The 72,089-nt window shown below is 38.6% G+C and overlaps 1 protein-coding gene across 2 annotated transcripts; it reads left to right on the forward strand.

The window, feature by feature from the left end:
- The first annotated feature begins 1,096 nt into the window (after window positions 1-1,096).
- On the forward strand, window positions 1,097-56,558 carry LOC101902742 (C-type lectin domain family 7 member A). 2 transcript variants are annotated; one of them, XM_024992625.2, is made up of 9 exons: window positions 1,097-1,243; window positions 5,071-5,163; window positions 33,937-34,029; window positions 38,949-39,062; window positions 46,264-46,359; window positions 48,025-48,174; window positions 49,830-49,969; window positions 50,822-50,928; window positions 55,873-56,558. In XM_024992625.2, exons 1-9 carry the CDS (start codon window positions 1,099-1,101, stop codon window positions 56,015-56,017), a joined length of 1,083 nt encoding a protein of 360 aa, XP_024848393.2. In that variant the 5' UTR covers window positions 1,097-1,098; the 3' UTR covers window positions 56,018-56,558. The 2 variants fall into 2 exon arrangements, with proteins under 2 accessions (XP_024848393.2, XP_059743044.1); XM_059887061.1 differs by lacking the exons at window positions 1,097-1,243; window positions 5,071-5,163 and adding an exon at window positions 32,398-32,674.
- Window positions 56,559-72,089: the final 15,531 nt, after the last annotated feature.

Raw genomic sequence — 72,089 nt, forward strand, 5'->3', positions numbered from 1 at the left:
CATAGCTTTTCTTCCAAGGAACAAGTGTCTTTTAATTTCATGGCTGCTGTCACCATCTACAGTGATTTTGGAGCCCCACAAAATAAAGTCTCTTACTGTTTCCACTGTTTCCCCATCTATTTCCCATGAAGTGATGGGACCAGATGCCATGATCTTAGTTTTCTGAATGTTGAGTTTTAAGCCAACTTTTTCACTCTCCTCTTTCAATTTCATCAGGGGGCTCTTTAGTTCTTCTTTGCTTTCTGCCATGAGGGTGGTGTCATCTGCATATCTGAGGTTATTGATATTTCTCCCAGCAATCTTGATTCCAGCTTGTGCTTCATCCAGCCTGGCATTTCACATGATGTCCTCTGCATTTAAGTTAAATAACTAGGGTGACTATATACAGCCTTGACCTACTCCTTTCCTGATTTAGAACCAGTCTGTTGTTCCATGTCCAGTTCCAACTGTTGCTTCTTGACCTACATACAGATTGCTCATTAGGAAGGTCAGGTGGTCTGGTATTCCCATCTCTTCAGAATTTTCCACAGTTTATTGTGATCCACACAGTCAAAGGCTTTGGCATAGCCAATAAAGCAGAAGTAGATGTTTTTCTGGAACTCTCTTGCTTTTTCAATGATCCAGTGGATGTTGGCAATTTGATCTCTGGTTCCTCTGCCTTTTTTAAATCCAGCTTGAACACCTGCAAGTTCTTGGTTCACATACTGTTGAAGCTTGGCTTTGAGAATTTTGAGCATTACTTTGCTAGCATGTGAGATTAGTGCCATTGTGCGGTAGTTTGAGCATTCTTTGGCATTGCCTTTCTCTGGGATTGGAATGAAAACTGACCTTTTCCAGTCCTATGGCCACTACTGAGTTTTCCAGATTTGCTGGCATATTGAGTGCAATACTTTCACAGCATCATCTTTCAGTATTTGAAATAGCTCAACTGGAATTCCATCACCTCCACTAGCTTTGTTCATAATGATGCTTCCTAAGGCCCACTTGACACATTCCAGGAATCTGGTTCTAGGTAAGTGATCACACCATGGAGAGGCAAGGGTACTTTAAATAATGTGGACATATGTAAGAGTTCTGACAAGAACAGAAACTTTCAGAATGTCTCAAATGTCAAGATTTCCTATTCTACTGCTGAGAATATTTTCAGTTGTTCTGGACATCAGATCTTTTCCTCCCGTTCAGCCTTTAGAAGGGAAAGTGAACCCTCCCAACTCTATTTCTGAACAAACTGTGGAACTTACAGGTAAGATCAAAGCTACTGTGTGTCATCAGCTACTGATTCTGGAGAGATTTTTAACATCCTTAATCCTATCTGTTTGGGCTTGATATGTGAAAGTCTGAGATGGTAAAGAATCTGCCTGCAATGCAGGAAACATGTGTTGGATCCCTGGGTCTGGAAGATCTCCTGGAGAAGGGAATGGCTACCCACTCCAGTATTCTAGCCTGGAGAATTCCATAGACAGAGGAGCCTGGTGGGCTACACTCCATGGGGTTGCAGAGTTGAACACGGCTCAGAGTAATGAGACTTTAGGAAAGGAGAGCGAACCCCCCCGAATTATAACATTTTCAAGTAGAACTATATTGAATCAAAAGGAGGTCATTGAATGAAGAATTTTTATTCTGGTAATGAAATAATGCTGAACCATCCAAATTTCCTTGTTAAGAAACTGAATAAAGTGAATTGTAAAGACTAAGAAAAGGTATAGAAAAGGTATGTTTACCTTTCATTTTTTTTAAGAATAATTTTTTTGTGAATGTTTTGTATCATCATTTTAGTTAGCTTTTACTCTTAGTTATAAACTATAATAATCTAGATAGGGAATATTTTGTTTTCTGCTGCTGCTTCTGCTGCTGCTCCTGCTGCTGCTAAGTCACTTCAGTCGTGTCCAACTCTGTGCAACCCCATAGAGGGCAGCCCACCAGGCTCCCCCGTCCCTGGGATTCTCCAGGCAAGAACACTGGAGTGGGTTGCCATTTCCTTCTTCAATGCATGAAAGTGAAAAGTGAAAGTGAAGTCGCTCAGTCATGTCCGACCTTTAGCATGGACTGCAGCCTACCAGGCTCCTCCGTCCATGGGATTTTCCAGGCGAGAGTACTAGAGTGGGGTGCCATTGCCTTCTCTGTTTGTTTCTAGTAGTATACAAATAAATGACTATGTGAAATCTTTTTTCCTTATAAGTTGAAATTTTTTTGAAGATAAACACTTTGTATTTAAGTTTAGAAACAAAGTCGTTTAAGGAGATCAAATTATTGTGTCATAAACACCTTTACAAATAATTAATTGCTCTTTCTTTTTGGTTTTCCTAGTTTATAATTGCCTCCTGCCTTAGATTATTCATTTGTTCCTTTATCCCTCTGTTTACTGATGCTTACTTAACACTTACTGTGTGCCAGGCACACATTATACTTGGTGCTGAAAATTTAAAGGTAATTAAGTCATAGACCCTTTGCCTTGAAATTCAAATTCCAGGGGACAGAAATAGCTGTAAATAATTAAAGTGCAATGTGAAAACAGAAGTAATTGGATCATAATTAAGGATATCTGAGAACTCACAGGAAGGATGGAGTTAACTCTGCTCAGGCACAGGGAAGACTTTTCAAAGAAATGCATTCAGTCAAGTTTGAAGGAAGACTATGTATTTTGCCAGGTGGAGGAGAAGGAGCATGGCAATGCATTCAAAGTGATTATAGCCCAGATACATTATTTCCACAGACTCTTAGTGCTGCTAGAAGATAGGATGTTGGGCATTGATGGAGAAGCTGTGAATAGGGGCTATCAGCATCAGATTTAGCCAGAGTTGGCAAACAAAGAGCAGTCTGTTTTTTACTTTTTTACCTGTGCTGGGTCTTCAGTGCTGTCGGCGGGCTTTTCTCTAGTTGCCTTGCACAGGCTTCTCAGTGCCGTGGCTTATCTTGTTGCAGAGCACAGGCTCTAGAGCACACAGGCTTCACAGCTAGGGCACAGGGCTTAGTTGTCCCGCAGCACATGTCATCTTTCCGGAACAGGGATTGAACCTGTGTCTCCTGCATTGGCAAGCAAATTTGTAACCACTAGACCACCAGGGAAGTCCCTAAGAGCAGTTTTTAAAGAATCAATGAGACTGAATATTATACAGAGATCGAAAAATACCCTAAGATTTCTGTTCAGTCCCAAACTGTTTTTCTCTTCTCTTTTTGATTACCAGTCCTTTCTGGGACTCACCCATCTTTTCTTTCCAATATAAAGTTGTTACAATCTATGGAATCCCTTAGTACATTAACCCAGACATATCCTTCAGGTGAAATCTTTCTAATTCAAACTTTTGTTTTTCCTAAAGGCAAAAATTATTCAGAGTTCTCTGCTTTTAAGTTTATATTTTAAAAAGGCTTTTATTGAATTTGTTATAATATTGTTTCTGTTTTTTTGTTTTGGTTTTTTGGCCGAAAGGCACATGGGATCTTAGATTCCTGACCAGGGGTCAAACTTGCGCCCTCTGCTTTGGAAGGTAAAGTCTTAACCACTGGATTTCCAGGGAAGTCCCTTAAGCTAATTTTTTATACTGATAATTGCAGTAGGTAAACTAGCAGAGACAAGAAATGTAGTAAAAGATCTTCTAAATTCGTTCTATACTGTGATATGTATAGCTCTTAGCTCTTTTTCTGAAAATTAAAATGCCCTTTTGGATTCACTGTTGTTGTTGTGTAGTCACTAAGTCATGTTCGACTTTTGCAACCCTATGGACTGTCACCCTCCAGGCTCCTCTGTCCATGGGATTTCCCAGGCGAGAACACTGGAGTGGGTTACCATTTCCTTCTCCAGGAATCTTCTTGACCCAGTGATCGAACTTGTGTCTCTTGCGTGCAGGTGGATTCTTTACCACTGAACCACCTGGACATTACCTTTACATTAATTTGAGGGTATAAATAGTTAGACTTCAAAAATGTGTTGGTGTCCATTAAATCTTGTGTTAGCCCTAGCCTAGGGGGCCAAAGACTATTGACCAGTCTACGAGCTCTTCTGAATCACCTTTTCTCTTTTTCTTCACACAAGTTACTTTCCCAGCTCCCCTTGTAGCTAGAATGGCTATGTAGCCCACCTTTGGCTACTAAGACTTAAAACAAAGTTGTCTAGCTTTCTGGAATGGCTTTCATTCCCTCTACTCTTTTTTGTCTTGAATACTGAATAAGTTACCTGGAGCTGTGACAACTCTATTGTAGCCATGAGGTTGTCAACACACTCAAGAGCAGCTTCAAAAGCTTTAGAGAGCCAGTGGCATTGATGATGTTGTTGACCTGTCTTGATCTCTGGATATTTTATCGTATTTGTCCAGATACATGTCTAAGAGCCACCTACTTGTGGTTGTTGTCAGTTTCAATGGGTTCCTCATTACACAGAAGAAGGAACTCACACTGAATTAAAAATATAAGCAGGATGTTTGACAAGTGAGGATGGACTTAGAAAAAGCCAGATGGGGAAATCAGAATAGCTCTGGATTTATTATCACTATATCTATAAAATGTATTATTATAATCTAGCATTACAGTATACAGAGGATGTGCTGTGCTACAGAAAAAGATAGCTTAGAATGAAAACAAACCAAGACAAAACAAAACAGGAAACCCTTGTGATTTGTGGTTTAAAAATAAAAGGATCTCATGCAGCCAAAGCTGCAACTTCTCAGCCTTTCTTCTGGCAGCTCTGCTTTTATGTATTATGACCTATTGCTTTAATCTGTTTCTGAACACAGTAGGAAAGTCTCTACAAAATGATGTATATATATATTTTGGTCTGAACACCTTACACATTTGCCCCCCCCCACCCCAATTCTCCATTCATCATGGGCACAGCAGCCTCCCTCAAGCCTACAAAAGACCACCAATGGTGTGAAATTCCAACACACACTTTACTTATTTTAGGCATTCAAAGGAATTCTCATAAAAGAGGAGGAAGATCCCCTCAAATATAATTTTTATAAAGAACAATTTCTCATATGTTGTATGAGAAGTGTGAATTGCAATAATTTTTTTCTTGAATGTATGAGAAAGTTCACTTTCAACCACATCTCATCTCCACATTTCTCTACCCTTCAGACATGACAGAGAAGCATGTTTATACTGATGTGAAATCTCTTGGCAAAAGGAAGAAAATGCCGTCCAGAACTGCTGACAGGAAATATGAGGGTGGTAAGCATCTATATTTACAGAATCATACATCCCAGGTTTGAACATGATCTTATATATTTTAAAATCCACTAAATTTGTAAATGTCTCCCTATAACTTACCTGTCAAGTGTTTAAACTGTGTTTGAACACCTGCTTGGAAATGAAACTCATTTTTTTCCCCAGGGTAGTAGTCAACCACAAATTGTAACTGCTCCTAGAATATTTTTGCTTTACTCTGAATCAGAATATTTCTTCTTGAATCTGGCATGCACAAACACTACTTAGACGCCTTTTCATGGAAAAGAAGTGATTATCATAAAAGCTTGATGACTTCTTATGTTGAGTCCAGGATTTCAATGCAACAGGGTATTATTTCTTCCTGTGGGTCCATGAATCAATTACAGTGCAGAAAGCATGGCAGATCATCTTGTTTTATTAGTAATAGATGTAGAGTCAAGGTATATTTGCTGTTTAAGAGTTTTTTTGTTTTTAAAGATGATAAATGCTAATGCTAGGGAATTAGCAATGTGTGCCTGGAGAATCCCAGGGGCGGCAGAGCCTGGTGGGCTACTGTCTATGGGGTCACACAGAGTCGGACGCAATTGAAGCGACTTAGCAGTAGCAACAGCATAGGCCTTATACTGTAATGATTGGGTCTTTATCACCATTTTAAATTTTATTTTTTAAAAAATAACTAACTAATTTTTGGCTGCACTGGGTCTTTGTTGCTGCACAAAGCCTTTCTCTAGTTGCAGCAAGTGGAGGCTACTCACTGGTTGCCTTGTGAGGACTTCTCATCATGGTGGTTTCTCTTGTTGCAGAGCATGGCTCTAGGCTTGCAGGCTTCATTTGCTGCACACAGACTTCATTCAGCATTTGTAGCTCTCCATGGGCTTAGTTGCCCCACGGCATGTGGGATCTTAGTTCCCGGACCAGGAATGTCCACTGCACTGGTAGGCAGATTCTGGACCACCAGGGAAGTCTCCTTATCATCATTTTTTAATGGTTCTCTTCCGACTGTCCTTCTCAATAATCCAAGTGACTACTCTGTGCTGGGCTGTTTTCCACAGGTGGCCAGACCAGTGGAAGGACTGAAAGAAAATGTCTTGGTCCTTATGTCTTCAAATAGCTTCTTCAAACTCCTTATTTAAAAATCTGTAATTTTTTGCATACAAGGTTATCATTACCATCTTTCTAAATTCCATATATATTCATTAGTATACTGTATTGGCGGAAAAGGCAATGGCACCCCACTCCAGTACTCTTGCCTGGAGAATCCCATGGATGGAGGGGCCTGGTAGGCTGCAGTCCATGAGGTCGCTAAGAGTTGGACATGACTGAGCGACTTCACTTTGACTTTTCACTTTCATGCATTGGAGAAGGAAATGGCAACCCACTCCAGTGTTCTTGCCTGGAGAGTCCCAGGGATGGGGGAGCCTGATGGGCTGCCATCTATGGGGTCACACAGAGTTGGACACGACTGAAGCGACTTAGCTGCAACAGCAGCAGCAGCATACTGTATTGGTGTTTTTCTTTCTGGCTTACTTCACTCTGTATAATAGGCTCCAGTTTCATCCACCTCATTAGAACTGATTCAAATGTATTCTTTTTAATGGCTGAGTAATACTCCATTGTGTATATGTACCACAGCTTTCTTATCCATTCATCTGCTGATGGACATCTAGGTTGCTTCCATGTCCTGGCTATTATAAACAGTGCTGCGATGAACATTGGGGTACAAGTGTCTCTTTCAATTCTGGTTTCCTTGGTGTGTATGTCCAGCATGGGATTGCTGGGTCGTATGGCAGATGTATAGAATAGTCTTTTGGACTCTGTCGGTGGAGGGGTGGGGGGGCATGATTTGGGAGAATGGCATTGAAACGTGTAATATCATATAAGAAATGAATTGCCAGTCCAGGTTCGATGCAGGATACAGGATGCTTGGGGCTGGTGCACTGGGATGACCCAGAGGGATGGTATGGGGAGGGAGGAGGGAGAAGGGAGGGGGATTCAGGATTGGGAACACGTGTACACCTGTGGCAGGTTCATGTTGATGTATGGCAAAACCAATACAATATTGTAAAGTAAAAAAAAAAAATCTGTAATTTTAAATTATTTTGCTCTTGTATTTTATTTATGTATTTTTTTAATTTTTTTTAAATTTTATTTTATTTTTAAACTTTACATAATTGTATTAGTTTTGCTAAATATCAAAATGAATCCGCCACAGGCATACATGTGTTAGTTATAGCAGTTGCAAAAATATAAAAAAAAAAGAAAAAAATATCCTGTAATTTGTCATAACATTAGGAAAGGGGGCTTAGGACTTAGGACAAACGTGAATTCTATCATTCTACTGTAATGCTTTATTAAATGTTAAATTTCTACACTTTAGCCATTTATTCATAGATGTTGTAGGAAGTCATTATGGGTTGACATATATTTACATATATAAGAATCAAGGGAGATTTCCCTGGCAGTCCAGTGGTTAAGACTGTGCACTGCCAATATACGGGACATAAGTTTGACCCCTGCTTGGGGAACTAAGATCCCATGTGGCCAAAAAATTTTCTTTTGAAAAAGTGAAAAGACATCCTACAGAACGGGAGGAAATGTTTGCAAGTCATATATCTGAAGTGATGTGGATTCATAATAATGAACTCTTACACGTTAACAATAAAAAGATCAGTTACCCAATTAAAAAAAAAATTAAGGGCAGACATGCCCATTAAGCAACTTGAGGCAGAGACAGAAGCACATGCCTGGCAGGCTTCCATGAAGGTTTTTTTCTTTTCCTTTTTTTAAGAATGGATATTTATTTATTTATTGGCAGCATTGCAGCCTGTGGAATCTTAGTTCCCCAAACAGGGACTGAACCTATGCCCCCTGTAGTGGAAGTCCAGAGTCCCACCACTGGACTGCCAGAACAGTCCCGTCCGGGAAGATTTTCTTAAACTTATCTTTTTTTTTAAATGTCTTTATCGGGCAGCATGCCCCATTGTGCTGCAGTTTTCTCCAATAATTTTATGCTTCTGTAATCTTGCTTTGACCTAGATATATAATATTAGTTTTGTTTGAACACTGTTGCAATAATACCTTTAACTTATACGTTGATTGCTTTCATCAGGTTATTGTTCCAATCCCCTTACTTTCATTTAATCACAGCTGCTTACTGCAGCTTGGCCACATTCTGGGTGCTGTGCTGTGTGCCAGTGATACCAAGGAGATACTGTGTCTTTGTTGCTGTTTATCACAAAGCCTTCTTCCTCTAGACTAAAATACATCCTCAGGAGTGGAAATTATGATCAAATACCTATTGCAGAGCATTTGAAACCTCAGAGGAGGTCAGTGTGGAAGGAGACTACAAGTAGTGGGGAAAATGACAGAAAATGAAAATGAGAAAGTGATCAAATAATGAGGTAAGCTTGAATGCTCATCCTAAGTTCAAAAGGAAGTATTAGAAACTTTTAATGGAGAAGAGAAAGAACCCGGGCTCTTTGGGATTTAGCTGATTTCATGGCTTGAAGAGGGAAAAATTAAGTTTGGAGAAGGGATATATTTAATTGTCATCTGTGAATAAGGAAGCATTTAAGACAAAGTTCATCAATATTCTGGAAAAGGCAAAAGTATGATGATGGTAAAAAGATCAGGGATGTGGAGTGGAGAGATGAACAGACAGAACACATAAGATTTTTAGGTCACTGAAAACACGCTTTATGATTTTATGATGGATATATGTTATTTTACATTTGTCCAAACCCATAGAATGTATTAATATAACACCAAAAGTGAACTCTTAGGTAAACTATGGACTGAGTCAAGGCAGGTTAATTGATTATAACAAGTGACAGCAAGTGTACCACTCTGGTAGGAGATGTTGATAATAGGGGAGGCTATCTATGCATGTGTCAGGATAGGGATTCCTTGAGAAATCTCTATAACTGCCCCCTCAAGATTGCTGTGATCCACAGCCAGGCAACAAGAAGGTGGGACGAACTGAGAGAGGAGGACTGGCGTATCTACACTATCATGTGTAAAACAGATGACTACTGGGAGCCTGCTGTATGACGCAGAGAGCTCAGCTTGGTGCTGTGATGACCTAGACGTGGGGGGAGCAGGAGGGAGGATTAAGAGGGAGGGCGTATATGTATACTTATGGCTCATTCACCTTGTATAGCACAAAACAATACAACATTGAAAAGCAATTATCCTCCAATTAAAAATAAATTTTAAATTTTAAAAAAGTTTTAGCATAAGAAGATTGTTGTGATCCAATCTTTTACTCTAAAAGAATAAAGTCTTAAAAAACTTCTTTTAAAGATAATATACATAGAGGTCAGCTTGAAGGAACTATTTGGGGGCAGTTTGTGACATTTTGAGCATTAATGTTAGTAATATTATAATAGACAAATATATAAATCAATAAAATTGTTTTACAAGGTCATGTGTTCATAATGATATAAAAGAAAAGCTTGTCAGCATAGATAGTTGTAATCTGAAATGAGAATGCTAACAGATTATATTTCAGAAATGTATTTCAAACTGCTGGGCATACACACTGAGGAAACCAGAAGGGAAAGAGACACGTGTACCCCAATGTTCATTGCAGCACTGTTTATAATAGCCAGGACATGGAAGCAACCTAGATGCCCATCAGCAGATGAATGGATAAGAAAGCTGTGGTACATATACACAATGGAGTATTACTCAGCCATTAAAAAGAATACATTTGAATCAGTTCTAATGAGATGGATGAAACTGGAACCTATTATACAGAGTGAAGTAAGCCAGAAAGAAAAACACCAATACAGTATACTAACGCATATATATGGAATTTAGAAAGATGGTAACAATAACCCTGTGTACGAGACTGCAAAAGAGACAGCGATGTATAGATCAGTCTTATGGACTCTGTGGGAGAGGGAGAGGGTGCGGAGATTTGGGAGAATAGCATTGAAACATGTATAATATCATGTATGAAACGAGTCGCCAGTCCAGGTTCGATGCACGGTACTGGATGCTTGGGGCTGGTGCACTGGGACGACCCAGAGGGAGGGTAGGGGAGGGAGGAGGGAGGAGGGTTCAGGATGGGGAATGCGGGTATACCTGTGGCAGATTCATTTCGATATTTGGCAAAACTAATACAATATTGTAAAGTTTAAAAATAAAATAAAATTAAAAAAAATAAAAAAAAAGAAATTTGAACATAAAAAAAGAAGTTAATAATTTCATTAAATGTGTTAATATAGCTAAATGATTTTGTATAAGCTTATATTAATATATGTTTGTGAAGTATAGAGAGGTATTTGTTTTAACTGTGTAAGTAAAGATGGGAAAATATTGGAAATTATGTCAGCCCAGAAAAAGCAGAATCCAAAGGAGGATGATCATACACAATAAGGAAGCAGAAAGAGGAAGAGAGTTCAATTTCGTGCTTTAAAACGATGATTTAACCACATGTTTCAAAAAGGGACTAACTTCAAGAGTTTGATTCCTCTTTTCCTAGGCTTAGAATGGCCCGAAAATTTAAATGGTACAAGAACGCATACACAATTTTTAATAGTGCTAACAGATAATAGCAATATATAAAAAGGATAGCATAATGCATAATTAAATGTTAGCTAAAATGAGACTTAAAACATGTATCATTCGTAATGGAGATTATTAGGTTAAGAAATACAAAATCTATATGAAAGATGAGAATTCCAAATGTTCCATTTTTGTAATAAATTAAGTTTAAAACAAGAGCCAACTTAATGGTCTGCAGCTTGAGTTCAGTCATGATGCAAAAGCAAACAATCTAAAAATCAGTTGTTTGACAAACTATTTCCTGAAGTATTTTGCTTTTTTGGTCCATAGAGATTACTGAAAACTAGAAAAGTATTCAAGGATCTAATAATGTAACAACTATTGGACAGTTTAAGTACGATTATAACCTTAGAGAAGTATAAAAATTATAGGAATAACACACGAAATGAAGTTTAAAAGCTACTGCTTTATTTTAAAATAGATTTAAGTACAAGAATAGCAATAGGTTTTGTAATAATTTTACTTGTATTTGCTTCTTGAGGTGTTCCAAAGAGTTAGATACTTTAACTGAAATTTTAAAATTTTATAGGACTTAATTTGAGTACTTAAGTAGAAATTAATGTTGAAATGTTTCAGTAGGTTTCAAATTATCTTTATTAGTGAACAGTGAGTCACAGATTAGCTGGGTGATTGACTCAGTTTCTTAGCAAGCTGCCTTCAAGGTGCGGGTCAGGGGTGGGGTCTCAGGTCAAGACTTGACTAGGGAGCTCCCACCTCCAAGCTCACTCACATGGGTGTCGGCTGGTCTCAGGTCATCATTGGCTACTGACTGGAGACCCAAATTCTTTGCCATGTCGGCCTGTTCATAGGGCTATTCACATCACAGGGGCTTCTCTCATAGCTCAGTTGGTAAAGAGTCTGCCTACAGTGCAGGAGACCCGGGTTTGATTCTTGGTTCAGAAAGATCCCTTGGAGAAGGAAATGGCAACCCACTCCATTCTTTCCTGGAGAATTCCATGGACAGAGGAGCCTGGCAGGCTACAGTCCATGAGATTGCAAGAGTAGGACACCACTGAGCGACTAAACCACCACCACCATTCACATCACAGCAGTTTGCTTCCTATGGGGGTGGGGGAGAGACTGGAGAAAGAAAGAGAGAGAGATGGAAATGCATTGGCTCTCTTGGGAAGAGGATTCCAAAATGGTATGGATACTAAGGGGTGGGGAATTGTAATTGGGGGCCACTATAGAGGTTGCCTGTACTATGAGATATGCATTTGTGCATTTTATAAAATAAGGATGATTCAAATCACAAATATTAGTAAATTTTATTTTTCATTTGCAAAAGCCTTTGGTCATGTTTGCAGTGATCAGTTTGCTTTTGTGTATCCCTGTTAAACTATGACCTTGAGCTCATGCTTTGTGACTCATATCTGTCTTCAGCAGACGATAGACTTGTCACCATGTGAAGTTCTCCAGAAATTCAGGTCGAACAAGATGCATTAATAAGTATCATTTGAAAGATTGTAAGCTTTATTTTATATGGTTGCTGAGGATAATTAGAAACCCAAATAGCAAGAGCACTTTCTGAAAACCTGTAAGACCGATAATAGTCACAATAATTTTGCTGTTTCCAAAGGGGCTCCTCCACTTCTGCTTTTGTAATTTTGTACTATGGCCAGCAGATGGCATCGTCGTACAAATCAAGTTCTGAAATTAAGCTCCTTCAATTTGAAAATGTCTTACTCATAAGAATAAAGAAATAAATACATTCTCATAAGCTGCTACTTGAAATGTTAGTAGGCTAGTATTGCAAATAGATTTGGCAAAATATATCTGTAGTATTAAAAATGCTATCACTTTTTGAACTAATGATTCCACTTTAGAGATCTGTCTTCAAAAAATAATACATATGAACAAGATACTACACAATTTGATTTTTTTATCTCAGTATTATTTGACTTGCCAAATACTAGGAAAATCTTATATCCAACAATAGGAGAAAGGTTAAATATATATGATATTACCCTACAACTGAAAAATACAAAAATTTAAAAATTATATTTATGAAGTATTCAAAATGTAAGAAATGCTCCTGATATAATGCTAGTTGAAAAATCATAAAATAATGTGTAGCTCCTGCTAGCACAAAATATACACAGAAAATATGGAAAGGAAACATATTTTATATGTTTATAGCATATAATTTTATAACGAGATTTTAAGGTATTTTTCTTCATATTTTCCTTGTTCCAATTTTCAGTAATGAGTAGCTGGAAATAGCATCGTATTTTTTAATAAGCAGAAATCAAGTGTGAGAACAAAGAAAAGGGAATAAAAAATTTGTGCTAATCATAATTAAAAAGTCTGTCATCTGCTATGTTAAACAATAAAAATATTCATTTATCTAATGATTATCTAGTGTTTTTCACACTGGGTGATGGTTATACAAAAGAAAATAAGACACAGGTTTTGCCTTTACTGAACATATAGTCAACTTGGAGAGAGAGACATATAAACAGATACTATATAAAGTAATGTGACAGGTGCAATGAATAAGACTATTAATGGTCTGATACATTTTCTTTTTCTCATTCGTTAGTCTCAACTCTCCCAGGTTTTTTTTTTTCCACATTGCACGGGGCTTGTAGGATCCTAGTTCCCAGACCAGAGATGGATTGAACCCAGACCCTCTCAGTGAAAGTTGCAGAGGCCTAAACCCTGGACCAGGAAATTCCCTCAGTTCTCCATTTTGGTCTCCAATATTTGATTTGTGACTGTGATTTACTGAACTTTACACATATTTTTCATTAAGAATTTCCAAGAACAGCCATGACACACAAGTAAATAATATTTACATTATCTATCCAGTGGTTATGAGTACCATTCTGTTGGCAAAGATATTATCTACCTGTGAGAAATGGATTGTTGCTGCTGTGATTAAGGTGGAGGATGATATAAAACAACTGCTATGAAAAACTTACTCGTCTGAGGTTACCAGCATTTTGATTGTGAGGCTGAGATGAGTTTTAGTAACAGATTTTCAAAAGGTTTTCTCTCTTCTCTGGTTTAGCACAGCAGAGTGTATGTGTGAAGAAGGAAAACACGCGGGCAGCTCTTTTTGGAGAGGCATTGCCCTTTTAAAAAAAGCCCTGTATTTTGGGTTGCTTTTCTTCTCTCTAGAGGGATGTGACTGAATGAGTATGGACTAGCACTGGGGTGTGAAGTTCTGAGCCCCACAGGCCACTAAGGTATTTCTGGACTGTGGGCCTGAGGGTGTGTTAGGGAGATTGGAGTGGTGGGAGGGGTGGGGGTGAGGGTGGGAGGTGGATCTTTCTCCCTAAGAATAACAGAAGGTCTGATCCATGGCCTTTCACTTGCTAAACATTTAAGATGCAGTACTGATGAGGGAGATATTAGACAATTGTTTTGAAGGCAGAATAGTGAATGGAAATGCTCTCAACAAAGCACAAATTTCCTTATGTCCAATGGAAAAAAATGCACAACGTGAATGTTGTGAGTTGAGTTTTATTTGGGCCAAATGAGCACTACAGCCCAGGAGACAGAATGTCAGATAGTTCTGAGAAACTGCTCCAAAGAAGTACGGAGTAAGATCAGTATATACATACATATATATATATATATATGTATACACACACACATATATATATATATATACATATTTATATATTAGTAAAGGGGGGTTTGTGTAGTTAAGCACACATTTTGGCAGAGGTTTGCTACTAGTCACAAGAAGGTTGCTGCTAGTCATGAGGAGCAATCTCTCTTTTAATAATTTTAGTGCTTCTCTAGATATCAGAAGATGCAAAAAACTGGGCTCATAAACTCTTCTCCTAAAAATATCTAACTATGTGAAGGCCTGTTCTGCCAGTTTTTCTCGGAGCACAGAGGGCTCATTCCTGATCTCCACCTTGGACTCCTTTCAGAGTCTGTTCAAGGTCAGGACTGCAGGGGCCAGTGACTTCATCCTTGTCAGAACCAGATGGTGAACAACAGTTTTTAGCTGGCACTAATTTAGGCTTCAAACGGTTCTGGAGCTTGGTGGTTCTCTCCTCACCCCACATGGTTCTCAGAAACGCCCTGCCTGCCTACTTTTAGACCCCTGAACTAGCCACTTCCTCTCTTTACTCATTTCCTGATATTGTGAGCTCATACTGGTCATCTGGAGGCAAAAATCTAGTCTGCCCAGTTTGTTCCTGTCTCTCACAATTAAATTTTGTGCATGATAGCTCTTGAATGTAAAAAGCAAAATGATTCTGTGGAAAGTCCAATATTCTTGTTTTGGTTTTTGGAATTTCACTTAACAGAAAAGTGGGATGAGAATGTGTACATAATAATTCTCATTACGTTAATGTACACATTATTCTTTATCTGTAAAAGCAAAAGTGAAGTGAAAGTGTAGGTCACTTAGTCATGACTGACTCTTTGTGACCCCATGGACTGTAGCCCACCAGGCTCCTCTGTCCATGGGATTTCTCAGACAGGAATACTGAAGTGGTTTGCCATTTTCTTCTCTAGGGGATCTTCCCAACTCAGGGATGGAACCTGGGTCCTCTGCATTTCAGGCAGATTCTTTTACCATCTGAGCCACAAGGGAGCTCTTTAAAAGTAAATACAAATATTCTACATAAAGTCACATATATGGATTTGTGTGCCCTTTTGTGAGTCACTTAATGCTCCTACATCTGAGTGTCTTCATCAATAAAATGATGAAAACAATCTGTTATCAAGTTTGTTGAGGAACAGATGAAGTGGCTTAAGTGGAACAGCTACAATAACAAAAATACCCCCCAACCCCCCAGACTATGCTTGACACATGAGTTTTCTAAATGCTACTTTGCTTCACTTAGTAAACAATAGACACTAGGTGACAGAAAAAAGAATTGGCTCACACTCATCTCTGAGCAAAGAAAGAAAACTACTCTAAAAGCACAACAGGGGCTTCCCAGGTGGCTTAGTGTTAAAGAATTCACCTGCCAATGCAGGAGACACAGTTTGGATCCCTGGGTTGGGAAGACCCCCTGGAGAAGGAAATGGCTACCCAATGCAGTATTCTTTTTTTTTTTTTTTAATTTTCTTTGTCTTTTATTTATTTTTTTTAAATTTTATTTTATTTTTAAACTTTACAATATTGTATTAGTTTTTCCAAATATCGAAATGAATCCGCCACAGGTATACCTGTGTTCCCCATCCTGAACCCTCCTCCCCCCTCCCTCCCCATACCCTCTCTCTGGGTCGTCCCAGTGCACCAGCCCCAAGGATCCAGTATCATGCATTGAACCTGGACTGGTGACTCGTTTCATACATGATATTATACATGTTTCAATGCCATTCTCCCAAATCTCCCCACCCTCTCCCTCTCCCACAGAGTCCATAAGACTGATCTATACATCAGTATTCTTGCCTGGAGAATTCCATGGAGAGAGAAGCCTAGTGGTCTACAGTCCATAGGGTCAAAAGGGTCGGACAGGACTGAGCACGCACACATAAAACAACAACTTCTGGGATCAAACACTCCGTTTGCAATCATCAGATGCTTTAATATAATATCAGATTCTCATGTGTATGTTTCTTACTGTTACTATACTGGAATCCATTCTCAAGAGGGCAAATTTAAAGTGAGCCAGGGATTTAAAGGTAGATCTCAAATCAGTAATATTTAAGTTTTATCTTTTTTTCATTGTTTCTAGACCTTGCATGAAAGTAAGGAAAGAGAGGAAGTACTTGTCAGGGTCACCCTGCCTTGCACAGTGAAATGTACATTACCCTGAGCCTTGCAGTACCGTGAGCTCCTTGAGTTTGAGACTTCCTGTGTGGTTTTAGCTCAGATAGTGAGGTACCTCCAGCTACTTTTCTTCCTCTGCTGAGCTAGATATGTTGACAACCTCTCAGGAAGTCTCAGTCTATTTTTATATTTCATTTTCGTAGAGCATTTTGCTATGTCTTTTAGAATGTACTTTTAATTGTCCTCATGATGGTGGAGGGTCAGATTGAGACAGACAAACAGCAGGTGATCTAAAACTCACTTCAGTTCAGTTCAGTTCAATCGCTCAGTCGTGTCTGACTCTTTGCGACCCCATGAATCGCAGCACGCCAGGCCTCCTTGTCCATCACCAACTCCCGGAATTCACTCAGATTCACGTTCATCGAGCCAGTGATGCCATCCAGCCATCTCATCCTCTGTCATCCCCTTCTCCTCCTGCACCCAATCCCTCCCAGCATCAGAGACTTTTCCAATGAGTCAACTCTTCGCATGAGGTGGCCAAAGTACTGGAGTTTCAGCTTTAGCATCATTCCTTCCAAAGAAATCCCAGGGCTGATCTCCTTCAGAATGGACTGGTTGGATCTCCTTGCAGTCCAAGGGACTCTCAAGAGTCTTCTCCAACACCACAGTTCAAAAGCATCAATTCTTTGGCGCTCAGCTTTCTTCACAGTCCAACTCTCACATCCATACATGACCACTGGAAAAACCATAGCTTTGACTAGATGGACTTTTGTTGGCAAAGTAATGTCTCTGCTTTTCAATATGCTATCTAGGTTGGTCATAACTTGATGGGTGAATTTAACTCTGATGACCATTATATCTACTACTGTGGGCAGGAATCCCTTAGAAGAAATGGAGTAGCCATCATGGCCAACAAAAGAGTCCGAAATGCAGTACTTGAATGCAATCTCAAAAATGACAGAATGATCTCTGTTCGTTTCCAAGGCAAACCATTCAGTATCACAGTAATCCAAGTCTATGCCCCAACCAGTAATGCTGAAGAAACTGAAGCTGAACAGTTCTATGAAGACCTACAAGACCTTTTAGAACTAATACCCCAAAAAGATGTCCTTTTCATCATAGGGGACTGGAATGCAAAAAAACAAAAACAAAAACAAAACCTCACTTATGTGTTATTTAATTATCATTTAAATATCATTATCATTTGATTATCATACCAATTTTACTATTGGTTCAAATACACTTTTATAAAGCAATGTCCAACAATGATATTCCCTGAGCTTTAACTAATTCATAACCAAAGAAAGTGGGCTAAGAAGGGTGAGGTGCTGGTAGGAAAGTAGGTGAGCATGGAAAATTGCAAATGTAAATTCACTAAGAGGAGAAGTCACTAGGATGTATCGCCTAACGTGAGTTCAGGGCTTCATCTCTATTTAGGCTGAACTGAATCTCTCTAGCATCATGCTTAATCTTGGTGTATTGCTATCAAGTGAGCAATAATGCTCTATTAGTCTGGACCTGGAATTTACCTTTTTCAAGTATCAAAACTTGAGATGAAGGCAAAAGCATAGAGTTGCAGTTCAGCCTGGTTGTTATTCTTTAAAAACATAATGGGAAGTGGCATAAATGATTCAACATATTCCCTCCCATTTTGTATCTAGGTTAAGAAAGACTTTTACCTTTAGGTACATCCTTACTTCTGAACTATGATTAACCTCTGGGTTATTCAACCTTTTGGTTTTTCTTTTTTTTTTTCTCCTAAACATGAGCTTAAAGGGAGGGACTGTTAATAGCTGTGACTCATTTGCTTCCAATGTTAGTATCAGTGGATTTCAAACTTTAGCTTGCATCAGAATCATCTGGAGAATATGTGAAAATACAGAATGTTGAGCTCCATCTCAAGAGTTTCTGATTCAGTGATTCTGGGGTGTGGCTATGGAATTTGCATTTTTAACAGTTCTCAGGTGATACAATGCTTCTGGTCCCAGGGACCATGCTTAAGGACCTCTGCTCTTATTTATTTTTAATTATTTCACAGTGGGAGTATTAATTATGCTTTCATTGTTGCGTAGTTGCTAAATCCTGTTCTACTCATTTGCAACCCATTAATTGTGTTAACCAATGCCCTCTGAGTGCATCAGTCTGAGAATTCCTTTCTTGGAATTGCATTCTTAGACAAGAGAAATTGCTGTATATTTCTTCAGACAAAGTTCCAACTAGCATTTCCATTTCAAAGCTATGTTTTCTGATTGTTATTTCCCTGATAGAGTCTGCTCTCAGAATGAAAGTTTCTATGTCTTTTCTCTTATTAAGGGTCATTCTTTTATTCTGTAGTAGAATTTTCCTTCTTCTCTTGTTCACATGGGAATTATTGTTAGAACTATTGTTAGTTGCTCAGTTGTGTCTGACTCTTTGCGACCCATGGACTGCAGCTGGCCAGGCTCCTTTGTCCATGGAATTCTCCAGACAAGAATATTGGAGTGAGTAGCCATTCTCTTCTCCAGGGGATCTTCCCAACCCAGGGATTGAGCCCAGATTTTCTGCATTAGCAGGCAGATTCTTTACTGTCTGAGCCACCAGGAAACTTGTAAACAAGAAATTCAATTCACTTCCATCTTGGTCAGGTGTCAGAATTATCCTTTTGTGATTCCAACCCCACACAAGGTATCCAAGTTTCCCACCTTCTCTTGAGGAGAGCTTAAAAGTGCTCAGAACTGTAAGTTGCCTAGAGAAATTAGATAGGTGGTAGGAAATGGATGATCTTGGACAATTGGGTCATTTCTTACTTTCTGTTCCATTATGTTGAAAGGGTCTCTTATTAGTTCCATTCCCATTTCATTTTGTGCTCTGCTTTCCTGCTTTTCCCTTCCACAGTACTTAGGGAAAAATACCAAGCTCAACAAGTACCTCCACTTCAGCCTCCTAGGGGACTTTGCAAAGAAGTGTCAGCTTTGTTCCAGGCTAGGCAAGAAAGAGTGCTTTTCAGGGTGAGTGAAAGGGAGGGAAAACTTGGAGGACTAGAAAACAACCCAAATAATAGTCCTATAACTCTGTTTCTATATTTATATGTTCCCTCATATATATATTAATTCATTCATATATTCTTTTTTTATGCAACAGACATTCATTGAGTTCTTAGTGCCTTTAATTAACACTGTTCACCAACATTTTAGAAATGGAGACCTGATTGAAATAAAAGAGGCATTTGTTTGGGGTTTGTTAGAACTGCAGTCTGGGAGACACAGATTCAAGAGGTACTTGAATCGTGTTCTGATGGACTACCAAATGCAGGAAGCCTATAAAAGCAAAACTCCAAGGCCACAGTTAGTTACATAAGCTGTTTGTCAAAAATTATAATTGGAGCTGGCAAGGAGTAAGGGTGCTTGCTAAGCAAGGAATGGTTGGGGCCTGAAATGGTGGCATAGTTACCAGGGGGACCTTGAGACTTTAATGCTGCAGCTGGTGGATGTTGTTCTAAATATGCCTGAGAGTGGCCTTGGGCTTGATTCAGTTTGGAGAAAATACAAGTTCTCAGAAGTGCAGAGTCGTGTCTGAAACCACATTGTCAATGGCTGCTGAGTCTATTTTTTATGCCTGAACTGTGATTACTCCATTATGATTTCCATTTATCATCAGTACTAACCACCATTTTAAAAGAGATTAGTTCCCCTCTCTTGTACTATTTAAGTTAGAAAGGTGTGTATTTAACCATATATTAAATGTGTATATTGCAAATTAAATATTTAAATGTATACAATTTTAATATATGTGTCAAGTGTGTTTAACATATGTATGTTATGTTAATTTTAGTGGCTCAGTCATGTCCAACTCTTGTGACCCCATGAACTATAGCCCACCAGGCTTCTCTTTCCATGGAATTCTCCAGGCAAGAATACTGGAATGGTTTGCCAGTCCCTTCGCCAGAGCATCTTCCTCACCTGGGGATTGAACCCAGGTCTCCTGTATTGGAGGCAGATTCTTAACTGTCTGAGCCACCAGGGAAGCCCTATATATGTCATAGGTTTTTCTTTTACTCTATAATCAAAGATGATAGAGAATTGATGATTCATGGTACAAATGCAGTTTTATTTTGTAATCACCGAGAATTAAAATACATTTTTTTTGTTTTAGAATTCTACATTTTATTGAACATATTTCTGGAGTTTCTTAACAACATTCAGCAGTTATTTTATGTACTCTTTCAAGAGTCTACTTGATCACAAACATAACACTTGAATTTCTTAAAAAAGTTTGTTCAACATTCTTAAATGCATGACAGTATATAGTTAAAACATCTGGATTATAATTAAAATTATTAGAAATTAATACAGTGCATAAAATTACAAAGAAGAAAAAATTCACTGTCCATAATCACCTAAGGATTATTTTAAACTCCCTTCTAGCTGTTATTTATTTTCCTGTTTAATTAAACTGACAATTAAAAAAAAACATAGATTCTTTATAAAAAACTTAACATTTCAGATAAATACAAAGAATAAAACTTTAAAAATACAAAATATTAGAAATAATCATTATGAATACACAACTATAAACATATGACTGTAGGTACATTCCACATGGCTGATTGTCAATAGATAAAGGAAATTAATATTGAGTTCCATAATCATAATTTCCAGATTTGTGTGGTATCCATTATTTATTTATGTCATTTTAAGATCACCATCAATTATTTCACATTAATATTCTATGCATGATTTCCTCAATTTGATTCAAATTTTTGTTAAGGGAGCCACAGTGACTCAGCAAAGTTGCCACTGAATTTTTTTATTGTTTTATAAATATCTCTATATAAAGGATATACGTACAGCCTACAATTCACTTACTAGAATGCCATCATTGACAAGCCATCCAAAAATGCAATTATTTTCACAAAGTGTTTTTTTATCTTAGCAGAGCAATCCAATAATGCTAATTCAGAAATACATTTTTAAAGAAACTGAGCCAGTTGACTTAAAAAAATCATCTTACATACTCTTCTGCTTAGAACATAGAAGGCCACATCAAAAAGTCATTTCCTTTGACAAGGAAAATCTAGATCATTTACAAAATTTTAACTTTATTTGAGCGTGTCGGAGTGACAAAGTCACAAAGTAAACGGTGCCAAAGAGGGACAAGCTCCCCTTCACCCCACAACTCCACCCTGAGGAAAGATAGAACTCACAAAGAGCTTTATCTAGGCAGGGGAGAAACAGTGGCTGCCATGAAAGTGGATAAGATAAAAGCAGCAGATATTTTAACAAACCCCCCCTTTTTTTTTTTTTAAATTTGGCTGCACAGGGTCTTTGTTGTGGCATGCAAACTCTAGGTCAAGTCATGTGGGATCTAGTTCTCTGACCCAGGCTCCCTGAATAGAAAGCATGGAGTCTTAGCCTTTAACAAACTCTAGAAGGATGAGTGTGGGCTATCTTGACAGTTTAGAATCCCAAGAGCCCTAAACATAAAGGGAGTCCACTCTCTCTCACCAGGTCTTTTCAACAGACCTCCAGTGGGAGCTCATGAGACAGACTGGGGCAGAGTAGGAGACGCAGGCGAGCCCCTTAGTGATGGAGAGGCATGAAACATCATTTCCCAGATCTTTTTCTCACATGAAGCAAAAACTTTGAGACACTGAGGGAGGGCCAGGAAACTCTCCTACTCCCAGGAATGGCTATTGGGCAAAGAATAGAAGCAAAAAATTTCCTCCATTTTAGAAGAAGTAAGATAAGCCTCCCTGTTTCCCTCCTGGTCTCAGAAAATAAAGTGATGCTAGGAGATGGCTAAAAGCAAAGTCTCTTTGTAGCTGATCAAAGGAAAGCCTTTGACTGTGTGGATCACAATAAATTGTGGAAAATTCTTAAAGAGATAGGGATACCAGACCACCTGACCTGCTTCCTGAGAAATCTGTATGCAGGTCAGGAAGCAACAGTTAGAAATTGACTTGGAACAACAGACTGGTTCCAAATAGGAAAAGGAGTACATCAAGGCTGTATATTGTCACCCTATTTATTTAACTTCTATGCAGAGTACATCATGAGAAACGCTGGGCTGGAAGAAGCACAAACTGGAATCAAGATTGCCGGGAGAAATATCAATAACCTCAGATATGCAGATGACACCACCCTTATGGCAGAAAGTGAAGAAGAACTAAAGAGCCTCTTGATGAAAGTGAAAGAGAAGACTGAAAAAGTTGACTTAAAGCTCAACATTCAGAAAACGAAGATCATGGCATCTGGTCCCATCACTTCATGGCAAATAGATGGGGAAACAGTGTCAGACTTTATTTTTCTGGGCTCCAAAATCACTGCAGATGGTGACTGCAGCCATGAAATTAAAAGACACTTACTCCTTGGAAAGAAAGTTATGACCAACCTAGACAGCATATTAAAAAGCAGACATTACTTTGCCAACAAAGGTCCGTTTAGTCAAGGCTATGTTTTTTCCAGTGGTCATGTATGGCTGTGAAAGTTGGACTATAAAGAAAGCTGAGCACCGAAGAATTGATGCTTTTGAACTGTGATGTTGGAGAAGACTCTTGAGAGTCCCTTGGACTGCGAGGAGATCCAACCAGTCCATCCTAAAGGAGATCAGTCCTGGGTGTTCATTGGAAGGACTGATGTTGAAGCTGAAACTCCAATACTTTGGCCACCTGATGCAAAGAGCTGACTCATTGGAAGAAGACCCTGATGCTGGGAAAGATTGAGGGCAGGAGGAGAAGGGGAGGACAGAGGATGAGATGGTTGGATGGCGTCATCGACTCAATGGACATGGGGTTTGGGTGGTCTCCAGTAGTTGGTGATGGACAGGAGGCCTGGCGTGCTGTGGTTCATGGGGTCGCAAAGAAGTCGGACACAACTGAGCGACTGAACTGAACTGAACTGAAAAGAAAGGAAACCACAATTGCTCCCACCAAAGCCTTGCACCGTCACAAACAGCAGATTCTACTGCTCAAGGTGGAGCAGGCAACTCTTTTCATCACTGGTCCTAGACAAAAAGGTGATACTGCCAAGGAAAGACTAGAATAAAATTATCTTTAATCCTGAGATAAAAGCAAGGAACTCTCTGGGGCCAAGAGAGGGAATTCTTTCCTGACTAAGACCCCGACACATACAAGAAAGAGCTTGGCTACTGAGGAGGAGGAGAGGCAGGAATGCTGAGAAAGCCACACTCCTAAGGCTAAGGCAGACAGTATCTGTCTGAGACTGAGATTAGATCAAGAGAACTTCGAATTTCTACTGTCTCCCACACTGTCATACTTGATGTTACAAGCTATAGAAGCTTACCACTGAGGGAGGGCAAGAGTTTGGAAAGAGACTCCCTTCAGATCTGCTGAAATTGTAGACGTGAATCAAAAACAGTCAGAACACATGTACACTTAGGCTGATTCATGTCAGTGTATGGCAAAACCCACTACAATATTGTAATTAGCCTCCAATTAAAATAAATAAATTAAAAAAAACTAAAAAAAAAAAACAAAAAAACACTCAGAAAAAACCTTCAGTTACCAAAGATGGCACAGTAAGCATTAGGGTTTGCAGCACCATATTGCTGAAAATTTGAAGTCTCCATGTAACAAAAGACGAACCTCAAGAAACAATGAACTATAAACCAGCCCAAGGTCCCACACTATTAGTCTTACAGAAGAAGAGGTAACTTTTTTCTAGCCAAACATACAATGTTTGCCATTCAGTAAAAATTATTTGACACACATGTGCAAAAAAGGGAGACAATGAACCCATTGCCAAAAGTTAAAATGGTGTGCTGGTGGTTTAGTTGGGAAGTCATGTCTGACTCTTGTGGACGCCGTGTAGTCTGCCAGGCTCCTCTGTCCATGGGATTTTCCAGGCAAGAATACTGGAGTGGGTTGCCATTTCTTCTCCAGGGGATCTTCCCAATCCAGGAATCGCTCTCTGTTCTCCTACACTGCAGGCAGGTTCTTTACTGACTGAGCTGCAAGGGAAGCACACAGCTGAAATAAACTCAGGTATGTTCAAGACGTTGGAATTAGCATCATAAAACTTTTTGAGAATAACTTTTAAACTTGTCAAAATACTAGTGGAAACTTAGGAAAACATACATGAGAATATGGGAATTTTATCTGAGAGATTAAGATTATATAAGAAAGAGTCAAATGGAAATATCAGATAGGAAAAAAAAAAAAAAAAAAAGAAATCATTCCTTCCGTGGGCTTGTCAGAAAACTGGACACATTAGAGAGAGAGGAAAAAGATCCTAGTAAAACTGAAGATAGATCAACAGAAATATCCCCACGTGAGTCACAAAGAATAAAAAAAGAGTGAAACTTGACAGATCATCCAAGAGCTTTGAGACGGTAAGAATCATAGATTTCCCATCTGAAAGTATGCAGACTGGAAGGTGAATAAAGTGACATTCTTTGTAGCACTGAAAGAAATTTCATAAAGACACATATCACATAATGTTGAAGGAATCAGCATAATAAGATGCTAAAAATTCAAAGTGCATATATACCCAATAAAGAATTTGAAAATACATAAAATAAAAACTGATATAATTGAAAGGGGAAATAGACAAATCCTCGATTTCATTTGGACATTTTGACATACTGCTATCAGCAATTATTCAGGATATTTAGGCAAAAAAAAAAAAAAACAACGCAGTAACAATTTAGAAAATCTGAAAGAGCACTTTGCAACCAAACTGCATATCAGATGTATATAGAGCCCTCTACTCAACAATAGAAAAGCATATTTTTTTAATGTGCAACATGGAGCATGGAACATTCACCAGCATTCACCACAAAAAAAAAAAAATTTAAGAAAAAAAGTTATAGACCCATATCTTCCTGGATAGATCAAAATTTCTTAACAAAATATTAGCACATCCAATTCAGCAATATAAAAATTACTAACACATCATGACCTAGTGGGATTTGTCCCAGGAATTCAATTTTGTTTCAACATTTGAAAACCAATTAATGTAATTCTCTATTTCAACACAGTATAAAAGAATAACCATGTTGCTGTTATTTAGTTGCTAAGCTGTGTCCAACTGTTTCGGATCCCATGGACTGTAGCATACCAGGCTCCATGGGCTTCTCCAGGTAAGAATACAGGAGTGGGTTGCCATTTCCTTCTCAGGGTATCTTCCCAACCCGGGGCTCAAAACCCTTTACTTCTGCATTGCAGGTGGATTCTTTATTGCTGAGCCACCAGGGAAGCCCATACACAGAAAGATACACGAGAAAATCCAACTTTTATTCTTGATAAAAGGCCTTATAAAGTTGTAAACAAAAGATAGCCTGCTAGCAAGCACACCTAAAGAAAAAAAAACAAAAACAAAACAAAACTGCATCTCACATCATAATTGAAGGTGAAAGACTGAATGCTTTACTCCTAAGATTGAAAACAAAGCCAGGATATACACTCTCCATACCTTTTTTAAATGTTGTATTGACTCCAGACCATGTAGTTGATCAAGAATAAGAAATACAATGCATAGACTAGAAAAAATGAAAGACAAATTTATTCGCCGAGGTTCTAATTGTACATAGTTTACTCAAAGAATCTACAAAAGAGATATGACAACTAATCAGTAATTGTATGAAATTTACAGGATATATAGTCCATGTATAATTGCATTTCTATATGAGCGTGGTAGGCAGCCTCTAAAGTGGCCTTTCGTGATTCCTGTCTTCTATTTTTGCCCTTCTGTAACTACACAGGTGTTGATTTGTGGTTCTCTTCTAAGTCTGCTGTTGCTGCTGCTGTTTCCTACATTGGCAGGCAGATTCTTTAGCACTGAGCCACCTGGGACTCAGACAGAGATTCACTCAGTCGTGTCCGACTTTTTCTGACCCCATAGACTGTAGCCTACTAGGCTCCTCTGTCCATGGGATTCTCCAGGAAAGAATACTGGAGTGGGTTGCCATGCCCTTCTTCAAGGGATCTTCCCAATCCAGGGATCAAACCCGGGTCTCCCATGCAGATTCTTTACAGTCTGAGCCACCAGGGAAGCCTCACCTAGGAAACATGGTAAAAATAACAATATATCACTTCTTTGGTTAGACTTCCATATATTTTAAAATATGTGTCCATTTCTCTTTAGAGAAATTTATTTTTTCCTTTTAAGGAGAGAAGAACATGTATGCCTGATGCTTAGGTGAAGCACCAGTCTCCATATCTCAGGCTAGCAGTTTGATCACCGAGTTCAGACATCTCCAGCCACATGATATGGTAAATACATGCTGGTGGGATCCTGAAGAACAAAGCTTGAATGGTAAAAGTCAGCTAGTTCATCTTCAGTTAAACAATTTAGCCTGTTTTCTATTCTGCTTGCTCAGCTAAGAAGTGTTTGCTTCTTTTTTAATTGGAGTATAGCTGCTTTACACTTCTGTGTCAATTTTTTTCTGTACAGCAAAATGAGTCATGCATATGTGTACATATCCTCTCTATTTTTGGGGTTTCATTTACAATCACCACAGTGCACTGAGTAGAGTTTTCTGTGCTAGACATTAGATTCTCATTAGTTTTCTATTTTGTACATAATGTCAATAGTGTATATATGTCAATCCCAATCTCCCAATTCATTCTCCCTCCCCTTTTCTCTGCCTCAGTGTCCATACGTTTGTTCTCTTCTTCTGTGTCTCTATTTCTGCTTTACAAATAAATTTATCAGTACCATTTTCGAGATTCCACATATATGCCTTAGTAGATGTATTTGTTTTTCTCTTTCTGACTTACTGCAACTCTGTGTGATAGTCTCTAGGTCCATTCAGATCAGATCAGTCGCTCAGTCGTGTCCGACTCTTTGCGACCCCATGAATCGTAGAACGCCAGGCCTCCCTGTCCATCACCAACTCCTGGAGTTCACTGAGACTCACGTCCATCGAGTCAGTGATGCCATCCAGCCATCTCATCCTCTGTCATCCCCTTCTCCTCCTGCACCCAATCCCTCCCAGCATCAGAGTCTTTTCCAATGAGTCAACTCTTTGCATGAGGTGGCCAAAGTACTGGAGTTTCAGCTTTAGCATCATTCCTTCCAAAGAAATCCCAGGGCTGATCTCCTTCAGAATGGACTGGTTGGATTTCCTTGCAGTCCAAGGGACTCTCAAGAGTCTTCTCCAACGCCACAGTTCAAAAGCATCAATTCTTCGGCACTCAGCCTTCTTCACAGTCCAACTCTCACATCCATACATGACCACAGGAAAACCATAGCCTTGACTAGATGAACCTTTGTTGGCAAAGTTTATGTCTCTGCTTTTGAATATGCTATCTAGGTTGGACATAACTTCCTTCCAAGGAGTAAGCGTCTTTTAATTTCATGGCTGTAGTCACCATCTGTAGTGATTTTGGAGCCCAGAAAAATAAAGTCTGACACTGTTTCCACTGTTTCCCCATCTATTTCCCATGAAGTGATGGGACCAGATGCCATGATCTTCATTTTTCTGAATGTTGAGCTTTAAGCCAACTTTTTCACTCTCCACTTTCACTTTCATCAAAAGGCTTTTGAGTTCCTCTTCACTTTCTGCCATAAGGGTGGTGTCATCTGCATATCTGAGGTTATTGATATTTCTCCCGGCAATCTTGATTCCAGCTTGTGTTTCTTCCAGTCCAGCGTTTCTCATGATGTACTCTGCGTATAAGTTAAATAAACAGGGTGACAATATACATGTCATTCCTTTCTATGGCTGAGTAATATTCCATTACATATATACGTACACCATGTCTTCTGCATCCATTCCTCTGTTGATGGACATTTAGTTTTTTTTTTCCTATGTCCTGGCTATTGAAAGTAGTGCTGCAATAGGCTTCCATCTTGGGTGCTCTCTCTCTCACTCACTCACTTGAGTTGTGAGCTGCCCAGTGGAGAGGCTCACCTGACACAACTGATGGTATGTTATATGAATCTCAATTAACAATGGTTAAGTGATTTGAATAGATACTTCACCAAAGAAGATATACAGATGACAAAAAGATGGTTAAAAAAATGATTGATTGTTAGTAAATGCAAATTAAAGCCACAACAAGGTACATGCACCTATCATAATGGCTAAATTTACAATATGAACAATGCCAAGTGCTGGTGAAGGTGTGAGATATCTGAAAATCCTCATACAGAATGTGAAATGGTACAGCCACTTTAGAAAACAATTAGGAATTTCTAATGAAGCTAAATATACACTTACCATATGACCCAGAAATGAATACCTGTGTATTCACACTAGGGGCTTCCCAGGTGGCTCAGTGGTAAAGAATCTACCTGCCTATGCAGGAGATGTGGGTTTGATCCCCTGGTTGGGAAGATGCCCTGGAGAAGGAAATGGCAACCTGCTCCAGTATTCTTGCCTGGGAAATCCCATGGACAGAGGAGCCTTGTGGGTCAGACACAACTGAGTGACTAAACAACAACAAATTCACACTGGAGAAATGAAAACAGACATCCACACAAAGCCTATAACATTAATGTTATGACTTTATCATTATCACCAGAAACAGCCCATATGTTCCCCCACCTTGTAAAGAAATGACAATAGAATAATTGTTGAATGAATAACAATGTATACAATGGAATACTCTCAGCCATAAGAAGGAATGAAATACTGATGTATACAACAATATTCATAAATCTCAATAGCACTTTGAAAAGAGAAAGAAGTCATAATAAAAAACCTAAACATCATTATGAATTCACTCATATTGCAGAATCAGATTAGTAGTTGTCAGGGACAAGGCTGATGTGAGGGGATTGTTTACAAAGGGGCATGAGGCAACTTTTTGGGAGATAGAAATGTTCTCTATCTCTGTTATGCATGTGGGTACAAGCTACATATGTGTTAAAACTCATCAAATTATACTCTTGAAAGGATGACAATTACTGCATGTAAATTTTAAATGAATATGATATTTTATTTAGGGAGACGCTTGAAACTTTATATTAAAACCTTTATGAAATTCCTAGGTTTAACTTTGATCTCAAACAAATAAAAATCTAAGTTGATAAGAGACCCTATTTCTGTAGAAAGAGTCCAAGATTATTTGTCTATTAGATAATGCCACACACATGTATTCAGTGTTTATAATGTGCATTATCCTTTGAATTGCAAGAATATATTAATGAGAAAGTCAGGTAAGACTCACACCTCTTTGGTGATATAATCTAATGAAACTATTTAGCAAGAATTCTAATGCATACTTTTAAAAAATATTTTTAGCCACAGTGTGCAGTATATGGGATCTTGGTTCCCCAACCAGGCACTGAACTCACACACCCTGAACTGCAAGTGTGAGGTCTTAACCACTGGACTACCAAGGAAGTCCCCTGTATTCTATTTTTATTATGGGAAATATTTGGAGGAATGGGAAAATGTAAAAAGATTATAACCTAGCTTTGTTGTTGTTCAGTTGCTCAGTTGTGTCTGATTCTTTGCAACCCTGTGAACTGTAGCCCGCCGGGCCTCCCTGTCTGTCTCCATCTCCTGGAGCTTGCTCAAGCTCATGTCCATTGCGTTGGTGATGCCATCCAACCATCTCATCCTCTGTCACTCTGTTCTCCTTTTGCCCTCAGTCTTTCCCAGCATCAGGGTCTTTTCAAATGAGTTGGCTCTTCCCATCAGGTGGCCAAAGTATTGGAGCTTCAGCTTCAGCATCAGTCCTTTCAATGAATATTCAGGGTTGATTTCCTTTAGGACTGACTGGTTTGATCTCCTTGCAGTCCAAGAGACTCTCAAGAATCTTCTCCAACATCACAGTTCAAAAGCATCAATTCTTCAGTGCTCAGACTTCTTTATGGTCCAGCTGTTACATCCATACATGACTACTGTATGGATGTAAAACCATAGCTTTGACTAGATGGACTTTGTCAGCAAAGTAATGTCTCTGCTTTTTAATATGCTATCTAGGTTGGTCATAGCTTTTCTTCCAAGGAGCAAACATCTTAATTTCATGGCTGCACTCACCACCTACAGTGATTTTGGAGCCCAAGAAAATAGTCTGTCACTATTTCCATTGTTTCCCCATCTATTTGCCATGATGTGATGGGACCAGATGCCATGATCTTAGTTTTTTAAATGTTGAGTTTTAAGCCAACTTTTTCACTCTCCTCTTTCACCTTCATTAAGAGGTTCTTTAGTTCCTCTTTTCTTCCTGCCATAAGGGTGGTGTCATCTGCATGTCTGAGGTTATTGATATTTTTCCCAGCAGTCTTAATTCCAGCTTGTGTTTCATCCAGCCCAACATTTTGCAGGATGTTCTCTAATACAAGTTAAATAAACAGGGTGACAATATACAGCCTTGATGTACTCCTCTCTCAATTTGGAACCAGTCTTTTGTTCCATATCTTGTTCTAACTGTTGCTTCTTGACCTGCATATAGGTTTCTCAAGAAGCAGGTAAGGTGGTCTGACACTCCCATCTCTAAGAATTTTCCAGTTTGTTGTGATCCACACAGTCAAAAGCTTTAGCATAGTCAATAAAGCAAGTAGATGTTTTCCTGGAATTCTCTTGCTCTTTCTCTGATTCAGCGGATGTCAGCAATTTGATCTCTAGTTTCTCTGACTTTTCTAAATCCAGCTTGAACATCTGGAAATTCTCTGTTCACATACTGTTGAAGCCTAGGTTGGAGAATTTTGAGCATTACTTTGCTTATATGTGAAATGAATGCAATTGTGCGGTAATTTGAACATTCTTCAGCATTGCCATTCTTTAGGATTGGAATGAAAACTGACTTTTCCAATTTGATGATATATTGAGTTTAGCACTTTACAGCAGTGTCTTTTAGGAATCAACAAAAGCTTTCTTAAATAAGCCATTTAATTTTTTCATCTGAAACGTGACAGATAACATAACATTTAGCCCACTATAATTTGGAAAGACAGAAGGTGAGAGTGATAGAACTGGGCACACAGGACAAGGGATTGGCTTAAGTCAAATGGTGGCTTCAGTCAAGTGAATTCATTAGAGTATAAAATTAGAGAATAAAAAGGAGAGGATAGCTACAGTTGTAGGAAGGTGCCTAAAAAATAACTTAAGAAATAAGTTATTTCTTAACTCACATATTTGAAATGCCTTAAACTATTCATATGTATTTTTAGCTCTTTCTCCATAATTTTGATTTATCTCTTTGTTGTTCAGTCTCTAAGTACTCTCTGACTCCTTTGAGACTCCATGGACTGTAGCCTGCCAGGCTCCTCTGTCCATGGGATTTCCCAGGAAAGAATACTGGGGTGGGTTGCTATTTCCTTCTCCAGGGGGATCTTCCCAACCGAAGTGTCGGACTCATGTCTCCTGCCTTGGCAGGTGGGTTCTTAACCCCTGACCCATCAGGGAAGCCCAATTCATATATATTTTATCTCTTTTCCATAGTTTATCATTTGTTTATGAATATCAAATAATTTCATTAACAAAATGGTAAGCACACAGAAGTTTCTCTAAATGTATTTATTCAATTGTTGATATTGTGAATAATAAGACATGCTTTCTATTCTCATGGAGTTAACAATCTATTATATATTTAGACTCATGATCTCCAGTAGTATCTTTTAGAACTTTATTGAAGTGTTTCCTTCTCAAGTGAGGTCTTCCATTATTATCCCCAAACTATCACCTCTTTTCCAATATGTTTTTCTTAGTTTTTAAAAATCACAATTTAGTATAGTATGCACTTGACTTACTGGTTTACTGTCTCCACCTCACTATATTATAAACCCCATAAGCCAAGAGGTAGTTTACTTGCTATATTTGTTGACTGCTCTATCTTCAGCATTTAGAACATAGCCTGGCATAAAATTACGTGATCAGTAAAATGCACATAAAATGAGTTAACTAATGAATGTGCTGCTTTCATGGAAAAACAAAATAATTTTAAGATCTTCTGTACAAATTATACCTTTTAAGTTAGAGATCCCTTAAAAGATGCATCCAACCTTAAAATAAAATTGGCCAGAATTCTGGAAAAAAAAAAAAGTCAAATTTTCTACCTTCTGATGTATCTATTATCATAGCTCAGCAATAGTGGGTCTCAGATGCAAATGTGCTAGTTGAACACAGGACCTTATTATCTGATGTTGAGCAGACTTTAAATATCCTCATCCTTTAACCTCTTGTGTGAAGGAAGAACAGCATGAATGTGATTCTAAGGGGAGGCTTCCTGTGTGGGACGCATCACAGAGCAGTTAGACTCTTCTTACTCTGCTCATATTGTCACTTTGCTAACTTTTTGGTTCATGAGACAGACTCCTTGCCAGAACTTGGAATACCAAACCATGAAGCATAAACCACACAGAGGTGAGATGATCTCAGGATAACTGGCCCATAAGTACAATTTAATAATTTAGCCTATGCTCTTGGGAATTAAGCTTCATTGCATGTTTTGTAGTAGATATAGTTTTCTGTAAAGTATACATCTTGAACAATACATTGATGATAATGGGAGGATATTTGAGTTTTCTTTTTCTTTTGTCGTTTAATGAAATTTGGTCTACGAGGTACACAGATACATATACAATCACAAGCAAGAGACAAATGGTGCCTAGGAAACTTTTGGAATAAGTCTGCATATTCTTATCATTAAATTTTCTACCAGAAACATATTATTACAGTCATGTATAACTATAACTTGTGCACTTAAAATTATTACTTGAATTTTTTTTTCCATATGTGTATGTAAAGCTTGTTAGATTTTTCTGTGCCTCTGTTTACACATCTATAATATGGGGATGTATAACTTTGCGGTTTCCATTATACAGAATTGTTGTGAGGATTGAATAAACGAATGCATATAAATACCTGAAATAGTACCTGGGACATAGTGAGTTGTTTGTTATTATTGTTATTATTATTACATTAACCTAAAAATTACAGTCATTGACTATGCCTAAAAATGACATAGTCAATTCCCAGAAATTTAATGAAATGGATGATGCAAAGACTAGAACACATTCGGAGAGCTGGATATCAGATTTCCATACGGAGAATGTTTTAATAATTATTTTTTGAGAAATTCTTTTTCATTGTTATTATTGTTTAGCTCTAAATATATACAGATCAACATGTTTTGGACAGGACATTTGAATTATGTAAAGTTTAAAAATAAAATAAAATTTAAAAAAAAAAAAAAAATGTCAGTTGAATGTGATCAACTTTTTGGTTATAAACAATGATAATAAACAGTATAGATGCCTAGATTTAACTTAAAATATGACAACTCAGAAGATACTATTATTGCCTTAATTTCTTTGCAATATGCCCAGCTTTCCTTTTTCAACACCTTTATTTAATTGGTAAATTGAAGTTGCAGAATGTTACATTTATAAAGAAACATTAAAAATGTTTATTTTTAGTACACATATAGCAGTAAGTACTTAGTAAATTCTTGTCCATAAAGCATGAGATTATATGGTTATTAATTGTTATAGTCTTTTATTAAGATATCATTTTAGAATTATTGATACCTTTAAAAATAGTTATTAACCTTCATTTCAGTTATAATACAAACTGTTATTTTATCCAATTATTATGATGAGAATGGATTTTGTTCCACTTCCCAGAAAACAATGGCGAGAAGATTGACTATACGACGCTCCCACTTGTTGCTCCTGATCGGCGGACAGGTGAGAGACCTGAAATATCTCAAAAAGAAGGTAAATATTTACATATATACTTAGACTTCATAAAATCTTTACTTTGGAGTTTCTGTTTACAGAAACTGTCAGGTGTGTGTGTGTGTGTGTATGTGTATTCTTATTATTTAAATGGAAAAGTCTTATTATCCTCCAAAATTTAATTCTGGAGGATATGAAGAGAGGAAAGTTAAGTGTGAAATTGATAGTGTTAGAATTAATCAACGGAGAAGGCAATGGCACGCCACTCCAGTACTCTTGCTTGGAAAATCCCATGGACGGAGGAGCCTGGTGGGCTGCAGTCCATGAGGTTGCTAGGAGTCAGACACAACTGAGCAACTTCACTTTCACTTTTCACTTTCATGCATTGGAGAAGGAAATGGCAACCCACTCCAGTATTCTTGCCTGGAGAATCCCAGGGACAGAGGAGCCTAGTGGGCTGCTGTCTATGGGGTCGCACAGAGTCGGACATGACTGAAGCGACTTAGCGGCAGCAGCAGCAGCAGAATTAATCAATATCTATTTTGAAGCCTGTCTTCCTCAGACTCATTTTTATTTGATTCATATTTTAATTAATCACATGCCCATTTCAAAAAAAGACTCCACAAGACCAGGTTTACTAATATATCATCCATACTTGGAATAGTGTCTGGTATATAATATATGCTCAACAAATATTTTTCAAATGAATTTTCATTCATTAATATAATCATTAATTTCTTCATTCAATGAATTTTTTTTGCATGGAATCATGTGTTAAGCATTATGATAGATATTCATGCTGCATAGATGAAAGAGAGAAATTATGCCTTCAAGGATCTTACTTTGCCGCAAGAGAAATGGCAAGTATACAGTTTTGAACAAATGCTATATAAGAATATAAATGAGATGATGAGAGATCAAAGAAGGATACCATTTTGAGTTGGGTTAAGAATAAAAGTGGATTAAATAGAAAAGACTCCTTGATTGTGGTAAGTCTGATGGAGAAGGAAGTGGAGGAACGTTCCAGGTGAAGATAAGGCATAGACATGTGTGGGGTGATGGAACAGTAACCAGCAGGATTTAGATGGACTGAGGAGACTGAAGGCAGGTAGGCCAACCTCTTGCAAGGGATCTGGGAAAGAAATCAGTGTTCAGAATACAGCTGTGGCATTAGGGATGGGAATGGAAGAACTTAGCAGAGAGACTTAAGGAGGTAGAATCATCAGGTTTCTTAAATTGTAGGATGAAGGGAGTAAAAAGACACAGAAATCAAGATGATTTCTAGGCTTTTGACATGGGATACTTGGTCAATTATGGTGCCATTCAACAGGATATGAAAGGCAGCTGGAGGGGCCCCAAGGTGAGGAGGATAGCTTTGGACAAAATGTTTTCAATACTTGTGAAGAATGGGTGAGCCTGCAGATTAGAAAACTGATAGTATTTGAGTGTATAAATTTAGAAGTCATGAAAGAGTCTGACACAACTGAGTGACACACACACACAAACACACACACACACACTTGATGTAAGATTTCCTCTTCTTGGGCTCTAAAATCACTGCAGATGGTGACTGCGGCCATGAAATTAGAAGATGATTGCTTCTTGGCAGGAAAGCTATGACAGGCCTAGACAGTATGTGTAAAAGTAAAGACATTGCTGACAAAGGTTCATACAGTGAAGGCTATAGACTTTCCAATAGTCATGTATGGATGTGAGAATTGGACCATAAAGAAGGTTGAGTGCCAAAGAACTGATTGTTTCAAACTGTGGTGTTTGAAGAAGACTCTTGAGAATCCCTTGGACAGCAAGGAGATCAAACCAGTCAATCCTTAAAGAAATCAGCCCTGAATATTCTTTGGAAGGACTGATGCCAAAGCTGAAACTCCAATACTCTGGCCACCTAATGCGAAGAATTGACTCATTGGAAAAGACCCTGATGCTGGGAAAGATTGAGGCAAAATGAGAAGAGGGCAACAGAAGATGAGATGGTTGGATGGCATCACTGATTCAAACGATGTGAACTTGAGCAAACTCTGGGAGATGGTGAGGGACAGGGAACTTAGTGTGCTGCAGTCCATGGGGTTGTGAAGAGCTAGACATGACTTGGCAACTAAACAACAAAAGGGATGTAAGTGACAGATGAAACCATGACAGCAGATGACATCACTCATCAGCATAGCACAGGGAACACTGCTCAATATTCTATAATAACCTAAATGGGGAAAGAATTTGAGAAAGGATAGATACATGTATATGCATAGCTGAATCACTTTGCTGTACACTTGAAACTAACACAATTTTATTAATCAACTACATTCCAATATAAAATAAAAATTAAAAAAGATTATGCAGATGAAGAGAAGGGGCCAAGGACAGATACTAAATACAAATCATTTGAAGATTGCACACACAGGGCTTCCCTGATGGCTCAGCATTGAAGAATCTGCCTTCCAATGGAGGAGACACAGTTTCGATCCTTGATGTGGAAGATTCCACATAGCAATTAAGCCTGTGCATCACAACTACTGAGCCTGTGCTTTCAAGCCCACGAGCCACAACTACTGAAGCCCGTGTACCTAGAGCCCCTGCTCCATGAGAGAAGCCACTGCAATGACAACCCTGTGCATTGCAACTAGAGAATCCTGTGCACCCCTGCTCACTGCAACTAGAGAAAAACCCATGCAGCAATGAATACCAAACACTGCCAAAAAAAAAAAAAAAAAAAAAAATTAAAGAAAAAAAGATTGCACACACAAATACAAAAACAACTAGGAAGTGACATCAAGAAAACTATGAGTGTTAACAGGAAAGGAAAGGGGGGATATCCTTTTTTCTCTTATCTCAGATGCAGGATTTTCTAGCTTCACAAAATAAATGGTGGATTGTGTCTCACTCTGACTCCATGCTACTTTTGTGTTTTTATTGTTTATAAGAGTTTATTTAATATTAGGATAATCTGTTCTTCTAACTTTTAGGACTTGCTTTTAAAATAGTGTGAAGCTATTGCTTTCTTTGTGAGAATATTTTAGACTCATTTTCATTAATGGTTATGGGCAGGTATGAGATTCAAAATATTCACAACTAGCATGGCACAAGCTCAACCAACCTGAAAATACAGCAGTCTGTAAACATCTGTTGTATCCTAGTATCTGTTAAATACAAAGAATTTTTCTTCAGGAATAAGTTTTGGTAAATTAAATATTTCATTGAATTTGCTCATTTCATCTAAATTTTCAGATAAATTGTAATGCTTCAGCACTCTGTATCCTTCTTTCCTGAATTATTTCTTACCATTTTCTACCAAATTATAATTTAAAAAAACTTATTTAATTATTACCCACCTTTCCGTCACACTGCCCCTCCCCCCATGTTGGTAATATTAGTTCCATAAGAATAGGGATTTTTGTCTCTTTTTTTTACCTGCTTTATTCCTGATGCTTGGAATAGTAGCTGGGCCACATTGTGTGCTCATAAATATTTGCTTAAATGAATAAGGTTTTTATTATCTTTGAATTCTCTTCTATTTTTGGTCTTTTTTCCATTCATTATATGATTAATTTCTACCTTCTTTCTTTTTATCCATATAGTCAGGAATTTCATTAATCTTTTAAAAGAACCAGTTTTGAATGTGTAGATCCTGTTTTAAACTTTCTATTTAATGAATTTTGCTTATCATTTATTTTCTTTTTTTCTCCTAGTTTCTTAAATTGAACTCATTTACATATACCCTTTATTAACATATACCCTTATTTTTAAATGTGAATATTTTAATCTTAATTTGCCATGTATTTTTCCACTTGGAAACAGATATACACCCATTTTAGAAAAAACTTACTCTCAATTCCAATATCTGAGGTAAATCACCTTTGTTACTTTGGCATATTTTTCTTTTGCACATTTTTTCCCTTTGCTTGATTAAAAATAGTTCTGTATACAATCTAGAGGGTGGATTTTTTTTTTTTTTTTTTACTTAAAATGTGATCTCAATACAAATTTCTGCAGTATTAACTTTGGACTAGTGTAGAGCTTCTACACTGTATGTATAGTGATATTGTGACTAGAGATCTATACACATAATATAGTCATTTAAAAGTGTCCTTCAATGATGTAACTAAATACATAAATATTTCAAGTTATTTTTAAACGAATGTCATGGTTTCGGGGTCCTTTTACACTTAAAAATTTCAAAGAACTTAACTAAGTACACATTACAACGCTAGAATATTTCCTTTCTTGATGTGGTCAATTGGAGAAATGCCCTGGACTTTGGAGAATGAAACAAGAGGACAGTAAAAAATTAAAAGCAAAACCAAAAACAATTAGTTGTGTTTTATTTAAAAGTAAAGGTTAAGTGCTTACTGAGATGTGGAACTGCTGATTATATATTTTTGGAGCAGTACAATGATATCCCTCTTGACTAGGTCTCAGACATTTTCTGGGCAAAACATAGTTACAGTCATCTTGGAATTCTCATTATACCCCTTTACTCCTCCTCTATTTAATAGAAACTTACTACAGGCAAGATCCTCAGCACATTATACATATTAACCCATTAAGTTCTCATAGCTAATCAATGAATTAGAGCCTGTCATTATCTTCATTTAAAAAAAGAAAAAAGAAAGAATTTAAATAACTTGCCTAAGTCACATAAATAAGTGATAGAACCAGGGTTAAACCTGGAAATCTTGGTTCTGGAACTTATGCTCTAAAATGCATGCTGAGTCTCTTTGTATCTTGACCAGAGATGTTGCCAGATTCTAAAATCTGGGTAAGCAAACCTGAGAGTGGGTGGGGCTGTGGGGGTCAATCTGTGCTCCTGATGGTCTGGGGAACAATGTGTCTTCCTTATACCAACACATCTCACCCTGGTCTCTGTATTTTTTCCTCTGGGATAATGATTATTCCTGCAATTGTCTCAATATGCTAATTAATGCTGAGGACATTTTTATTCTATGAAGCAACACAGGATAACAGGTTAAAAAGGCCTCACAGGAATGCAGAATTTCATTCTCAGCCTCAGATCCAAACAACTCAACAAATACAAAGAATTCCTGAACATGACAGAAAGAAAGGTATGTGCAAGATTTTAAATTTCCATCATGCTCTGAATGTTAGACCATTGAGAATTTTTCATGATCTTTTAGGAAACCATAGAGAACACCAGAATTATTATTGCAGCTAAATTTTAATGTGTCTTCTACTAGAGAAAAATGCTCTTTAATCCTATTTATTCAAACTACGCAGTGTAGAAGTAATTATCTGGATCACCTCATTGGAGATTTTGAGGGCACTGTGGAAGAGAGAATGGCTTATTTCTTGCAGAAAGCTCAGGGTTTTTCTGACTTCCAGGAATCCAACAGATAAGTATTCTAGACTAAACTTGAGAATATTTCTCTTAGAAAAATACCTATTTTCCTTTAAAATAGTACCTCACTTCAAGTTATCATCATAAGAAGTTGGGGGCAAAGCTCAATGCATTTTGTAGTCAGAACTGGGTTTTAACATATTCCATCAATAATTAACAATGTAACTGTCAACTTAAAAAATGCACAATATGAGAGTTTCAAGTTAAGTTTTATTTGAGGCAAAATGAGGACAGTAGCTGAGGAGAGAGCACCTCAGATAACTCTGAGAAATTTCTCCAAAGAGACAGGAGGAAGGTCAGTATATATATGATTTTTGTGAAGGGAGAGTATGTGCAATCAGGCACATATTTTCCCAGAAGGTTTCTGCTAATCTCATAAAGATTTTGCTGGTCATGAGGAACAGTCATCACTATGAAGGATTTTAGTGCTTTTCTAGATAGGAGGAGACAGAAGAATTGGGCTTATAAAATCAGCTTCTAAAAATATCTGACTATCTGAAGACCTGTTTTGCCAGATCTCCCTCCCCACCCCCAGCCACCCCAGAGCACAGAGTGCCTCATTTCTGCTCTCCACCCTGAATTCCTTTCAGGGAGTGTTGGAAGTCAGCAGCTGCAGCTGTACCAAATTTAATCCTTATAGAGGTAGATGCCAACAAGTGCCAATTTGTAGCTAACCTAACAGTAGGCCAGTTACCTAATTACCAGTATCTACACCTCGGTTTCCTCATCTGTAAAGTAAGAATGGTAATAGTCTTAGAGTGATTGTTGGGACTAAATGAGATTATAAAAACCATTCAGTTCAGTTCAGTTCAGTCGCTCAGTTGTGTCCGACTCTTTGCAACCCCATGAATCGCAGCACACCAGGCCTCCCTGTCCATCATCAACTACCGGAGTTTACTCAAACTCATGTCCATCGAGTCAGTGATGCCATCCAACCATCTCATCCTCTGTCCTCCCCTTCTCCTCCTGCCCCCAATCCCTCCCAGCATCAGAGTCTTTTCCAATGAGTCAACTCTTCGCATGAGGTGGTCAAAGTACTGGAGTTTCAGCTTTAGCATCAGTCCTTCCAATGAACACCCAGGACTGATCTCCTTTAGGATGGACTGGTTGGATCTCCTTGCAGTCCAAGGGACTCTCAAGAGTCTTCTCCAACACCACAATTCAAAAGCATCAATTCTTTGGCATTCAGCTTTCTTCACAGTCCAACTCTCATATCCATACATGACCACTGGAAAAACCATAGCCTTGACTAGACGGATCTTTGTTGGCAAAGTAATGTCTCTGCTTTTTAATATGCTATCTAGGTTACCACATGATAACCTTTCAATTTTTGAGAGTTACTATTAATTAAATATGCAATTATATATAAAGAATACTCCAAATAATACTTTCTTCCCCAAACTACACATTTTTCTTGAGGTATGGAAAAGAATAAATTTCTACCAGGACAATTTCCACACAGTCAATTTCTCAATTTGTCCCTGAGTGATTCACTCAACTAATTAAAAATATTTTTCAGTAGTATGTGTCTACTTTGAGTTACTGTGCTAAAGGGAGACCAGTCAGAGGACTTCTGTGATAGTTCAGACTGGATGTGACTGTGACTTGCCTGAGCAAAATGAAAGCAGGACATAAGATCAGGGTGCCTTTAACTTCCTACATGCTTCTTTCTTCAGAGGGCTTTCTAGGACCTAGAGTGTGCTTTCCATTTCTTTCCTTCTCCATTGCCATAGTCAGGAATTTCTCCTTTAGCCTGTTTTTCTTAAGATTTTTTTTTAAGTGTACCATTTTTAAAGTCTTTTATTGAATTTGTTACAATATTTCTTCTGTTTTATGTTTTGTTTTTTTGGCTGTGAAGCATGTGGGATCTTAGTTCACTGACTAGGAGTCAAACCTGCAGCTCCTGCATTGGAAGGCAAAGTCTTAAACACTGGACCACCAGGGAGTCCTTCCCTTAGCCTCTTTTTCTTTTTTAAATTAATTTATTTTTTATTGCAGGATAATTGCTTTACAGAATTTTGTTGTTTTCTGTCAAACCTCAACATGAATCAGCCATAGGTATACATATATTCCCTCCCTTTTGAACCTCCCTCCCATTTCCCTCCCCATCCCACCCCTCTAGGTTGATACAGAGCACCTGTTTGAGTTTCCTGAGCCATACAGCAAATTCCCATTGGCTATCTATTTTACATATGGTAGTGTAAGTTTCCATGTTATTCTTTCCATACATCTCACCTCCTCCTCCCCTCTCTCTCCCTCTCCCCGTGTACATAAGTCTATTCTCTATGTCTGTATCTCCACTGTTGCCCTTTAAATAAATTCTTCAGTACCATTTTTCTAGATTCCATATATATGTGTTAGAATATGATATTTTTCTTTCTCTTTCTGACTCACTTCAGTATGTATAATAGGTTCTAGGCTCATCCACCTCCTTAGAACTGTCTCAAATGCATTCCTTTTTATGGCTGAGTAATATTCCATTGCTATGACCAGTGTATTCTCTTCACAGAACTCTATTAGCCTTTGCCCTGCTTTATTCTGTATTCCAAGGCCAAATTTGCCTGTTACTCCCGGTGTTTCTTGACTTCCTACTTTTGCATTCCAGTCCCCTATAATTAAAAGGACACTTTTTTTTTGGGGGGGGGGTGTTAGTTCTAGAAGGTCTTATAGGTCTTCATAGAACTGTTCAACTTCAGCTTCTTCAGAGTCCCTGGTCGAGGCATAGACTTGGATTACCGTGACATTGAATGGTTTGCCTTGGAAACAGAGATCATTCTGTCGTTTTGGAGATTGCATACAAGTACAGCGTTTCGGACTCTTTCGTTGACTCTGATGGCTACTCCATTTCTTTTGAGGGATTTCTGCATGCAGTAGGAATATATATGGTCATAGGAAGATATAATGGTCATCTGAGTTAAATTCACCCATTCCCGTCCATCTTAGTTCACTGATTCCTAGAATGTCGATGTTCACTCTTGTCATCTCCTGTTTGACCACTTTCAATTTGCCTTGATTCATGGAGGTAACATTCCAGGTTCCTATGCAATATTGCTCTTTACAGCATCGAACCTTGCTTCTATCACCAGTCACATCTACAACTGGGGGTTGTTTTGCTTCAGTTCCATCCCTTCATTCTTTCTGGAGTTATTTCTCTGCTGATCTCCAACAGCATATTAGGGAACTACCAACCTGGGGAGTTCATCTTTCAGTGCCCTATCTTTTTTGCCTTTTCCTACTGTTCATGGGGTTCTCAAGGCAAGAATACTGAAGTGGTTTGCCATTCCCTTCTCCAGTGGACCACAACTGTCAGACCTCTCCACCATGACCTGTCCATCTTGGGTGGCCCCACACGGCATGGCTTATTTTCATTGAGTTAGACAGAGCTGTGGTCCATGTGATCATATTGGCCTGTTGTCTGTGATTGTGGTTTCAGTCTGTCTGCCCTCTGATGCCCTATCTCAGTGCCTGCCATCTTACTTGGGTTTCTCTTACCTTGGACGTGGGGTCTCTCTTTATGGCTGCTCCAGCAAAGCACAGCCACTGCTCCTTACCTCCGGTGTGGGGTAGCTCCTCTTGGCCACCACCCCTGGCCTTGGGCCTGGGGTAACCCATCATTGTCAACATCCATTGGATCATTGAAAAAGCAAGAGAGTTCCAGAAAAATATCTATTTCTGCTTTATTGACTATGCCAAAGCTTTTGACTGTGTGGATCACAATAAACTGTGGAAAATTCTGAAAGAGATGGGAATACCAGACCACCTGATCTGCCTCTTGAGAAACCTATATGCAGGTCAGGAAGCAACAGTTAGAACTGGACATGGAACAACAGACTAGTTCCAAATAGGAAAAGGAGTACGTGAAGGCTGTATATTGTCACTCTGCTTATTTAACTTATATGCAGAGTATATCATGAGAAACGCTGAGCTGGAGGAAGCACAAGCTGGAAACAAGATTGCCGAGAGAAATATCAATAACCTCAGATATTCAGGTGACGCTACAGAGGAGAGTGAAAAAGTTGGCTTAAAGTTCAACATTCAGAAAACTCGGATCATGGCCTCTGGTCCTATCACTTCATGGCAAATAGATGGGGAAGCAGTGGAAACAGTGGCTGATTTTATTTTTCTGGGCTCCAAAATCACTGCAGATGGTGATTGCAGCCATAAAATTAAAAGACGCTTACTCCATGGAAGGAAAGTTATGACCAAACTAGACAACATTTAAAAAGCAGAGACATTACTTTGTCAACAAAGGTCCATCTAGTCAAGGCTATGGTTTTTCCAGTGGTCATGTATGGATGTGAGAGTTGGACTATAAAGAAAGCTGAGTGCAGAAGAATTGATGTTTTTGAACTGTGGTGTTGGAGAAGACTCTTGAGAGGCCCTTGGACTGTAAGGAGATCCAACCAGTTCATCTTAAAGGAGGTCTGTCCTGGGTATTCATTGGAAGGACTGATGTTGAAGCTGAAACTCCAATACTTTGGCCACCTGATGCGAAGAGCTAACTCATTGGAAAAGACCCTGATGCTGGAAAAGATTGAGGGCATGAGGAGAAGAGGACGACAGAGGATGAGGTGGTTGGATGGAATCACCAACTCAATGGACATAGGTTTAGGTGGACTCTGGGAGTTGGTGATGGACAGGAGGCTTGGCGTGCTGTGGCTCATCGGGTCGCAGAGAGTTGGACGTGACTGAGTGACTGAACTGAGTTGAACTGAATATTCCATTGTGTATATTTACCACAACTTCTTTGTCCATTCATCTGTCCATGGTCATCTAGGGAGCTTCCTTGTCCTAACTACTGTAAATAGTGCTGCAATGAACATGTGTCTCTTTTAATTTTGGTTTCCTCAGGGTGTATGCCTAGGAGTGGGATTGCTGGGTCTTATGGTGGTTTCATTCCTAGTTTATTGATGAATTTCCATACAGTCTTCCATAGTGGCTTTATCAATTTACATTCCCATCGATAGCGCAAGAGTGTTCCCTTTTCTCCACACCCTCTTCAGCACTTACTGTTTGTAGACTTTTGGATGAGGGCCATTCTGACCGGTGTGAGGTGATATCTCATTGTAGTTTTGATTTGCATTTCTCTAATAATGAGCAATGTTGAGCATCTTTTCATGTGTTTGTTAGCCATCTGTATGTCTTCTTTGGAGAAATGTCTGTTTAGGTGTTTTTTTCCCACTTTTTGATTGGGTTGTTTGTTATTCTGGTATTGAGTTGTATGAGCTAATTGTATATTTTGGAAATTAATCCTTTGTCAGTTATTTCATTTTCTATTATTTTCTCCCATTCTGAGGGTTTTCTTTTCACCTTGCTTATAGTTTCCTTTGCTGTGTAAAAGCTTTTACGTTTAATCAGATCCCTCTTGTTTCCTTTTGTTTTTATTTTTGTTACTCTAGGAGGTGGATCATAGAGGATCTTGCTTTGATTTATGTCATCAAGTGTTCTGCTTATGTTTTCCTCTAAGAGTTTTATAGTTTCTGGTCTTACATTTAGGTCTTTAATCCATTTTGAGTTTATCTTTGTGTAGGGTGTTAGGAAGTGTTCTAATTTCATTCTTTTGCTTGTAGCTGTCCAGTTTTCCCAGCACCATTTACTGAAAAGGCTGTCTTTGCCCCATTGCATATTCTTTCCTCCTTTGTCAAAAATAAGGTACCCATAGGTGCATGGGTTTATTTCTGAGTTTTCCGTCTTGTTCCATTGGTTTATATTTCTGTGTTTGTGCCATTATCATACTGTCTTGATGACTGTAGCTTTGTAGTATAACCTGAAGTCAGGAAGCTTGATTCCTCCAGCTCCATTCTTCTTTCTCAAGACTGCTTTGGCTATTTGGGGTCTTTTGTGTTTCCATATGAACTATGAAATTTTTTGTTTTAGTTCTGTGAAAAGTGCCATTGGTAATTTGATAGGGATTGCATTGAATCTGTAGATTGCATTTGGTAGTATGGTAATTTTCACAATATTGATTCTTCCTACCCAGAAATATGGAATATCTCTCCATGTATTTATGTCATCTTTGATTTCTTTCATCAGTGCCTTATAATTTTCTGTGTACAGTTCTTTCATCTCCTTAGGTAAGTTTATTCCTAGATATTTAATTCTTTTTGTTGAAAGGGTGAATGAGATTGACTCTTTAACTGCTCTTTCTGATTTTTCATTGTTAGTATATAGAAATGCAAGTGATTTCTTCCCTTAGTCTTTCAGTTGAATCTTAACTAGGTCTTAATTGACTATAGTAATTAGTATTTCTTAGCTCTATGTTTATTTACTCAGAGACACTCTCTTACTATATCCCTCCTCTGAATATCAACTAGGAAGGGTTCCAGTAGTCATCTAAATTTTAAAAACAATATTTTTGTTATTGGTGTTTTTCTTTTCTATCTTAGAAGTAATAAGATTTACAAGGAAATAGGAAGTGGCAACCTACTCCAGTATTCTTGTCTGGAATATCCCATGGACAGAGGAGCCTGGAGGACTACAGTTCATGGGGTTACAAAGACATGACTGAATGCACATGCACAGCTCCAAATAAGGGAAATACCATGCATATTGTAAGCAAGATAAGAAATAACAGATTGGTGATTTTAAAAAAGTAAATGTTACTTGGAAAGAAAAGAAAAAATTACATCCCTTCCCCTCATTTCCTTTGCATCATCAAATAATGTTTAAATTGGGAGCACCAATGATTTAAAAACAGAGGCAAATACTTCTAATAGATGGTAAGTTTTTTTTTTTTCCTTAATAAGTGAAATGATACTCCTGTGAACTGAATGGGTTACAATAGCTACTTCGTGCCAGTGCTAATTCATTCTTAACCTGTATGCTTTTGTGAGACAAAAGCTCAGAGAATATTACCTAGATTGTAGCCTTGTGGCACTTTATCTTCAGTTTACACATTCTTTTGACAGTGTTCCAAGCAGCATCTTCTGGACGTATTATAGCAGTAATACTAGGAATTATATGTGTCATCCTTTTGGGAATATCAGCATTTTTTGCTACTAAGTGTAAGTATTCTACAGAAACTTCATTCTTTTTTTTATTTATGTTTTTATTGGAGGATAGTTGCTTTACAGAATTTTGTTGTTTTCTGTCAAACCTCAACATGAATCAGCCATAGGTATAATACATATATCTCCTCCCTTTTGAACCTCCCTCCTGTCTCCCTCCCCAATACAGCAAATTCCCATTGGCTATCTATTTTACATATGGTAATGTAAGTTTCCATGTTACTCTTTCCACACATCTCACCCCCCACTCCCCTCTCCCCATGTCCACAAGTCTATTCTCTATGTCTGTTTCTCCATTGCTGTTCTGTAAGTAAATTCTTCAGTACCATTTTTCTAGATTCTGTATAGGTGTGTTACAATATGTTAATATGATATTTATCTCTCTCTTTCTGACTTACTTCACTCTGTGTAATAAGTTCTAGGTTCGGCCACCTCAGGACTGACTCAACTCCATTCCTTTTTATGGCTGAGTAATATTCCATTGTGTATATGTACCATAACTCCTTTATCCATTCATCTATCAATGGACATCTAGTTTTCTTCCATGTTCTAGCTATTGTAAACAGTGCTGCAATGAACAATGGGATACATGTGCGTTTTTCAATTTTGGTTTCCTCAGGGTATATGCTTAGAAGTGGGATTGCTGGGTCATATGGTGGTTTTATTCCTTTTTTTTTTTTTTTTTTAAGGAATCTCCATACCATCTTCCATAGTGTTTGTATCAATTTACATTCCCACCAACAATGCAAGAGGGTTCCCTTTCCTCCACATCTTCTCTAGCATTTATTGTTCATAAACGTTTTGATGGCAGCCATTTTGACCAGTGTGAGGTGATATTCCATTGTGGGTTTGATTTGCATTTCTCTAATAATGAGTGATGTTGAACATCTTTTCATTTGTTTGTTAGCCATCTGTATGTCTTCTTTGGAGAAATGTCTGTTCAGGTTTTTTTTTTTTCCACTTTTTTATTGGGTTGAGAAACTTCATTCTTTATGTTAAATTTTATCTAAACATTTTGTCTTTTCCTAAAAGGAGAGTTAAGGGGGGGATGATTTGGGAAAATGGCATTGAAACATGTATAATATCATATAAGAAATGAATTGCCAGTCCAGGTTCGATGCAGGATACAGGAAGCTTGGGGCTGGTGCAGTGGGATGACCCAGAGTGATGGTATGGGGAGGGAGGTGGGAGGGGGGTTCAGGATTGGGAACACGTGTACACCCGTGGTGGATTCATGTTGATGTATGGCAAAACCAAAACAATATTTTAAAGTAATTAGCCTCTAATTAAAATGAATAAATTTAAATTAAAAATAAAAGGAAAATAGAGAGATTTGAAGCCAGAAAGCCTGGGTTCTAACTTTTCAACAAACTAATTGTATGTCTCTTCTTTATTAAATAAGAATAATAAAAGAGAAATACAAAAAAAAAAAAAAAGAATGAACTATGTTGACATTTGAAGATTTCACTCTCTCATACAGTTTCTAGAATGTGAGAAACAAAATTGAAATTATGGGAGAAGATTTAAATTTTTTTCTGATTTATAATATTATATATATATTTTCTTCATTTTGCAAATGAAAAGTTTAGTGTAAAAAGTTTATATTTTACCTGTTAAACTAACTGTCTAACTAACTAACTGTCTTCTGCTGATGATTTTCAGATTTTCAAAATTCTTTTAATTATCAGAACATGTTGGATAGTGACCCACAGGAATATGATCAGAACATGTTGGATAATGACACGCAGGAATATGAGAAAGCCAGGACTCCTATGAAAAATAAATGCTTTTCAAAGGATTGGTTAAACTCAGGTATGTAGTAACATACAAGCACTCATAATTAAAAATTGGTATAATGACTTATTGCTAGGCAATCTCCATTTTATTATTAAACTCATGATCTACAAAAGTGAAGTATGGTAGAGATATTTTTTATTCAAGAAGATACAATTTCTTGCCACATGGTTTGCCTGCATCTTTGAACTGTAGATAATCAAAATTTAGTAGTTTCTGTTTATTGGTCTGTCAGTTAACTGACTTTGCAAATAAGAAATGAAATAACTTTTGAGTTTCTTTAAGAGTCATATCAATCAGCAAAGGAAATCTTTCAGTGCATTCAATTTAGTATGGATAAGATATAGTATAATTGCTTAGTAGTTTCCTACTTCTTTATAAGACAATATTTTCCACTGATCCCTTGTGAAATGGTACTGTCTTATGTCACTTCCCAGGTGGCTCAGTAGTGAAGAATCCACCTGCGAATGCAGGAGATGTGGGTTCGATTGTTGGGTTGGAAAGATCTGGAGAAGGAAATGGTCACCCATTCCAGTATTCTTGCCTGGGAAATCCCATGGACAGAGGAGCCTGGCAGGCTCCTTGGGGTTGCATGGGGTTGCAAAAACAGTCGGGTAAGGCTTAAGGGACCAAATAGCAACAACTGTCCTGTGTATCACTTTGCTAACTCAAGTCCCTTGAAACATATCCCAACTCCTGACTTGGTCATATGGGTAAAATTTACCTTGCAAGCAATCCCATCCTATCTCTCAAAGTCATGGATAACCTGAAAATTCAGAGAGCTTCCCTGAAGTTTCTCCAGGTCAACAGTCAATTCAATAAGACTCTTGTCTATATCCATCTACTAGTTTTGATAAGCACTCTGGTGGGACTTTAACTCTCTGTGTGTTTTGCTTACCACTAGCAACTAGTTGCTTAAAATATTCTTGCTAGAATATAATTTAGTTACTTTGGTTTTGTCTTCTATGAAAATACTTTAAAGATGCTTTTTTAGTAACTTTATTTTTTGTTCTTACATTTTTCAGATGGTAAAATTTGATGGGTAGGAGAAAGGAGAAATGGATTATTTTCTTTCTTTAAACTAATAATTGCTGTTGTTGTGGTTTAGTTGCTAACTTGTGTCCAACTGTTTGTAACCTCATGGAGTGTAGCCCACTAGGTTCCTCTGTCCATGGGATTTCCCAGGCAAGAATACTGGAGTGGGTTGCCATTTCCTCATCCAGGGGAATCTTCTTGACCCAGGGATCGAACCCGTGTCTCTTTTGTCTCCGCATTGGCATGCTAATTCTTTACCATCGACCCACCAAGGAAACCCAAACTAATAGTCACCGTACTTTGATGAAGCTAGAGAGTTCCTGGAGGAAAGCATTGTTAGTATTGATACAAAAATTAAATATCAAAAGCAATACAGTTTTTGTGCTCTTAAATATTTCCTACTCTTACATTCATGTCCTGGTGCCCATGGCATCTTGGAGAAAACTTTGCAGAAAAAGAAAAGTACTCTTTCCCTCTGAACGACAGATACGTTATTTTGCATTTTGAGTTAGCAGTGATGTCCTCAGAGCTCATGGAAAGTAGTAAGTCCTGTAGAGCTGGGAAGGATGTCTGGAGCAAAACTTTCCAGGAAGAGAATTAGACTAACTTAAAAACTTTTTTTTTTTTTTTTTTTAAAGAAAAGTACAGGAACAAATGGTCTTGCTGTGAAGAGAAATGCTACTATTTTTCTGACATAGATAAAACCTTCGAAGAGAGTCGGAAATTCTGCACCAACCAGGGCTCTCATCTGCTGAAGATAGAAGATGAAGATGAACAGGTAATGAGTTCTGAAGTTGTAAATTTTTCCCATTTTTTTATATGCAAGGAGAAAATTGCTAAAAATTTTTAAAGAACATGTGAAACTCATGTGTTTGTTAAATGACAATAACTTGTCTTTTGAAGTCAAATAGAAAACTTTGTAGTAAATAAAAAGAATCCCTTGTTGGTGGGAATTACAGTGTCTCAATTTTAGTTTTGTCTCAGAAAAACATTAAGCTCTGGTAATGATGCTCTACATCTGCTCTAGGAAGGAAACTGAGGTTTCTGAACAAAAAGGCATCTCTCATGAAACCATTATGGGAGTTGCCCTTTTTTCATGTTTCTCTGTTCTGAAGTCCTTTAATAATAATGGATCTTTTAATATGTTGATACTTTTGGCACATATTGGAGTGGGTAGCCCTTCCCTTCTCCAGGGGATCTTCCCAACCCAGGGATCAAACCCGTGTCTCTTGTGTTTCCTTCCACCAGGGTAGCAGAAGGAATGATTAGACAGTAATAAATAGTCCTAATTGAAAATGTAAAAAAAAGATTTTGGTAAAAATCATAATTGTTTGTCTTCACATTATTTTCTTTTTATTTTGTATCGGGGTATATAGCCAGTTAACACACAATGTTGTGGCAGTTTCAGGTGAACAGCAAAGGGACTCAGCCATATATATACATGTATCCACTCTCCCCCTAACTTCTCTCTCATTCAGGCTGCCACATAACATTGAGCAGAGTTCCATGCTCTAGGTCCTTCTTGGTTATCCATTTTAAATATGGCAGTGTGCGTTCACATTATTTTCATTTTTTATTGTTAAAAAAAAAGACTAGGGATTAAATTACACATAGGGTTCTTCCTTCACAGAACTTTGTTCAGTCTTTGGTGTCTTATTTTTATTGGATTGGATTATCTCGAAAAGGAAGTGTCAGCCCCTGGATGTGGGAAGATGGTTCTTTGATACAATATAAACTGTAAGTATCCAAAACACTTGAAAGCTTCAGTTTACTTGTTAACTATGGAAATGAATTGCACAGATAAGTTTCATTAAGCAAGATTTTCTGACCTCAAGAGCAATTCTAATTTTAATTTTGTAAAACATCCTTGGCATTACAAAAAACACTACTGACTTCCATGTTTCTATACTTGTATTCATGCAGTTTCCTCAACCAGTAATACTTTCAGTTAAAATTTGTTTTCTCTTTGAAGTCATTCTTGGTCTCCTGCTTTGAAATTCGTTCCCCTTTTATGCTCCTAATTAGCATTTCCTTTTCTTTACCATCTCACATCCAATCTAAAATATTCTGTCTCTGACCTTTTGTTAATCCACAGCACACAACACATAATACTCGATGGTTGCTTCAGTTCAGTTCAGTCACTCAGTCCTGTCCGACTCTTTGTGACCCCATGAATCGCAGCACGCCAGGCCTCCCTGTCCATCACCAACTCCCGGAGTTCACTCAGACTCATGTCCATCGAGTCAGTGATGCCATCCAGCCATCTCATCCTCTGTTGTCCCCTTTTTCTCGTGCCCCCAATCCCTCCCAGCATCAGAGTCTTTTCCAATGAGTCAATTCTTCACATGAGGTGACCAAAGTACTGGAGTTTCAGCTTTAGCATCATTCCTTCCAAAGAACACCCAGGACTGATCTCCTTTAGAATGGACTGGTTAGACCTCCTTGCAGACCAAGGGACTCTTAAGAGTCTTCTCCAACACCACAGTTCAAAAGCATCAATTCTTCGGCACTCAGCCTTCTTCACAGTCCAACTCTCACATCCATACATGACCACTGGAAAAACCATAGCCTTGACTAGACGGACCTTTGTTGGCAAAGTAATGTCTCTGCTTTTCAATATGCTATCTAGGTTAGTCATAACTTTTCTTCCAAGGAGTAAGCATCTTTGAATTTCATGGCTGCAGTCACCATCTGCAGTGATTTTGGAGCCCCCAAAAATCAAGTCTAACACTGTTTCCCCATCTATTTCCCATGAAGTGTTGGGACCAGATGCCATGATCTTTGTTTTCTGAATGTTGAGCTTTAAGCCAACTTTTTCACTCTCCTCTTTCACCTTCATCAAGAGGCTTTCTAGTTCCCCTTGACTTTCTGGCATAAGGGTGGTGTCATCTGCATATCTGCTGCTACTGCTGCTAAGTTGCTTCAGTCGTGTCTGACTCTGTGCGACCCCATAGACGGTAACCCACCCATCCCTGGGATTCTCCAGGCAAGAACACTGGAGTGGGTTGCCATTTCCTTCTCCAATGCATGAAAGTGAAAAGTGAAAGTGAAGTCGCTCAGTCGTGTCCAACTCTTTGTGACCCCATGGACTGCAGCCTACCAGGCTCCTCCGTCCATGGGATTTTCTAGGCAAGAGTACTGGAGTGGGATGCTGTCGCCTTCTCCCTGCATATCTGAGGTTATTGATATTTCTCCCAGCAATCTTGATTCCAGCTTGTGCTTCTTCCAGCCCAGCGTTTCTCATGATGTACTCTGCATAGAAGTTAAATAAACAGGGTGACAATATACAGCCTTGATGTACTCCTTTTCCTATTTGGAACCAGTCTGTTGTTCCATGTCCAGTTCTAACTGTTGCTTCCTGACCTGCATACAGATTTCTCAAGAGGCAGGTCAGGTGGTCTGGTATTCCCATTTCTTTCAGGATTTTCCACAGTTTATTGTGATTCATACAGTCAAAGGCTTTGGCATAGTCAATAAAGCAGAAATAGATGTTTTCTGGAACTCTCTTGCTTTTTTGATGATCCAGCGGATGTTGGCAATTTGATCTCTGGTTCCTCTGCCTTTTCTAAAACCAGCTTGAACATCTGGAAGTTCATGGTTCACATATTGCTGAAGCCTGGCTTGGAGAATTTTGAGCATTACTTTACTAGCATGTGAGATGAGTGCAATTGTGCGGTAGTTTGAGCATTTTTTGGCATTACCTTTCTTTGGGATTGGAATGGAAACTGACCTTTTCCAGTCTTGTGGCCACTGCTGAGTTGTCCAAATTTGCTGGCGTATTGAGTGCAGCACTTTCACAGCATCATCTTTTAGGATTTGAAATAGCTCAACTGGAATTCCATCACCTCCACTAGCCATCCAAGATGGGCAGGTTATGGTGGATGGTTGCTTAACAACTTAAAAATTATCAATATGGATATTAATGAATTTTATAGACATAAATAGAGGGTAGCTGGAAATGTAGGGTTTCAGTGACTAGTTGCTGTTGTTGTTGTTTTAGTAGCTAGGTTGTTGTGACTCTGAGATCCTATAGCTGACACTGTAGCCCTCCAGGCTCCTCTGTCTGTGGGATTTCCCAGGCAAGAATACTGGAGTGACTTGCCATTTCCCCCTCCAAGGGATCTACCCAATCCACATATCAAACCAGTGTCTCCTGCATTGGCAGGCAGATTGTTTATTGCTTAACCACCAGGGAAGCCCTCAATGACTAGTTCCATGGTCTAAATCAAATATCTTCACTGTTTATCTAGATTTCATCACTGTCTAGCAAAGCCCATTTCATATTACAAATAATACACCATTAAGAAACAATCTGAAAATGAATTGGGTTGGACTCAGTGTGCTATGTTTTTCCCCATTTTTCATGATGTAATTTTCTATGATAATTTTTAAGATTATATACATGCCCCCCCGACAGATACTATTAATAAATAAACTAAAAAAGTCTTAACAACTACAAGTGGCAGAGATGGGCTGAGAACTAGGTCACCTACTTCTGAATTTGGTCCTTTTTACACTACACTAGTATTTAGAGTGCCTTTTATTTGCTGTAATAAAGATTTGTTCCAAATTTGCAGTTAATCACATGAGATGCACTCTTTTATATTTCTGCACATTTGCACATACTATATCCTTTATCTGGATTATCTGTAGTTCCACTCTTCATCTGGTTAAATCCTAATCATTAATTTATTTTATTTTTAGTTGCTTGGTAGCTCAGTCAGTAAGGAATCTGCCTGCAATGCAGGAGACCAGGGTTTGATCGCCGGGTCAGGAAGATGCCCTGGAGAAGGAAATAGCAACCCACTCCAGTATTCTTGCCTGGAAAATCCTATGGACACAGGAGCCTGGTGGGCTATAGTTCATGGGGTCGGAAGAGTTGGACATGACTTATCGACTAAACCACCACCACCATAGTTGCTTTACGATGTGCTGTTAGTTTCTAATGTACAAAGAAGTCAATCAGCAACATATATACATAAATCTCACATAAACACAAATTCCCTCCTTTTTGGATTTCTTTTCCATTTAGGTCACCACAGAGCATTGAGTAGGGTTCCCTGTGCTATACAAAAGGTTCTTATTAGTTACATATTTTATACATAGTAGGAATAGTGTATATATGTCAGTCCCAACCTCCCCATTCATCCCACCCAGCCCCCTTTCCCCTTTGGTGTCCATATGTTCGTTCTCTACGTCTGTGTCTCTATTTCTACTTTGTAAATAAGATCATCTTTACCAATTTTTCAGATTCCATATATGTGTGTTCAGTTCAGTTCAGTTCAGTCGCTCAGTTGTGTCCGACTCTTTGTGACCCCATGAATCACAGCACGCCAGGCCTCTCTGTCCATCACCAATTCCCGGAGTTCACTCAAACTCACGTCCATCCAGTCAGTGATGCCATCCAGCCATCTCACCCTCTGTTATCCCCTTCTCCTCCTGCACCCAATCCCTTTCAGCATCAGAGTCTTTTCCAATGAGTCAACTCTTCGCATGAGGTGGCCAAAGTACTGGAGTTTCAGCTTTAGCATCATTCCCTCCAAAGAAATCTAAGGGCTGATCTCCTTCAGAATGGACTGGTTGGATCTCCTTGCAGTCCAAGGGACTCTCAAGAGTCTTCTCCAACACCACAGTTCAAAAGTATCAATTCTTCAGTGCTTAGCTTTCTTCACAGTCCAACTCTCACATCCATGCATGACCACAGGAAAAACCATAGCCTTGACTAGATGAACCTTTGTTGGCAAAGTAATGTCTCTGCTTTTCAATATGCTATCTAGGTTGGTCATAACTTTTCTTCCAAGGAGTAAGCATCTTTGAATTTCATGGCTGCAGTCATCATCTGTAGTGATTTTGGAGCCCCCCAAAATAAAGTCTGACATGGTTTCCACTGTTTCCCCATCTATTTCCCATGAAGTGATGGGACCAGATGCCATGATCTTCATTTTCTGAATGTTGAGTTTTAAGCCAACTTTTTCACTCTCCTCTTTCACCTTCATGTACAATATATATACGTGTTGTTTTTCTTTCTGACTTTCTTCATTCTGTATGACAGTCTCTAGGTCTATTCATGTCTCTGCAAATGACCTGATTTCATTCTTTTTTATAGCTGAGTAATATTCTATGGAATATATGTACTGTATCTTGTTTATACATTTCTCTGTTGATGGACATTTAGGTTATTTCCACATCCTGCCTACTGTAAATAATGCTGCAATGAACATTGGGTGCATGCATCTTTTTGAATTATGTTTTTTTTGGGGTCACTAATTTATGAGATAAGTATATCAGTTATTTATTTGTGCGTGCATTGATTTAATCATTCATAAAGTATGCATCACATTCTATGCAGGGATTCAGTCAGCTAAAATCTTCCCACATCAAAACTGTGTTTCTTGGCAAACTCTTTCCCCCTTGTCTGAGTTAGAAGCCACTCTTCTGTGCCAAATAAATGCATCTTTCCCTCTCTTTGTGTAAACTCTTTGAGGACAGAAATAGATTTACTCTGTATCTACATTCCAGAATCTTGGTAATATGATAATATTTTAGAAATGTTTGTTAAGTGAATAAATAGAGAGATAACTAAACGTATAACTCCCTTCTTGTCTATAGTAGTATATCTACTGGAAATATGATTTATGTCTGAATATTAGACTCAATTTTTATTTTTCCCCTCTTTAACAGAAATCTGTTGAATTCAAAAATAAACAACAACTGTGCATATGTCACAGCAACCAAAGTAGCTGCCACAGTGTGCACCAGGCAGTTTTTCTTTATTTGTGAGAAGAATTATGCTAGTGTTGATCTCAAACTATCAGAAGATAAATGAAGTAGTCGACATTCTGGTGCATCCGTCTGTTACCTGCAAGATGCAAGTAAATGTTGTGTTCCTGACACTGGCTGTTTGTTAATTGCATATGTAAGATAACTTGTAAATTTGATATAGATGCTTTAAATGTTGGAGATTCATTTGCATGGGGAGGGGGGTTGACAAGCACCTTCTTTGACTTGATTTCAAGTGGAATTAATTTTGATGGAAAGATGAAGATTTAACTCAGAAACTATTAGTAATATTCTTTTCCCCTCTATTTTGGCTGAATTTTCCTGCAACATATGGTATCCCTCATATATATTGTGAAGAAATAGGCCATACACTGAGCTATTTTTTAACTGATGTTCAGGAAATCAAGATGAAACATGATATGACTATGTACATCCATTTTTATTTTTCTGAGAAGTATATTTGTACTTTCAGAGAGGATGAGTTATTTCTGCACTTCCACTTTATCACTTTTAAAATTGAAGATTTTTACAATTAATGTAAGAATTCATAGTTGAAAAATAAAAAATATATATATAAAAAAATAGAAGCACGTTGAATAAAAACTGATTCCATAATCCTTTCTCCTGATTTTTTGCCTTTCCAGTTACACTGTTAACATTTGGATTCTATCTTTCCAGACAGTTTGGCTAACGTTTTGCTGTAGATACTGTTGCATGAAACTTTATTACATATACATCTCCGTGAATGTATTTGAATATTCTATAAAGTAGAAATAGAGAAGAAAAACTTCCATGTCAAATAGTATGCATCTTATAAATCCTTAAGTATAGATACTTTCTGCAAAAGCTTTTAATTAGTAGCCACATATACAATACATGTATACATTTCTTCAAACCCTTACTAATATATTACATTATCAATTTTTAATAGGCACAAATGTTCTTTTATTGTTTTAACTAATACTTCCACATTATCTGTGAGACAGAGCACCTGTTCTGTTACTTATTTGTCAATTATTCCATGCGTGGCTATTTTATTTTCTTTATTCATTGATTTTCTATTTGTTTGTCTTCCTCCTTTTCTTTACTGATTATAGAAAGTAATTATAGATTACTGATTATAGAAAGTACTGATTATGTCTTTTTGTATTTTCACTTGGTATATTTTCATTACCTTTCAACTTAGTTTTTCATGATTTTTATCTTATGTATAATATATAAGACAATATTTTTCTTTTTTATTATTTTATTTTATTTTTTCTTTTTTATTAATTTAGTTTACTTTATTTTATTTTACTTTATTTTACTTTATTTTACTTTATTTTACTTTACAATTTTTTTTTTTATTTTACTTTACAATATTGTATTGGTTCTGCCATACATTCACTTGAATCTGCCATGAATGTACATGTGTTCCCCATCCTGAACCCCCCTCCCACCTCCCTCCCCATCCCATCCCTCTGGGTCATCCCAGTGCACCAGCCCTGAGCACCCTGTATCATGCATCAAACCTGGACTGGTGATTTGTTTCACATATGATATTTTACATGTTTCAATGCCATTCTCCCATATCATCCTGCCCTCACCCTCTCCCAGAGTCCAAAAGACTGTTCAGTACATCTGTGTCTCTTTTGCTGTCTCACATACAGTGTTATCATTACCTTCTTTCTAAATTCCATATATATACATTGGTATACTGTATTGGTGCTTTTTTTTCTGGCTTACTTCACTCTGTATAATAGGCTGTAGTTTCATCCACTTCATTAGAACTGATTCAAATGTATTCTTTTTAACGGCTGAGTAATATTCCATTGTGTATATGTACCACAGCTTTCTCATCCATTCATCTGCTGATGGACATCTAGAACACTTTCTAACACCATACACAAAAATAAACTCAAAATGGATTAAAGATCTAAACGTAAGACCAGAAACTATTAAACTCCTAGAGGAAAACATAAGCAAAACACTCTGACATAAACCACAGCAGGATCCTCTATGGCCCACCTCCCAGAATATTGGAAATAAAAGCAAAAATAAACAAATGGGACCTAATTAACCTTAAAAGCTTCTGCACAACAAAGGAAACTATAAGCAAGGTGGAAAGACAGCCTTCAGAATGGGAGAAAATAATAGTAAATGAAGCAAAGGACAGAGAATTTATCTCAGAAATAGTGGGCCAAAGAACTAAACAGACATCCCTCCAAAGAAGACACATAGAAGGCTAACAAACACATGAAAGATGCTCAACATCACTCATTATCAGAGAAATGCAAATCAAAACCACAATGAGGTACCGTTTCACGCCAGTCAGATGGCTGCTATCCAAAAGTCTACAGGCAATAAATGCTGGAGAGGGTGTGGAGAAAAGGGAACCCTCTTACACCGTTGGTGGGAATGTAAACTAGTACAGCCACTATGGAGAACAGTGTGGAGATTCCTTAAAAAGCTGAAAACAGATCTTCCATATGACCCAGCAATCCCACTGCTGGGCATACACATTGAGGAAACCAGAATCGAAAGAGACATGTGTACCCCAATGTTCATCGCAGCACTGTTTATAATAGCCAGGACATGGAAGCAACCTAGATGTCCATCAGCAGATGAATGGATAAGAAAGCTGTGATACATATACACAATGAAATATTTTTCTTTATCACACTTAGGAGTCACGCTTCACTTAAGGAGGCCTTTTCTCTCTAAAATTTAAAATAATGTTTATCTTTATATTATTTTAGGGAACTTTTAATTTCTGGAATAGGTGAAGGTTTCTATGAACTGAAGTAAACAGTTATTTGAATTTTAATGAACATTAAATTTATTGAAGCACTTGTCTCTTGGAAAACTAATATATCAAACTGAAAATTTAGTGTATAGAACTCAAACATTTTTTCTTTATTTTTGAACTTTTTATTTTATAGTGAAGTGTAGCCAATTAACAATGTGACAATTTCAGGTGGACAGCAAAGGGACTCAGCCACACATATAAGTGTATCCAGTTCAGTTCAATTCAGTCACTCAGTCATGTCCGACTCTTTGCGATCCCATGGACTGCAGCACATCAGGCCTCCCTGTCAATCACCAATGCCTGGAGTTTACTCAAACTCATCTCTATTGAGTCGGTGATGCCATCTAGCCATCTCATCCTCTGTCATCCCCTTCTCCTCCTGCCCTCAATCTTTCCCAGCATCAGGGTCTTTTCCAATGAGTCAGCTCTTCCCATCAGGTGGCCAAAGTATTGGAGCTCCAGCTTTAACATCATTCCTTCCAATGAACGCCCAGGACTGATCTCCTTTAGAATGGACTGGTTGGATCTCCTTGCAGTCCAAGGGACTCTCAAGAGCCTTCTCCAACACTACAGTTCAAAAGCATCAATTCTTTGGTGCTCAGCTTTCTTTACAGTCTAACTCTCACATCCATATATGACTACTGGTAAAGCCATAGCCTTGACTAGAAGGACCTTTGTTTGAAAAGTAACATCTCTGCTTTTAATTTTATTTATTTATTTAATTTTTTTTAGAAAGATGGTAATGTCTCTGCTTTTTAATATGCTGTCTAGGTTGGTCATAACTTACCTTTCCAGGAGCAAGTGTCTTTTAATTTCATGGCTGCAGTCACCATGTGCAGATTTTGGAGTTCCCCCAAATAAAGTCTGTCAGTGTTTCCCCATCTATTTGTCATGAAGCGATGGGACCAGATGCCATGATCTTAGTTTTCTGAATGTTGAGCTTTAAGCCAACTTTTTCACTTTCTTCTTTCACTTTCATCAAGAGGGTCTTTAGTTCTTCTTCACTTTCTGCTATAAGGGTGGTGTCATCTGCATATCTGAGGTTACATGTATCCATTCTCCCCCAGACTCCCCTCTGCCTTAGGCTGCCATATAACATTTAGCAGTGTTCCTTGTGCTATATAGTAGGTCCTCGTTGGTTATTCATTTTAAATATAGCAGTGTGTATATGTTGATCCCAAACTCTGTAACTATCCCTGTAGAATTCAGATATTTTAAAGCAGAGTCTCTCACATAAGACCAATTAGCAGCTACTTACAGACAACACATTACGACAAAAATCCCAGAAGACAGGGCAGAGGCTCAAGTACTCCATTGGTTCACAGAGATGGAGAAGGATTGCATGGAAGGATGAGAAGAATGGTCACAGTCTGACCACTTGTCCCTCCCCCAGGTCAGCACTGCAGAGGGTCTTCCTGAGCCTACAACTTCTCCCAGTAGGTAAAAGAGAGCCCAAGGTGGACATCCAGCTTCCCAGCATTGTGGATCACTTCCTGGGTGATTCATCTGAGTCTTGCATCAAGAAGATGCAAGAATCTGTGGGGCTTCAGCATGGACACCAGATTGGAACAGAGAAAGGATATGGAGCTTAGTGCTGGAGCAACCAGCACTTACTGGAGCAAGCAGCACTTACATCTCTGCAGACCATACTTCTCCTCACAGTGGTACCTGAGTAGAGATCCCAGCCAGCAGCTGAGTCCATTTGTACAGGGGCTTCCCTGGTGGCTTATTTGGTATAAATCTGCCTGCAATGAAGGAGACCTGAATTTGATCCCTGGGTTGGGAAGATCCCCTGAAGGAGTGCAGGACCCAGTATTCTTACCTGGAGAATCCCAGTGGACAAAGGAGCCTGGTGGGCTAGAGTCCATGGGGTCGCAAAAGTCAGATACAACTGAGCAACTAAGCACACACACACACTCCAAACTCCGTGATCTAATGCCTGATGACATGAAGTGGAACTGATGTGATAATAAGAGAAATAAAGTGCACAAAAAATGCAATGTGCTTGAATCATTTTGAAACCATCCTCTCCACCCAAGCCCATGAAAAAATTGTCTTTGTGAAATGCCCCTGGTGTCAAAAAGGTTGGGGACCACTGTAATTTGCAGATATAAGACGAGGCTTTGTCTCCCAGAGAACTCCCTTTTTCAGTTCAGTTCAGTTCAGTCGCTCAGTCATGTCCGACTCTTCACGACCCCATGAATCGCAGCACGCCAGGCTTCCCTGTCCATCACCAACTCCCGGAGTTCACTCAGACTCACGTCCATCGAGTCAGTGATGCCATCCAGCCATCTCATCCTCTGTTGTCCCCTTCTCCTCCTCCCCCCAATCTCTCCCAGCATCAGTCTTTTCCAATGAGTCAACTCTTCGCATGAGGTGGCCAAAGTACTGGAGTTTCAGCTTCAGCATCATTCCCTCCAAAGAAATCCCAGGGCTGATCTCCTTCAGAATGGACTGGTTGGATCTCCTTGCAGTCCGAGGGACTCTCAAGAGTCTTCTCCAACACCACAGTTCAAAAACATCAATTCTTCGGTGCTCAGCTTTCTTCACAGTCCAACTCTCACATCCATGCATGACCACAGGAAAAACCATAGCCTTGACTGGACGGATCTTTGTTGGTAAAGTAATGTCTCTGCTTTTCAATATGCTATCTAGGTTAGTCATAACTTTCCTTCCAAGGAGTAAGCGTCTTTTAATTTCATGGCTGCAGTTACCATCTGTACTGATTTTGGAGCCACCCCCCCCCCAAAAAAAAAGTCTGACACTGTTTCCACTGTTTCCCCATCTATTTCCCACGAAGTGATGGGACCAGATGCCATGATCTTCATTTTCTGAATGTTGAGCTTTAAGCCAACTTTTTCACTCTCCACTCTCACTTTCATCAAGAGACTTTCTAGTTCCTCTTCTCTTTCTGCCATAAGGGTGGTGTCATCTGCATATCTGAGGTTATTGATATTTCTCCCGGCAATCTTGATTCCAGCTTGTGTTTCTTCCAGCCCAGCGTTTCTCATGATGTACTCTGCATATAAGTTAAATAAGCAGGGTGATAATATACAGCCTTGACGAAGTCCTTTTCCTATTTGGAACCAGTCTGTTGTTCCATGTCCAGTTCTAACTGTTGCTTCCTGACCTGCATACAGATTTCTCAAGAGGCAGATCAGGTGGTCTGGTATTCTCATCTCTTTCAGAATTTTTCACAGTTTATTGTGATCCACACAGTCAAAGGCTTTGGCATAGTCAGTAAAGCAGAAATAGATGTTTTTCTGGAACTCTCTTGCTTTTTCCATGATCCAGTGGATGTTGGCAATTTGATCTCTGGTTCCTCTGCCTTTTCTAAAACCAGCTTGAACATCAGGAAGTCACGGTTCACGTATTGCTAAAGTCTGGCTTGAAGAATTTTGAGTATTACTTTACTAGCATATGAGATGAGTGCAATTGTGCAGTAGTTTGAGCATTCTTTGGCATTGCCTTTCTTTGGGATTGGAATGAAAACTGACCTTTTACAGTCCTGTAGCCACTGCTGAGTTTTCCCAATTTGCTGGCATATTGAGTGTGGCACTTTCACAGCATCATCTTTTAGGATTTGAAATAGCTCAACTGGAATTCCATCACCTCCACTAGCTTTGTTTGTAGTGATGCTTTCTAAAGCCCACTTGACTTCACATTCCAGGATGTCTGGCTCTAGGTCAGTGATCACACCATCGTGATTATCTGGGTTGTGAAGATCTTTTTTGTACAGTTCTTCTGTGTATTCTTGCCACCTCTTCTTAATATCTTCTGCTTCTGTTAGGTCCATACCATTTCTGTCCTTTATCGAGCCCATCTTTGCATGAAATGTTCCCTTGGTATCTCTGATTTTCTTGAAGAGATCTCTAGTCTTTCCCATTCTGTTGTTTTCCCCTATTTCTTTGCATTGATCACTGAGGAAGGCTTTGTTATCAACTCCCTCTTTAGTTCTGCCTAATTTGGGCATCTAAACAACAAAAATATTGGAAGGACTGATGCTGAAGCTGAATGTCCAATACTTTGGCCACCTGTGCAAAGAGCTGACTCATCGGAAGAGACCCTGATGCTGGGAAAGATTGAGGGCAGGAGGAGAAGGGGATGACAGAGGATGAGATGGTTGGATATGAGTTTGAGTGGACTCCAGGAGTTGGTGTTGGACAAGGAAGCCTGGTGTGCTGCAGTCCATGGGATTGCAAAGAATCGGACATGACTCAGTGAGTGAACAACAACAAACAAGATGTGCAGGCCTAATCTGCTGTCTCTCTCAGATTGCATAGTCCCCCTACTGTTGAATACAGTCCCCAGGCCCACCCAACCAGTAAATGTAACCATAGCGTCTGGGAAGTTGTGTAGTTCAAGCGCTAGTCTGCCTACAGTGGGGATTGAGGAACCAATCCAGCCAGTAGAGCTGAGCTAATGGCCCTGTCTGACCAGAATGATTAGTGCAAAATTCTGCCTTGTTTGTTTGGGTCTCCAGCTGACCAGCTGACCCTTTCATTGAGCCTGATTTGTCACCCTGCTTGAACAGGAAAGTGGGTTTGTGGCTGCACGTATTTCAAAGAGTAGCTTTGAGTCCCACTCAACAATGCCTGACCAAAGCATCCAGGAGTCCGCATAACCCACCCTACAGCCTGGTTTGAAGTAAATGCCCGAGCATAGAGCACAGCCCATCTGAGCTGAGCAGCTCTGCCCATTTGCTTCATCTATCAGGGGAGCCCAGTCAACAGTCCTTCCCAATTTGGGTCCCCAGCCAAGAAGCTGTACCAGCATAGAAACTGTTGTTCTGACTGGACTGGAAACAGATTCAAAGATGGTCTATGGCTGAAGATAGCCTCTAGCTCCATCCAACCCAGAAGCCTAATCAGAACATCTGGCAACCAGTATAGCTTATCTCATAGCCCATCTTATGATAACACTTAAGCAGAAAGCCTAGGCAGTGCTTCTGCCCACATGCAAAGCTGAGTCAGTGACCCCATCTGGCTAAGGAGTTTGGTGGGCAGCTCTACCAGATGTAGGTACCCAGTTATTGAGGTGCAATGCTATGGTCTTCAATTCAGGCCCTGCCCAGGGAGGCAAGCAAGTTTACAGACTTGCCCAGCAGCTGAGTAGAACACATAATCCCACTCAACTAGGAAGTCTGAACAGAGTGTCTGAGCATTCACAGAGCCCATCTTACAATTGCCTGGCCAAAAAATTAAGGTAGTAGTCCTATTCAACTGCTCTCAGCCACTGGAATCATGCAACCTCAGAGCTCAGGGAATGCCCTTGCCCAAATAGAAACCCCAGTGGCAAGCCTTGCCTGACTAAGAATGCTCTCAGCTGACCCACCCAGAACCCCAAGCTGAGCTGACTGATGTAGGATGATCTCTTCCAAATGAAACATGTAAAGTCTGGATGAGAAGATGGCTTACTCAAGTGTGCAGATACCAAGGATAATGGATGATAAAGAATGAGGTAAACAGGACATCAATAAGGGAAACTAGTATAGGTCCAATAACTGACCCCAAAGAAATTAAGATCTATGAACCATCTAACAAAGAATTAAAAAATAATCCACTTGAAGAAATTTTGTGGCCTATAATACATGGATGGACAACTGGCAAAATTAGGAAAATTGCATTAAAAAAACAAAAACAAAAACAAGAACTTCAAAAGATAAATTGAACTCATTAAAAAGAAGAATTTAATAATACAATGACTAATCTGAAGAAATCAATAAAGAACTTCAACTTCACTTGAAAAAACAACCAATAGAAAATAATCAGTAAACTGAAAGATAGGTCATTTGAAATTATCCAGTCAGAGAAGCAAAAATAAAGTATAAGGAGTAAAGAAAGCCTATGGGGCTTTTGATTCCTAGATGGCTCAGTGGTAAAGAATCGCTTGCAATGCAGGAGACACAAGTTTGACCCCAGGGTCAGGAAGATCCCCTGGAGAAGGAAATGGCAACCCACTCCAATAGGAGCCTGGCAGCCTACAGTCCGTGGAATCTCAAAAGAGTCAGAGAGTACTTAGCAACTGAATAACAACAACAAAAACAAGAAGACACATTATAAATAAATTGCCAAAAGTTGAAGATGAAGAAAGAATTTTGAAGGAAATCAAAAGAAAAGCAACTCATCACGTGAAGGAAAACTCCCACAAGACAACAGGTGGATTTCTCAAAAGAAATTTTGCATAACATGAGAGATTGGGATGACATTCAAACTGTTGAAATAAAAACTGTCAAGGATACTGTACCTGGCAAAGCTGTCCTCCAGAAATGAGGGAGAGATAAAGACTTTCCTGAACAAAGAAAATCTGAAGGAATTCTTCATTTCTTTTTTTTTTTTTTAATATACTGACATGCCTTGTGTTTATCTTTTTTTTAAATTTTATTTTATTTTTAAACTTTACATAATTGTATTAGTTTTGCCAAATATCAAAATGAATCTGCCACAGGTTATACATGTGTTCCCCATCCTGAACCCTCCTCCCTCCTCCCTCCCCATACCATCCCTCTGGATCGTCCCAGTGCACTAGCCCCAAGCATCCAGTATCATGCATCGAACCTGGACTGGCAACTCGTTTCCTACATGATATTACACATGTTTCAATGCCCTTCTCCCAAATCTTCCCACCCTTTCCCTCTCCAACAGAGTCCATAAGACTGTTCTATACATCAGTGTCTCTTTTGCTGTCTTGTACACAGGGTTATTGTTACCATCTTTCTAAAGTCCATATATATGCATTAGTATACTGTATTAAGGAATTCTTCATTTCTTGACTTGCATTAAGAGAAATCCTAAAGGAGGTTCTTCAAAAAAAAAAAAAAAAAAAAAGGAGGTTCTTCAAGAAGAAACAAAAGGTGTCTCCAGCTTCACCAGGGTCTTCCTAATGCCTCTGTTCCAACTTAGAAGATTTCATTCTTGCCCTGTTCATGCCCTCATTTTAAAGGTAGGCACCCTTTGAGGTTGACAATTCAATTTGTATTGCAATTCAGCTAGAAGCAGGTTGAAATTCTAAATTTAGTTTTTAGTGATTTCAGCTCTACAGGAGATATGGGTCTCCTTCAGGGCTCACATAGAGGCGTTCACATTATTGATGTGATGCTTAAGTGACAGCACTGTTTTATATTCCCTCCAACAGTGCACAAGGATTCCAATTTTTCCACATCCTTGTCAATGCTTACTATTAATATTTTATTTTATTTTTTTTAATAGATAAAGCAGAAAAATTGCCAGCAGAAGCATTAACTGGAGAAGGCAAATAAAGACCTCAATCTTTTGTTATTAAAGACAAAACTGTAAGCAGAAATGCTCCCAAATAATTTAAATTTTGGTGTATCAATATATTAGTTACCTCTTTGCCCTTTCATACCGTTCATGGGGGTGCCTTTGGCCACCTGATGCAAAGAGCCGGCTGACTGGGAAAGACCCTGATGCTGGGAAAGGTTGAGGGCAAGAGGGGAAGGGGGCGACAAAGGATGAGATGGTTGGATGACATCACCAACTCAATGGACATGAGTTTGAGTAAACTTTAGGAGATGGTGAAGGACGGAGAAGTCTGGCCTGTTACAGTTCATGGGATTGCAAAAAGCTGGACATGACCGAACAATAACGACCAACAAAACGTTATTAAACAAAAATGACATATGTAGACATTTTAAAGGTCTGAAATAAAGCAAATTATCTCCCTTCATCTCTTTTATTTTTTGTCACATACATTCCTGTTTATTTGCTAGTTAACTCATTTTTCTCTTTTCCTTACATTCTAATATAACCAATAATTTTGGACTCAATTTCTTTATACTCACCTAATTTTTACCAGCTTTAAAATGAAAAAAAAAAAAAAAACAAATAGATGGAAACTGCTTATTAGAAATACATAATACAAAAATAAAAATTACAAACTTATTTTGGAAATTTATTTCAAAATTGTATGTACTTTGCCTGTTTCCTCCCTTATCAGGAATATTTCTCTCTTTATGTCTCATATTGTTTACTTATTAATTTGTTTCATCTTGAGGTTGCACCTTGGTTTCTATGAATTTATTATCCTTTCAATCAAGGACAATAGTTTATCCTTTTTCTTTGATACTGGTTAGACTTGGTGGATGTAAAAACAGTGAAACACGATTTATAGTTTAGTGGGACAAGAAAGGCTAAATAAAACTGGACGAAAAAAGGAAGTACAGAAAACATTATAAAAAACACTAAAAATACATTGATATTTTGGGTGTGAAGGTATGTGGTTGTTTTAGGGACAGGAAAGTGGGGGAAAATGTGTTTATAATCAAACAACTAATAAGGGCCCTATTCTTTACTCAAAATAGTTGAAAAGATAGCAAAAAATCCTCAAAGATGTGATATACTCATAGTCTGATAATATTTTATATTTTTACTTGCTGTAGATACTGTTGAAAAATATTCAAATCTATACAGTTAGAAAGATTTTCTAAAACCTATCATATATGTTTTAATTGCCATAAACCCAGAACCTGATTTTAAAAGGCTCAGGATTGAATACTGCTAATAATGGCTTTTCCTTGGTTGTTGTTCAGTCACTAGGTCATGTCTGACTCTCTGTGACCCCATGGGCTGCAGTATGCCAGGCTTTGCTATTCTTTATTATCTCCTGGATTTTGCTTGAACTCATGTCCATTGAGTCAGGGATGCCATCCATCCGTCTCATCCTTTGTCACCCCCTTCTCCTCCTGCCCTTAATCTTTTCCATCATCAGGATCTTTTCTAATGAGTTGGCTTTTCGCATCAGGTGACCAAAGTATTGGTGCTTCAGCTTCAGCATTAGTCTTCCAATGAATATTCAGGGTTGATTTCCTTTAGGATTGACTGGTTTGACCTCCTTGTCATTGATGACTTACCCCAATTTTTTAGAAACACAAATGTACTGGTTGAGGCTTCCCTTGTGGCTCAGATGATAAAGAATCCACCTGTGCCGGGAGCCAGCTTAAAAACCATATTTCAGGTGTCTGGAACAGCTCCAACATTGGTTTAGATTTAGGGAGAATTCATAATCAAATAACGACCATGGAACATTCCCGATTAGATTTTACTGCTGCAAGAGTAGCAGATGACTTCTTCCATATATTCTCTAACTTTATTTCAGGAAAGAACATGCTTTGTACTATTTTTAGCTATGCTGCTGTAGCTGCTCTCATTCTGCTTTTCATAATTATTTTTCTTTGTATTGTCAGAATTCTTTGACAGAGCACTCAGAAGCTCGCGACTGAATTGCATCTGGCTGTCTTTTTTTTTTTTTTAGTTTTATTTTATTTTTAAATTTTACATAATTGTATTAGTTTTGCCAAATATCAAAATGAATCCGCCACAGGTTTACATGTGTTCCTGTCTTAAGAAATAAAAAAGGAGGAGATGCTGGGAGCCAGCATGGGAGTTCCCACCCATGACAAGGTCATGCGGGAGAGCCCTGATGGGCAAGGCGAGTCAGGGCTCAAGGGCGCCCCCTGGATCTGCCTGAGCGTCTACCCCCAAACCAGAATCTGTCTGTTTTACTATTTTATGACTTTTACCAACTCCCCTGACATTAACGGGGGGCTATCCCCGATCACCTTTCTCTGAAGAAAATTAACTTAGAGCTCTAGTTAATAATTCTCCTGGGCATAATAGGAGTGTTTCAATTCAAACCACTCTGATGACTTTCTAGCTTGCCTGACAGGTTTGTTCGGATTCACAGCCTCCCAACCACGAGAGGCATGGGAAGCTTTATGTATTCTAACAGTGCAGAGCTTCTCAGAGAGTTAAAATTGTTATAATAGAACTAGTAGAGGATTTCTTTGTTGAGCTAATGCTTGCTGCCAAGTTTCCATATCCCTTACCTGCTGTGTCCCTGGGAGTGTATTGATTAATATAGTTGGTGTATAGAAATGTAAGTAGTAGCTTTAATGCTTGTAACCTTGGACCCTTGAGTTAATTCTTTTCTTGTTATAGACCACCACACTTTTGCCCTATAGGGATGCAACTTTATCTAATGCTTTTGGAGGGTAGCGCCTGGCTTTAGAATAATCACCTTTAGAGAAAAATAAGTTTTCTGAAGAAAGGGTCATAAAATGTTAACAGGCCTCCTGGCCAGAAGATGATGTAAATCACCTAAAGCTTTTGCATATGATAAGTTTGCAGAAAGAAAGCCTGGCTTCAATAAGGATCAAGGACTGCTGACCTTGCATGACTCTACCCACCCCCCCACCCCAAAAACTACTTTGGAAAATAAAGTGTGGGCCTTTCTCATCAGGCTTGGTATCCCAGTGTCATTCTTTCTCTTTCCTTTTCCTTTTCAGGCTGATCCCCTGGAGCGCGGGGGCCCTCTGTGTTCACTTTCCTGCCTGGGCTTCTAAGACCCACTCGAGAAGGTGCCTAAGATGGGACACCTTCCGCGATTCGAGAGGGTGCCTGCGGTCTACGTGAACAGAGCAAGTCCTGTGCTGGGGCTTTATTGGCTTTCTGTATAAATGAAGGAATATCAGCCTCTTTTCTCTCTTCTATTTTCTTAACTGCAAAATTCTTTCCCTGTCTCTTTCTCCTTTTATCTATTATTTATCTTTTAATCGCCAACACCATCCTCCCAAGAGAATCCCTGGACCCAACCGGGGCTGTACCCCGCACACCTGCAATGTGGGAGACCTGGATTTGATCCCTGGGTTGGGCAGATCCCCTGGAGAAGGAAATGGCAACCCACTCCAGGATTCTTGCTTGGTAAATTCCATGGACAGAGGAACCTGGTGGGCTACAGTCCATGGGGCTTAGTATTAGACAATAATAACCATAAAGTCTGTACAACTTTTAAAATCAGTGGAGACAACACATTACTGTAAATATATGCTAATTTTTTTCATCAATTTTCCAACTGGTTGCTTTTTAAAAAATTATTTTTTATTGGAGTACAGTTGATTTACAATGTTGTGTTTCAGGCGTGCAGTCAAATGATTCAGCTATACACACACATATATCTATTCTCTTACAAATTCATTTCCCATTTATGTTTCTACAGACTATTGAGCAGTGTGAAAGTGAAAGAGGAGAGAGAAAAAGTTGGCTTAAAATTCAACACTCAGAAAACTAAGATCATGGCATCCGGTCCCATCACTTCATGGGGGAAACAGTGGAATGGCTAACTTTATTTATTTATTTATTTATTTGGCTCCAAAATCACTGCAGATGGTGATTGCAGACATGAAACTAAAAGATGCTTACTCCTTGGAAGCAAAGTTATGACCAACCTAGACAGCATATTAAAAAGCATTTAATATGCTTTTTTACCATTACTTTGCCAACAAGGGTCTGTCTAGTCAAGGCTATAGCTTTTCCAGTAGTCATGTATGGATGTGAGAGTTGGACTATAAAGAAAGCTGAGCGCAGAAGAAGTGATACTTTTGAACTGTGGTGTTGGAGAAGACTCTTGAGAGTCCCTTGGACTGCAAAGAGATCCAACCAGTTCATCCTAAAGGAGATCAGTCCTGGGTGTTCATTGGAAGGACTGATGTTGAAGCTCAAACTTCAATACTTTGGCCACCTGATGCAAAGAGCTGACTCATTGGAAAAGACCCTGATGCTGGGAAAGATTGAAGGCAGGAGGAGAAGGGGATGACAGAGGATGAGATGGTTGGAGCACTGACTCAATGGACATAAGTTTGGATAAACTCCTGGAGTTGGTGATGGACAGGGAGGCCTGGTATGCTGCACTTCATGGGGTTGCAAAGAGTTGGACTTGACTGAGTGACTGAACTTAACTGAAATGAAGTTATGTTATACAGTTGGTCCTTTATATATTTGAAATATACATATTTCAAATGAGCAGTGTGCTCATTAAATTTTTTTTTCTTATTGTGATTGAAGTCAGATACTGTAAAACATACTATTTTAACCATATTTAAGTGTACAGTTCAGTGGCACTAAGTATATTTACATTGTCATGCAACTCTCCATCATTCATCTCCCAGATTTTCACCTTCCTAAAGTGAAACTGTCCCCATTAAATACTAACTTTCCATTCCCCCTCCCCATCCCTTATCCTCCAGCCGTGGCATCTACTAGTGTATCAGCACTTTCTGACTGTATGAATTTGTCTATTCTAGATACCTTGTGTAAGTGGAATCAAACAATATTTGTCTGTACCTAATGTAAATTCTCCAAGCCAGGCTTCAGCAATACGTGAACTGTGAACTTCCAGATGTTCAAGCTGGTTTTCGAAAAGGCAGAGGAACCAGAGATCAAATTGCCAACATCTGCTGTATCATTGAAAAAGGAAGAGAGTTCCAGAAAAACATCTATTTCTGCTTTATTGACTATGCCAAAGCCTTTGACTGTGTGGATCACAATAAACTGTGGAAAATTCTTCAAGAGATGGGACTACCAGAGCACCTGACCTGCCTCTTGAGAAACCTATATGCAGGTCAGGAAGCAATAGTTAGAACTGGACATGAAACAGCAGACTGGTTCCAAATAGGAAAAGGAGTATGTCAAGGTTATATATATTGTCACCCTGCTAATTTAACTTCTATGCAGAATACATCATGAGAAAGGCTGGGCTGGAAGAAGCACAAGCTGGAATCAAGATTGCCAGGAGAAATATCAATAACCTCAGATATGCAGATGATACCACCGTTATGGCAGAAAGTGAAGAGGAACTAGCAAGCCTCTTGATGAAAGTGAAAGTGGAGAGTGAAAAAGTAGGCTTAAAGTTCAACATTCAGAAAACGAAGATCATGGCATCTGGTCCCATCACTTCATAGGAAATAGATGGAGAAACAGTGGAAACAGTGCCAGACTTTATTTTTTGGGGCTCCAAAATCACTGCAGATGGTGACTGCAGCCATGAAATTAAAAGATGCTTACTCCTCAGAAAAAAAGTTACGACCAACCTAGATAGCATATTCAAAAGCAGAGACATTACTTTGCCAACAAAGGTTCATCTAGTCAAGGCTATGGTTTTTCCAATGGTCATGTATGGATGTGAGAGTTGGACTGTGAAGAAAGCTGAGTGCCGAAGAATTGATACTTTTGAACTGTGGTGTTGGAGAAGACTCTTGAGAGCCCCTTGGACTGCAAGGAGATACACCCAGTCCATTCTGAAGGAGATCAGCCCTGGGATTTCTTTGGAGGGAATGATGCTGTAGCTAAAACTCCAGTACTTTGGCCACCTCATGTGAAGAATTGCCTCATTGGAAAAGACTCTGATGCTGGGAGAGATTGGGGGCAGTAGGAGAAGGGGACGACAGAGGATGAGATGGCTGGATGGCATCACTGACTCGATGGACGTGAGTCTGAGTGAACTCTGGGAGTTGGTGATGGACAGGGAGGCCTGGTGT

This window comes from Bos taurus, chromosome 5, assembly GCF_002263795.3.
Source record: "Bos taurus isolate L1 Dominette 01449 registration number 42190680 breed Hereford chromosome 5, ARS-UCD2.0, whole genome shotgun sequence".
Classification (NCBI taxonomy): domain Eukaryota; kingdom Metazoa; phylum Chordata; class Mammalia; order Artiodactyla; family Bovidae; genus Bos; species Bos taurus.

Coding starts and splice junctions, on each gene's coding strand:
- LOC101902742 (XM_024992625.2), top strand. CDS start 1,099: ATGTCTCAAATGTCAAGATTTCCTATTCTACTGCTGAGAATATTTTCA. Junction 34,030..38,948: donor TGAAATATCTCAAAAAGAAG/GTAAATATTTAC, acceptor TATTCTATGAAG/CAACACAGGATAACAGGTTA. Junction 46,360..48,024: donor AGCATTTTTTGCTACTAAGT/GTAAGTATTCTA, acceptor GATGATTTTCAG/ATTTTCAAAATTCTTTTAAT.